This window comes from Lethenteron reissneri, chromosome 66 (genome assembly GCF_015708825.2).
Source record: "Lethenteron reissneri isolate LAM-NWPU_2019-01 chromosome 66, ASM1570882v1, whole genome shotgun sequence".
Taxonomy (NCBI): Eukaryota; Metazoa; Chordata; class Hyperoartia; order Petromyzontiformes; family Petromyzontidae; genus Lethenteron; species Lethenteron reissneri.
In genome coordinates this window covers 6,422,971-6,489,440 of record NC_083844.1, presented here as the reverse complement: position 1 = coordinate 6,489,440, position 66,470 = coordinate 6,422,971, and the positions used below count along the sequence as shown (strand labels likewise).

At 50.0% G+C, this 66,470-nt stretch overlaps 1 protein-coding gene across 2 annotated transcripts; it reads left to right on the top strand.

The window, feature by feature from the left end:
* Positions 1-5,879: 5,879 nt before the first annotated feature.
* NUP43 (nucleoporin 43) lies at positions 5,880-35,247 on the top strand. 2 transcript variants are annotated; one of them, XM_061578412.1, is made up of 8 exons: positions 5,880-6,034; positions 10,787-10,888; positions 15,910-15,987; positions 17,658-17,802; positions 21,291-21,426; positions 28,161-28,312; positions 31,651-31,755; positions 33,170-35,247. In XM_061578412.1, the coding sequence occupies exons 1-8, from the start codon at positions 5,915-5,917 to the stop codon at positions 33,436-33,438; spliced, it is 1,107 nt and encodes a 368-aa protein (XP_061434396.1). In that variant the 5' UTR covers positions 5,880-5,914; the 3' UTR covers positions 33,439-35,247. The 2 variants fall into 2 exon arrangements, with proteins under 2 accessions (XP_061434396.1, XP_061434397.1); XM_061578413.1 differs by lacking the exon at positions 15,910-15,987.
* Positions 35,248-66,470: the final 31,223 nt, after the last annotated feature.

Below are 66,470 nucleotides of genomic sequence, written 5' to 3'. Positions count from 1 at the left end.
TTCTTTCGGTAAAGTCACGTAGAAGGGACGTAATAAAATAATAAAAATAAAACATCATAAAATAAAATAAAAAATTCTCACTTTATTATTTTATTACTTCCCTTCTACGTGGTGACTTTACCGAAAGAACCAAGAAGATGAATCCCTGCAGTCACGAAAGCTTAAAATCGTAAAATCATTGGTTTTGTTGTGGCCGTATTAAAACGTCTGTAAGCCGTACGGACCTGAAAACTCAATAGGGGTAAGCCGGATAGGTTGATAAGGTATGGTAAACCCACAACATTTACAATTCGAGTGAATTCTAATGTTTTCACCGAGGTCCATCCGGTAAACCGAACGTGAACGCAACGATGGCGTTATTCGTACAGCCCAATAGCAGTGCTGCTTGAGGACACCGCGTGACGTCACGGCAACTTTTTTGGCGGGGAAAAAATGACATGGGGATTTTTTTAAATCCCGTGGTGGGATTGTCACCTGTGTCCCAAAAATGGTCTGAAAAAACGTGCACGCCATTTGCGATCCCAAAGTTCGCCCCCAAAATTGAACCTTTGGCTCGAGGTTTCGTTATCACGGACGGTCCGAAAGTTTAAGACAAATCGTTTATAGCGGTGGATTCCCAGAGTGTGTGGTTGCAAACCGCTACTCTAGGTCAGTTGTTCTCAGAGTGTGGGCGCCACGGTGGCTAGGAGATGTTAACAACCTCGCCTGGTATACAGGAGGTCGTGGGCTCAATCCCGACCCCGACGTCTGCTGCTGTGTATTTGGAGTCTGCGTGTCTCTCTCTCTCTCTCATCATCATCACGGTGGCTAGGAGATGTTGACTACCTCGCCTGGTCTGCAGGAGGTCGTGGGTTCGATCTCTAGCCTGACGACGCCTGCTGCTGCTGTGTATTTGGAGTCTGTGTGTCTCTCTCTCATCATCATCATCACGGTGGCTAGGAGATGTTGACTACCTCGCCTGGTATGCATGAGGTCGTGGGCTCGATCCCGACCCCGACGCCTGCTGCTGTGTATTTGGAGTCTGCGTCTCTCTCTCTCTCATCATCATCACGGTGGCTAGGAGATGTTGACAACCTCGCCTGGTATACAGGAGGTCGTGGGTTCGATCCCGACCCCGACGCCTGCTGCTGTGTATTTGGAGTCTGCGTGTCTCTCTCTCTATCTCTCCACTCGTGGTCGTGTGCATTTTTCTCCGGGTCCTCCGTTGTTTTTTTCCCCCTCCAAATTTAGAATCAACATCACCACGCGTTTAGAGTATTTGGTTGCTGATGTAACTTTCCACGTGATGATGATGATGAGCCACTTAGTTGAGCTATCATTTGTCATAGCCAGATTGCTTCTGAAAACGAGCTACATAGATCAGTAGTGGGCATTGTCAAGTCGAAAAGTTTAGTTTTAGTAATGGTCTGTGACGGTCCTCCAGGTGGGTCCGTGGCAGAGGTCGCAACCGGGTACCCGATACCCGTACCCTACCCGATACCCGGCTACCCGTACCCGGCCGGGTACGGGTACGGGTAGGCCGTGAGTCACTGGTGAGTGACCGTTTGTCACTCATTTCCCAACGTCTTGTCTCTTCTCACAATTCAAGTTCCTAGAATCAACCCACCCGCGCCTGCAACGTGGCTTCATCCCAGAGGTCGCAATCGGGTACCCGATACCCGTACCCTAACCGATACCCGGCCCGGTATGGGTAGGGTACGGGTACAGCCCGGTACGGGTACGGGTACCCGTTTGCGACCCTGGTGCGGCCGGGTACGGGTACGGGTAAGGAATCAAAACCCGTTTGCTAGCTCTGGTCCGTAGAGTTGATCCGCTGCGTTTAAACAAACAAAAAATTATGTTCCAGCCATATGAATAATGTTGTGTTCCTAATGTTTAGAGAGATAAGTTGAACCAATTGGGGGGGGGGGGGCGGGTCCATTGACCCCAAAAAAAAAGTTTAAGAATCGTTCCTCTCGAGGACCAATTGGAAGTGACGGCACCCACCTGACGTCACGGCAGCCCCCTGTGACGTCACGGCCACCATTTTCCCACCAAATGGGCCACGTGACGTCGGGCGACGATTGCAACGGCACGCACGCGAACGAGAACGATCCGAAAGTCTAAAAAAATAAAGAACAGAAATTGTCTTTAAATTTCCATTTAAAGCTTTCGTGGCTGCAGGGATTCATCTTCTTGGTTCTGTCGGTAAAGTCACGTAGAAGGGAAGTAATACAATAATAAAAATAAAACATAATAAAATAATATAATAAAATAATTCTTGTTTTATAATGTTTTATTTTTATTATTTTATTACTTCCCTTCTACGTGACTTTACCGAAAGAACCAAGAAGAAAAGAACATAAATTGTCATTAAAATATCCCAAAATCAGTCGAAATCCCCAAACTCATCCCATACTGTGTCACTTTATATAAGCTCAATGCCGAGACTGTCTAAAACTATATCCTTGATGCATGTTTGATAAGCAATGCCTCCGAAATTGTTTAAGCAATAACTTAAAGTGGATTAAAATAAAAAAAACTGCAACAAAAAAACATTTTCTCCAATTGTGCTCAAAATGGTTGTGTGTGTGACCCAAGGGTTCATTCAGATATTCCACTTTTCTGAGAATGGTCCGTGGAAGCAGATGGATGTCAAAGAACTACTTCTGAGATCCCTTCACTTGTGAATCCCCATCCACCCTGGCGGCAGACAGAAATGCCCGTCGCGTGGCGAACTGATAAACTCACCACACAGAGACCCATAGACTCACCACACAGAAACCCATAGACTCACCACACAGAGACCCATAGACTCACCACACAGAGACCCATAGACTCACCACACAGAGACCCATAGACTCATCACACAGAGACCCACAGACTCACCACACAGAGACCCACAGACTCACCACACAGAGACCCACAGACTCACCACACAGAGACCCATAGACTCACCACACAGAGACCCATAGACTCACCACACAGAGACCCATAGACTCACCACACAAAGACCCATAGACTCACCACACAGAGACCCATAGACTCACCACACAGAGACCCACAGACTCACCACACAGAGACCCATAGACTCGCTACACGGAGACCCATAGACTCACTACAAAATGGACGAGGCAATTACATATTTTATTTGTGGAACACTATATTTTTCCAGGGGTGTAACTCCGCGACTGGGGTACCAATCAATCCGAAATCAGTGCTACTCCGTTATGTCGAAACGCAGTGAGGGCGATTTGCGCTGAAACTCTTGGACGATCTCGTGCGCCCCAATTGATCGGGGTGGGATCTTGGTGATTTAGAATCCAGGCCCAATCTGCCTTTCCCAGCGCTCTCGAAGGCGAAACCTGGGCGGTCCCAAGAAGAAAACGGGCATTGCTCCGGGGCAGAAATCGATCCTGTCCTTCTTTGCCAAACATTACCATCAATAACTAAACCCGTAAAAACAAATTTTTTCACTCTAAATCCTTTATATGCGTGGCGGCTAGAGTCCTCTCGTCCTCTGGCTTGAGATGGCTGCCACCTATTGGTCAGATGATTGTCTGCCAGTATTAAGCAATTGGTAATTAAATATTTAATTTGTTTTCCCTAAACAGTGTAACATTTTGGAAAAAAAATTTCACGAACATTAATTGTCTCGCACAACGAGTCTGTGTGCAAAATGTCAGCTCGATTGGATCACGGGAAGTGGGTTAAAAAACGACCGAAAGATTTGCACGGTCGTAAGCAAGCACGCAAGCAAGCAAGCAAGCGAACTTAATATAAAAGATTTAAATAAAAAACGACCGAAAGATTTGCACGGTCGTAAGCAAGCAAGCAAGCACGCAAGCACACAAGCAAGCAAGCGTACTTAATTTTAAAGGATTTAAAAATACGTTATCGAAAAAATCTACTTTGAATAGTGCATCGTGCCCAGCCATGGAGTCAACATTTGGGGGGACCAAATCTTACAGGGGTCTGGGCCCCCCCCCAGAAAAATATCTACATTTGAAAACTAATTTCCTGCTATTTGCTGGCTAAAATATTTAAAAATTCACCAACACGTGGGAATGGACTTTTAAATTGATTTATTTACAATAATGTCTTAGAGTGTGATGTATTGCAGTGCTCTGTTTTTTTTCTTTTTTACCTTTTTTCGTTTAATTTTATGTAATGGCAGAGATTAGGGATGTATAAAGTACAACCATAACCACAATCATATTAACATACATCTATGCATTGATTTCTTTGAAGACAAGTCCAGATATTGTGGCCAAGGTTTAGCAAATTGTTATTTACATAGCATAGCAATTTTTTAAATATATTATAATTGCGACCTTGGTTGTCACGCAATGCGCATAGGCAGTGTTACTTTGTACACAGATTGTCGTGTGTGTGGTTTGAAACTGCAGGTCCATTGGCCGAAACGTCGCCTATTATATTCATTAGTATAGGATAATTTGAATAGCATATTACGATTATAATATCACACTATTACAATGTAGTTCGTTTCATGTTTTACGATTCGCATAGTATTATAATAATAATATGTAATTATAACATGAAAGATTTGAAGCTTTCGTGACTGCATGAATTCAAACTGCTACAGCAGTTTTTACCGGTAGGAACCTCCTGGTTACACCAGCCCACAGGGGATTATTGTGTCCGTCCGTCGTGTAGGGAGGGGCTGGGTGGGGAGGGAGGGGCTGGGTGGGGAGGGTGGGGAGGGAGGGGGGGCTGGGTGGAGAGGGGAGGGTGGGGAGGGAGGGGCTGGGTGGGGAATGTGGGGAGGGGCTGGGTGGGGAGGGTGGGGAGGGTGGGGAGGGTGGGGCTGGGTGGGGAGGGTGGGGAGGAGCTGGGTGGGGAGGGGAGAGTGGGGAGGGGCTGGGTGGGGAATGTGGGGAGGGGCTGGGTGGGGAGGGGCTGGGTGGGGAGGGTGGGGCTGGGTGGGGAGGGTGGGGCTGGGTGGGGAGGGAGGGGCTGGGTGGGGAGGGGTGGGGTTGGGTGGGGAGGGGCTGGTCACCCCGTGGTGCCCTTATAAAACTCAACGTTTCACCTACTCACGCCGGCTTGTGCCCGCCCTCACAGTCGGCCATATTTGCGGAATACACCACGCCTTGGCCGTTGACCCTGCAGGCCATTGACCGAGCAACCCGACGTTCCTACCAGCTCCCTCCGCAGGAGGAATGTGTTTCTTGCTGTGGTCGTCCCACCTGATGACGGTTGCTTGTGTTGCGATCGAAACGTCGTGATCTGTTATTATTTTTCTACCTACGTGACTTTACCGAAAGAACCAAAGAGTATAACATTATAATTTAACTTTAAAAATATTTTCGTCATCATTTTATTACCACCTCTATTATGGATTTTTGTTATAATTAATTCTGATTTATTTAAATATTACAAAGTATAATAGCTTACGATTGGCATAGTATTATAAATTAAAATTATATTGGTTTAAATACATTTTTTTTAATTTAAATGGATTTACAAAAGTAATTATTTAAATATTACGTATTTAAATATTTAAAAATATTTAATTATGCTTAGCATTTTAAGTTATAATTATAGATACATATTTTATAATTGTGATTTAATGCATTTAAATAAACAAATTATTCGTTCATTCGTAATTATAAATATTTAAACTATGAAAATGTAAATAAGATATGATTATTATTTAGATTACCCATTGAACTATGATTATTTCAATTAGAAATTACAAGTGAAGTATTATGTATATAATTATAGCTTTTTTATCATTTAAATAACAAGCATAATTTATTTCAATTATAATTAAAATACCGATTCTAATTAAATGATAAAATATTTAAATAATTTATTCTTATTCGGAATCGACCCACTTCCGGCCGCCGACTCCTCCCCTTCCGGCGCGTCACTTGCGGGTTTCGTTTCCCGCCAAAAAAAAACCCGCGCAATGGCCGACGTCTTCTCACGCGCCGTGGCCCACAAAGTGAGCCGGGCGCGATGGCGCCCCGCGACCCCCGGCTCCCTCGCGGCGCCCTCGGAATTCGCCACAGGCAGCTGGGACGCGCAGGTGAGGCAGAGAGACCGCGGCGCCGTCCTCGCGAGGTGTCGCGGCGGTGAAGGCCTAGCGCCGTGTCCGCGGAGCCTACGGTGTCGCCTAGAATTCCTGCGGGGATAGTGCGAGCTGCCCCGGCTGCGATTCTAGGCGAGGCCGTGGCTTCGCGGTGGTTTGCTCGTCACGTTTGAGGGTTGAATCGGTTCGCCGCGGTCGATGGGCAGCGCGCGTTTGGTGGTCGTGGTGGTGGGTGGGTGAGTGGGTGGGTGGGTGGGTGAGTGAGTGGGTGAGTGGTTGAGTGAGTGGGTGAGTGGTTGAGTGAGTGGGTGAGTGGTTGAGTGAGTGGGTGAGTGGTTGAGTGAGTGGGTGAGTGGTTGAGTGAGTGGGTGAGTGGTTGAGTGAGTGGGTGAGTGGTTGAGTGAGTGGGTGAGTGGTTGAGTGAGTGGGTGAGTGGTTGAGTGAGTGGGTGAGTGGTTGAGTGAGTGGGTGAGTGGTTGAGTGAGTGGGTGAGTGGTTGAGTGAGTGGGTGAGTGGTTGAGTGAGTGGGTGAGTGGTTGAGTGAGTGGGTGAGTGGTTGAGTGAGTGGGTGAGTGGTTGAGTGAGTGGGTGAGTGGTTGAGTGAGTGGGTGAGTGGTTGAGTGAGTGGGTGAGTGGTTGAGTGAGTGGGTGAGTGAGTGAGTGGGTGAGTGAGTGAGTGAGTGGGTGACTGAGTGAGTGGGTGACTGAGTGAGTGGGTGACTGAGTGAGTGGGTGACTGAGTGGGTGGGTGAGTTGAGTGGGTGGGTGAGTGGGTGGGTGAGTGGGTGAGTGGGTGAGTGGTGAGTGAGTCGGTGGGGGGGTGAGTGGGTGGGTGGGTGACTGAGTGGGTGGGTGGGTGACTGAGTGGGTGGGTGGGTGACTGAGTGGGTGGGTGGGTGACTGAGTGGGTGGGTGGGTGACTGAGTGGGTGGGTGGGGGACTGGGTGGGTGGGTGACTGGGTGGGTGGGTGACTGAGTGGGTGGGTGACTGAGTGGGTGGGTGACTGGTGGGTGGGTGGGTGGGTGAGTGGGTGGGTGAGTGAGTGGGTGACTGAGTGGGTGGGTGGGTGACTGAGTGGGTAACTGAGTGAGTGGGTGACTGAGTGGGTGAGTGAGTGAGTGGGTGACTGAGTGGGTGAGTGGGTGGGTGACTGAGTGAATGGGTGACTGAGTGAGTGAGTGGGTGTCTAAGTGAGTGACTGAGTGGGTGGGTGAGTGAGTGGGTGAGTAGGTGACTGAGTGAGTGGGTGAGTAGGTGACTGAGAGAGTAGGTGACTGAGTGAGTGGGTGACTGAGTGAGTGGGTGACTGAGTGAGTGGGTGACTGAGTGAGTGGGTGACTGGGTGAGTGGGTGACTGAGTGAGTGGGTGTCTAAGTGAGTGACTGAGTGGGTGGGTGACTGAGTGAGTAGGTGACTGAGTGAGTGGGTGACTGAGTGAGTGGGTGACTGAGTGAGTGGGTGACTGAGTGAGTGGGTGGGTAACTGGGTGGGTGAGTGAGTGACTGAGTGAGTGGGTGACTGAGTGAGTGGGTGGGTGAGTGACTGAGTGGGTGACTGAGTGAGTGGGTGACTGAGTGAGTGGGTGGGTAACTGGGTGGGTCAGTGAGTGAGTGGGTGACTGAGTGAGTGGGTGGGTGACTGGGTGGGTGAGTGAGTGGGTGACTGGGTGAGTGAGTGGGTGACTGAGTGGGTGGGTGGGTGACTGAGTGGGTGGGTGGGTGACTGAGTGGGTGGGTGAGTGAGTGGGCGACTGAGTGAGTGGGTGAGTAGGTGACTGAGTGGGTGGGTGACTGAGTGACTGAGTGGGTGGGTGAGTGAGTGGGCGACTGAGTGAGTGGGTGAGTAGGTGACTGAGTGGGTGGGTGACTGAGTGGGTGGGTGAGTGAGTGGGCGACTGAGTGAGTGGGTGAGTAGGTGACTGAGTGGGTGGGTGGGTGAGTGACTGAGTGGGTGGGTGGGTGAGTGGGTTGGTGACTGAGTGAGTGAGTGGGTGACTGGGTGAGTGAGTGGGTGACTGAGTGAGTGGGTGGGTGAGTGACTGAGTGGGTGGGTGGGTGACTGGGTGGGTGAGTGAGTGGGTGACTGAGTGAGTGGGTGGGTGAGTGCGTGACTGAGTGAGTGGGTGACTGAGTGAGTGGGTGACTGAGTGAGTGGGTGACTGAGTGAGTGAGTGACGCGAGTGAGTGGGTGACTGAGTGAGTGGGTGACTGAGTGGGTGGGTGACTGAGTGAGTGGGTGACTGAGTGAGTGGGTGACTGAGTGAGTGACTGAGTGGGTGGGTGACTGAGTGAGTGGGTGGGTGACTGAGTGGGTGGGTGACTGAGTGAGTGGGTGGGTGACTGGGTGGGTGGGTGACTGGGTGGGTGAGTGAGTGGGTGACTGAGTGAGTGGGTGACTGAGTGAATGGGTGACTGAGTGAATGGGTGACTGAGTGAATGGGTGACTGAGTGAATGGGTGACTGAGTGAATGGGTGACTGAGTGAATGGGTGACTGAGTGAATGGGGAGAGCGTGGGTGAGTGACACTGGCTAGAGAAGAGATGGAGCTGATGCGGTACAGGAGGATGTGAAGTCGAGTGGACTTGCCGATGACCGGTACCAGCGGTGTCAAGATCGGACTATGTGGAGGAGGAGGTTCGTGAAGGACGCTGTTGGGCAGTGCCAGGCTAGGTGCACGTTAAGGCTACTGGCCAGTTTGAGGCAGTCGCCCTCCAGCAACAATGGAGGGCAGAGCAGCGACGCTCACAACAACTATCAGAGCGGCGCGCGTATAAAACGCAGAGTTGGCACAGTAGGGGGCACAGGTGATGCATCTGTCAGTCAACTCATGGAACGTGGGTCTGTCCCGTGACCTCCTGCACCTAGCCTGGCACAGCAGTCAAACCATGGCGCCTGGGTCTGTTCTGTGACCTGCACCTAGCCTGGCACAGCAGTCAAACCAATGGCACCTGCTGGGTCTGCCTCGTGACCTGCACCTAGCCTGGCACAGCAGTCAACCCATGTCACCTGCTGGGTCTGTCCCGTGACCTCCTGGACCTAGCCTGGCACAGCAGTCAAACAATTGCACCTGGGTCTGTCCCGTGACCTCCTCCTGCACCTAGCCTGGCACAGCAGTCAACCCATGGCACCTGGGTCTGTCCCGTGACCTCCTGCACCTAGCTTGGCACAGCAGTCAACCCATTGCACCTGGGTCTGTCCCGTGACCTCCTGCACCTAGCCTGGCACAGCAGTCAACCCATGGCACCTGGGTCTGTCCCGTGACCTCCTGCACCTAGCTTGGCACAGCAGTCAACCCATGGCACCTGGGTCTGTCCCGTGACCTCCTGCCAGCAGCGAGCCTCCGACACTTCACGTGGCCGATGACGTACACACGGACATCACCGGCACGGAATCGGAAGATAAACCGCTGACGTACACGCACGTAAACGCGCGTCCCATTTCTCAGTTTCATGTATTTGGTAGAGCCCTGTGAGCCATTCGGCTCTTGAATCGGGTGCAACAAAACAAAAACATGAACAAGAAAACATCTTAAAGTGAATATGTGACTGAGTGCAAACAGAAAATCCAGGAAAAGACGGAAAAATATTCCACAAAAAGCACCGTACACCAACGCTGTGTGCAAAAATCCCAGTGGGTTGCAAGTCAAACAACAACCACAAGACAACTTAGATTAAGGCCATCAGTCTAACTCTGTACTACAACAAACAAACATGGCCAAACCAATACACTTTTCAAAAATCACCAAAATAAAGCCATTAAAGTCAAACAACAACAACCACAAGACAACTTAGATTAAGGCCATCAGTCTAACTCTGTACTACAACAAACAAACATGGCCAAACGGAAAAAAGCGTTTTCGAAATCACCAAAATAAAGCCATAAAAGCAAATGTAACAGTGATCATAGGAACTGTAACCGAATTTTCACAATAAACGACATAAACAACATGTTCTAGATTTGAAGCTTTCGTGACTGCAAGGATTCATATTCTTAGTTTTTTTCGGTAAAGTCACGTAGGTAAAAAATGAAAATTAATGAAGGTAAAACGTCGTGATTTTTATTTTACTTTTATTCATTTTAATTTTTTACCGACGTGACTTTACCGAAAAAAAACCTAAGAATATTAACAACATGCACCACCAAAACCCTGCAGCCATAGCTGGCTGCCTGAGTCGCTCCACAACAGCAGCAGGAGCATCAGTCGGAGTATCAACATTTTTCAATGCACCTTTAAGATCAGCGCACATCATGCGCGAAAGTGCTAACGGGGAGAGTGTTTTTTAAATCTTTTATATTAAGTTCGCTTGCTTGCTTGCTTGCTTAGGACCGTGCAAATCTTTCGGTCGTTTTTTAACCCACTTCCCGTGATCCAATCGAGCTGACATTTTGCTACACAGACTCGTTGTGCGTGACAATCTCTTTTCGTGAAAATTTTTTTCCAAAATTTCCCACTTTTTAGGTAAAAAAAATTATATTTAATTACCAATTGCTTAATGGTGGCAGGCAATCATCTGACCCATAGTTGGCAGCCATCTCAAGCCAGAGGACGAGAGGACTCTAGCCGCCCGTTTCAAAGACCAATGTGGGCTGGGTTGTGGCCCATTGAACACGCATATAAAGGATTTATAGTGAAAAACTTTGTTTTTACGGGTTATACTTTTTTCCCTCGTGAATTGTTGTGTTTGGTGGTCGTCGTTCACCGGAGCGGTTGTTGACGTCATCTGTGGCTGTCTTGTGCCTTGTCGCTAGCACGAGAACAAGGTTTGCCTCTGGTCGCTGTCGGAGGAGGCAGCCGGGGAGCCCAGAGCTGTGTGCGAGGCCAAGCACAGCGGGGACGTCATGGACATGCAGGCACGGAGACGCACACACGCGCAACGCACGCATGCGCAACGCACACACGCACACACACACATGCGCAACGCACGCACGCACACACACACACATGCGCAACGCACACACGCACACACACACACACATGCGCAACGCACACACGCACACACACACATACACACATGCGCAACGCACACACGCACACACACACACATGCGCAACGCACACACGCACACACACACACATGCGCAACGCACGCACGCACACACACACACATGCGCAACGCACACACGCACACACACACACATACGCGCAACGCACACACGCACACACACACACATGCGCAACGCACACACGCACACACACACACGCGCAACGCACACACGCACACACACACATGCGCAACGCACACACGCACACACACACATGCGCAACGCACGCACGCACACACACACACACGCGCAACGCACGCACGCACACACACACACATGCGCAACGCACACACGCACACACACACACGCGCAACGCACACACGCACACACACACACATGCGCAACGCACACACGCACACACACACACGCGCAACGCACACACGCACACACACACACATGCGCAACGCACACACGCACACACACACACGCGCAACGCACACACGCACACACACACACACGCGCAACGCACACACGCACACACACACACACGCGCAACGCACACACGCACACACACACATGCGCAACGCACACACGCACACACACACACACGCGCAACGCACACACGCACCACAACGCACACACACACACGCGCAACGCACACACGCACACACACACACATGCGCAACGCACACACGCACACACACACATGCGCAACGCACACACGCACACACACACATGCGCAACGCACACACGCACACACGCACACACACACACACGCGCAACGCACACACGCACACACACACACATGCGCAACGCACACACGCACACACACACATGCGCAACGCACACACGCACACACACACACATGCGCAACGCACACACGCACACACACACACATGCGCAACGCACACACGCACACACACACATGCGCAACGCACACACGCACACACACACACGCGCAACGCACGCACACACGCAAAGATCCCCTTTGTGTAGCCTTAACAGGCTGTTGGGGCAAGTCAGAGGTCGCAAACGGATTTTGATTCCTTACCCGTACCCTACCCGAACCCGGCCGGGTATCGTGTAGGGTACGGGTACGGGGACCCGATTGCAACCTCTGGGATGAAGCCATGTTGCAGGCGCGGGTGGGTTGATTCTAGGAACTTGAATTGTGAGAAGAGACAAGACGTTGGGAAATGAGTGACAAACGGTGACTCACCAGTGACTCACGGCCTACCCGTACCCGGCCGCACCAGGGTCGCAAACTCTCCCACTCACTCACCCACCCACTAATTCAGCTACTCACTCACCCACCCACTCACTCACTCACCCACTCACGAACTCACCCACCCACTCACTCACGAACTCACTCACTCACCCACTCACCCACCCACGCACTCACGCACTCACCCACGCACCCACTTACTCACCCACCAACCAGAGGTCGCAAACGGGTTTTGATTCCTTACCCGTACCCGGCCGCACCAGGGTCGCAAATGGCTACCCGTTCCCTACCCGTACCCTACCCGAAATGAGTGACAAACGGTGCCTCACCAGTGACTCACGGCTTACCCGTACCCAGCCGCACCGGGGTCGCAAACGGCTACCCGTACCCGGCCGGGTACGGGTAGCCGGGTATCGGGTAGGGTACGGGTACCCGGTTGTGACTTCTGGGGCAAGTGCTGTTAGCGAGCACCTATGACACGCACATACGCACACACGCATGCAATATCTCACACATTAACCTACACGCACAGGCGCACACATACACGCGCATACATGCACACATGTACATACATCTTGTTGGTTCTTTCGGTAAAGTCACGTAGAAGGGAAGTAATAAAATAATAAAAATAAAACATAATAAAATAATTCTCACGACGTTTCGGCCACAACGCAAGCAGCCGTCCTCAGGTGAAACCAGGTCTGTCGAGGCGACAGCGTCTGAATGAAACAGCACACGTGCTTGGAGCGTCTATTTAAGCTGGGTTGGAAGGGGGGGGGTGGAAAGGGGGGCGCCTTGACAAAAGAATTTGCATATCAAGAGGAATCCAGCATACCCATGGGAAATGCAGGTATGTGATTAGTACTACTTGTGTAAGTGCATTATGCAGGATTAGCAGCATCCAAGGGAGGGGATATGGGAAATGCAGATATGTGATTAGTACTACTTATGTAAGTGCATTATGCAGGATTAGCAGCATCCAAGGGAGGGGATATGGGAAATGCAGGTATGTGATTAGTGCTACTTTGCCCGTGCATTATGCAGGATTAGCAGCATCCAAGGGAGGGGATATGGGAAATGCAGGTATGTGATTAGTGCTACTTATGTAAGTGCATGATGCAGGATTAGCAGCATCCAAGGGAGGGGATATGGGAAATGCAGGTATGTGATTAGTGCTACTTTGCCCGTGCATGATGCAGGATTAGCAGCATCCAAGGGAGGGGATATGGGAAATGCAGGTATGTGATTAGTGCTACTTATGTAAGTGCATTATGCAGGATTAGCAGCATCCAAGGGAGGGGATATGGGAAATGCAGGTATGTGATTAGTGCTACTTTGCCCGTGCATGATGCAGGATTAGCAGCATCACAGGGAGGGGATATGGGAAATGCAGATATGTGATTAGTGCTACTTTGCCCGTGCATGATGCAGGATTAGCAGCATCACAGGGAGGGGATAGGGGTAGCATTAATAACGGGAAGAAGTGTTAATAGTATCTAGCTGCAGTACATAGACACACAACAGCAAAGATCCACAATATAATCTTAACAGACTATTTTGGCAAGTGCTGTTACTGAGTAGCTGCACCTATGAAGGCTGCCGGCTCTGTGGCACACGAGGGGGTGTGTGGCCAGCACCACGCTCACCCGGGCCGCCTTTGTCTCCCCTAGTGGCGATGTTTACACACCACGCCAGGTACTGATTTGAGGCCGAGTCGACCTAGGGGAGGCCCAGGAACCGATTTCAGATAATCGTCACTGGCGGTGTTGGCCGCGAGCGGGAATCGAATTCGGGTTGCCGGGTTCGTAGCGCAGCGTAGCGCTAACCACGACACAACAACCGCCATTCGCCACTAAGTGGCGGTGACGTCACCACGACGCTTGTGCCAGGCCATGTGCACCACAACACTACCACGCGCACACACACATAGGCAGCCATGGCTGCAAGTTTGGTCGTACGTCGTATGTTATGTATATCGTTTATTGTTACATTTGAATCACACTTCCTATGACTGCTGTTGTTACATTGTTTTTGTAGCTTTATTTAGTTGATTCGAAAACACGTGGTGAATCTAAATTGTCTCATTGTTTTTATTGTTGACTTTTCATCGTCACTAAGGTGGCTATGAGATGTTAACTACCTCGCCTGGTCTACAGGAGGTCGTGGGTTTGATCCAGACCCTGACGCTTGCTGCTGCTGTATATTTGGAGTTTGCGTGTCTCTCTCATCGTCACCACGGTGGCTCGGAGATGTTAACTACCTCGCCTGGTATACAGGAGGTCGTGGGTTTGATCCAATCCCACACGCCTGCTGCTGCTGCTGTATATTTGGAGTCTGCGTGTCTCTCTCTCTCATCGTCACTAAGGTGGCTAGGAGATGTTAACTACCTCGCCTGGTGTACAGGAGGTCGTGGGTTCGATCTCAACCCCCTTGACGCCTTTTGTAAATTTGGAGTTTGCGTGTCTCTCTTTCTCATCGTCACTAAGGTGGCTAGATGTTAACTACCTCGCCTGGTGTACAGGAGGTCGTGGGTTTGATCCAGACCCTGACGCTTGCTGCTGCTGCTGTATATTTGGAGTCTGCGTGTCTCTCTCTCTCATCGTCACTAAGGTGGCTAGGAGATGTTAACTACCTCGCCTGGTATACAGGAGGTCGTGGGTTCGATCCAGACCCTGATGCCTGCTGCTGCTGTGTATTTGGAGTTTGCGTGTCTCTCTCTCCTCCGGCTCTTCCGGTTTTAGCCGACGCCAAAACTGTGCCCACACGCGCCCCCCTTCCCCACACGGCCTGTTTACCGATGACCCACACGTATGATAAGTGTTTTTTACCCTTTTATCTGGCAACAAAACTGACACTTTTTTTTTTTTACAAGGAGTCATGTTTGCATAGACCGCAATACCTGCAGCCATAATGCAAACAAAAAGCACAACTCTGATAATGTATGCACTGTCCTTGAAGTTGATTGGTCCACACCCGAGACAGCTTTCCTTAGAGCCTAGTCTCACATGGTGTTGGACCAGATGACGCCAAAAGGCGCACCAACCCCATGTGAGACTAGGCTCTAAGGAAAGCTGTCTCGGGTGTGGACCAATCAACTTCAAGGACAGTGCATACATTATCAAAGTCGTGTTTTTTTTTTGCATTATGACTGCAGGTATTGTGGTCTATACAAACATGACTCCTTGTAAAAAAGGTGTCAGTTTTGTTGCCAGATAGAAGGGTAAAAAAACAATTATCATATTTTTTACTGGCAAAGGAGGTTCCAATGGTGTAAATGCTTCACCCCTAGCTCTCATACTCTGATGGTGCATTGTCTTTGAGTTGTGCGCCTTTTGGCGTCATCTGGTCCAACACCATGTGAGACTAGGCTCTAAGGAAAGCTGTCTCGGGTGTGGACCAATCAACTTCAAGGACAGTGCATACATTATCAGAGTTATGTTCTTTTGTTTGCATTATGACTGCAGGTATTGCGGTCTATGCAAACATGACTCCGTGTCAGTTTTGTTGCCAGATAGAAGGGTAAAAAAACAATTATCATATTTTTTACCGGCAAATGAGGTTCCAATGGGGACCCACACGTACTTAAACGGAGCTGGGAAGTTGTTGAGAACCCGGCTTCTAATGATCCTTATCCCTGCCACCCTCCCCTGCATCACGCTTGACAGTTTTTGGATCGGCAGAGCGTTATAACTGCCTCTTCGGTGGGATCGCTCGCAATCCTGACGATACAGGACAACGACAAGGTGAGTTCTCCCCGGGTGAACGAACGCGGTGGGAGGGTCACTCGAGCTGTTGTAATGGCGGCGTTACGATGCCTTGCTAAGGGCTCTCAGGGGGTTCAGGGTGAGGGGAGATGGGGGCTAGGAGATGTTGACTACCTCGCCTGGTCTACAGGAGGTCGTGCGTTCGATCACGACCCTGACGATGCCTGCTGCTGTATATTCGGAGTTTGCGTCTCTCTCTCATCATCATCACAGTGGCTAGGAGATGTTAACTACCTCGCCGCGTACACAGGAGGTCGTGCGTTCGATCCCGACCCTAACGATGCCTGCTGCTGCTGTATATTTGGAGTTTGCGTCTCTCTCTCATCATCACGGTGGCTAGGAGATGTTGACTACCTCGCCTCGTATACAGGAGGTCGTACGTTCGATCCCGACCCTGACGATGCCTGCTGCTGTATATTTGGAGTTTGCGTCTCTCTCTCATCATCACGGTGGCTAGGAGTTGTTAACTACCTCGCCGCCTATACAGGAGGTCGTGCGTTCGATCCCGAACCTCTGACGCCTGCTGCTGTATATTTGGAGTTTGCGGTGTCTCTCTCTGTCTCTCTCCCCGTGGTCACGTGGTTTATTCATTTTTGCTCCCGGTCCTCCGGTTTTCCCCTCCACATGTAGAATCAACATCGCAAACGCGTTTGGAATATTTGGCCGCTGCTATAAACTTCCAAGTGATCATGATGATGGTGATCAGCCGCTTTGTTGAACTGCCGCCATTCGTGATGGTCGCTTCTGAGAGAGAGCGACATAGCTCGGCGAAAAGTATAGTAAAAAGTAAATTTTCTTGGTTCTTTCGGTAAAGTCACGTAGAAGGGAAATAATAAAATAAAAAAAATTTACACAAAATATTTACATTATTTTATTATGTTTTCTTTTTATTATTTTATTATTTCCCTTCTGCGTGATGACTTTACCGAAAGAACCAAGGAGATGAATCCCTGCTGCAGTCACGAAAGAAGCTTTAAATCGAAAAAGTTCATTGTTTTCAACTTTAATATCGGGAGTCTCGATTGAGACTCAAGGAAAGCGCAAGGCTTGCGTCAGAGTCGGGGAAGCTGAATCGTGAGTATCGATACGAACACGCGATGTCGTCTTGTGCATATGCACGTTTCCAATGTGTCTCATGTGTGTCTCCTGCATCCCCCCCACGAGCCCCCCATCCCCACGAGCCCCCCCCCCCCCACGCCCCCCGTCCTCACCGTGATGGTCGCTTCTGAAAAAGAGCGACATAGCTCGGCGAAAAGTAAAATAAAAAAAGTTAATTTTCTTGGTTCTTTCGGTAAAGTCATCACGTAGAAGGGAAATAATAAAATAATAAAAACCAAACATCATAAAATTATCTTCTTGGTTCTTTCGGTAAAGTCACGTGGAAGGGAAATAATAAAATAATAAAAACCAAACACAAAATATACACATTATTATATTATTTTATTATGTTTTATTTTTATTATTTCATGTCGGGTAAGCCGATTTGTGAGTATCGATTCATCTCCCCCCACGACCCCCTCCCCCTGCGTCCCCCCCCGCCGTGACCCCCCCCCCCGTGACCCCCCCCCGTGACCCCCCCCGTGACCCCCCCCCCCCCCGTGACCCCCTCCCACGTCCCCTCTGCCCCCCACCACCCCCCACCCCGCCAGACCCTACAGGTGCCTCTCTGCGTGCCCGTGCACGATGGCGTTTGCACGTCCGTGTCGGCGCGGGGTCAGCAGGCGGCGTCCGTGGGCGAGGACGGCCGCTTGGCCCTCGTGGACGTCGCCGCGGCAACCGTGCTGCGTCTCTACGGTGATCGTCCCGTCCGGAACGCCGCGGGGGGTCGGGGTGGTCGGGGGTCGGGGGTCAGGGGGTCAGGGGGGGTGGCGGCAATTGCTGAGACGATGCCGACAAGAGTTCGGCTTGAAAGTTGCGTTTGCTATCACCACCATCACCATCATCACCATCACCACCAGGGTTGCGATTTCCGCATGGAAAATGCAGAAGGAGGGTTCAAAATTTCCCGCATTTTTGCTAAAGTCAACCGCAAACGGTGGAATGACTACTCCTATGACCGCGCGCTTTTAACAACACGTTAATGCGTTCTATTGGAAAGGATACATGCAAGGCCCAGCATCACGTAGGGCTTTGAGTTACTGATTGGAATGAATATATGATTTCCGCATTTCCGCACAAGAACCACATACTTTATTCAAATGCGGAGCCGTGATTACGAGCACATGTACATGATGTATCCTTTCCAATAGAACGCATTAACGTGTTGTTAAAAGCGCGCGGTCATAGGAGTTGTCTTTCCACCGTTTGCGGTTGACTTTAGCAAAAATGCGGGAAAATTTGAACCCTCCTTCCGCATTTTCCATGCGGAAATCGCAACCCTGATCACCACCACCATCACCACCATCACCACCATCACCACTATCACCACCACCATTACCACCATCACCACTATCACCACCACCACCATCATCACCATCACCACCATCACCACCATCACCACCATCACCACCACCATTACCACCATCACCACTATCACCACCACCACCATCATCACCACCATCACCACCACCACCATCATCATCACCACCATCACCACCACCATCACCACCACCATCACCACCACCATCACCACCACCATCACCACTATCACCACCACCACCATCACCACTATCACCACCATCACCACCACTATCACCACTATCACCACCATCACCACCACCAATCACCACCACCGTCATCAGGTGGGACAACCGCAGCAAGAAGCAATCGCTCTCTTAGGGCGGTGCTGAAATGCTCCCCCACTGCTTGTGAATTGTAGCGGGTACTTTGTGTGTCTGTGTGTACTGTGTGTGTACTGTGTGTGTACTGTGTGTGTACTGTGTGAGCTGTGTGTGTGTACTGTGTGTGTACTGTGTGAGCTGTGTGTGTGTGGGTATACTGTGTGTACTGTGTGTGTGTATACTGTGTGAATTGTAGCGGGTACTTTGTGTGTCTGTGTGTACTGTGTGTGTACTGTGTGTGTACTGTGTGTGTACTGTGTGAGCTGTGTGTGTGTACTGTGTGTGTACTGTGTGAGCTGTGTGTGTGTGGGTATACTGTGTGTACTGTGTGTGTGTATACTGTGTGAATTGTAGCGGGTACTTTGTGTGTCTGTGTGTACTGTGTGTGTACTGTGTGTGTACTGTGTGAGCTGTGTGTGTGTACTGTGTGTGTACTGTGTGAACTGTGTGTGTGTGTGTATACTGTGTGTACTGTGTGTGTGTTTACTGTGTGAATTGTAGCGGGTACTTTGTGTGTGTGTAAACTGTGTGTGTACCGTGTGTGTACCGTGTGTGTGTGTGTACCGTGTGTGTGTACCGTGTACTCTGTGTACCGTGTGTGTGTACCGTGTACTCTGTGTACCGTGTGTGTGTACCGTGTGTGTGTACCGTGTACTCTGTGTACCGTGTGTGTGTACCGTGTACTCTGTGTACCGTGTGTGTGTGCCGTGTGTGTGTACCGTGTACTCTGTGTACCGTGTGTGTGTACCGTGTGTGTGTACCGTGTACTCTGTGTACCGTGTGTGTGTACCGTGTACTCTGTGTACCGTGTGTGTGTACCGTGTGTGTGTACCGTGTGTGTGTACCGTGTACTCTGTGTACCGTGTGTGTGTGCCGTGTGTGTGTACCGTGTGTGTGTACCGTGTGTGTGTACTGTGCGTACTCTGTGTACCGTGTGTGTGTACCGTGTACTCTGTGTACCGTGTGTGTGTACCGTGTGTGTGTACCGTGTACTCTGTGTACCGTGTGTGTGTACCGTGTGTGTGTACCGTGTGTATGTGTACCGTGTGCGTGTACTCTGTGTGTGTGTACCGTGTGTGTGTACCGTGTATGTGTACCGTGTGTGTGTACAGCGTGTACTCTGTGTAACGTGTGTGCTATATGTACCGTGTGTACCGTGTGTGTGTACTGTGTGTACCGTGTGTGTGTACTATGTGTACCGTGTGTGTGTACTATGTGTACCGTGTGTGTGTGTACCGTGTGTGTGTACCGTGTGTGTGTACCGCGTGTGCGCGCTGCACAGACTGGGCGGACTGCACGTCTCTGCATGCCGTGTGTACTCTGTGTGTGTACCGTGTGTGTGTACTGTGTGTACCGTGTGTGTGTACTGTGTGTACCGTGTGTGTGTACTGTGTGTACCGTGTGTGTGTACTGTGTGTACCGTGTGTGTGTACCGCGTGTGCGCGCTGCACAGACTGGGCGGACTGCACGTCTCTGCATGCCGTGTGTACTATGTGTACTGTGTGTGTCCTGTGTGTGTGTACCGCGTGTGTATGTACCGTGTGTGTGTACCGTGTGTGTACTATGTGTGTGTACTGTGTGTGTGTACCGTGTGTGTGTACCGTGTGTGTCCCGTGTGTGTACCGTGTGTACTCTGTGTGTGTACCGTGTGTGTGTACCGCGTGTGCGCGCTGCACAGACTGGGCGGACTGCACGTCTCTGCATGCCGTGTGTACTCTGTGTGTGTACCGTGTGTGTGTACTGTGTGTACCGTGTGTGTGTACTGTGTGTACCGTGTGTGTGTACTGTGTGTACCGTGTGTGTGTACCGCGTGTGCGCGCTGCACAGACTGGGCGGACTGCACGTCTCTGCATGCCGTGTGTACTCTGTGTGTGTACCGTGTGTGTGTACTGTGTGTACCGTGTGTGTGTACTGTGTGTACCGTGTGTGTGTACCGTGTGTGTGTACCGTGTGTGTGTACCGTGTGTGTGTACCGTGTGTGTGTACCGTGTGTACTCTGTGTGTGTACTGTGTGTGTGTACCGTGTGTGTGTACCGTGTGTGTGTACCGTGTGTGTGTACCGTGTGTACTCTGTGTGTGTACCGTGTGTGTGTACCGTGTGTGTGTACCGCGTGTGTGTACCGCGTGTGCGCGCTGCACAGACTGGGCGGACTGCACGTCTCTGCATGCCGTGTGTACTATGTGTACTGTGTGTGTCCTGTGTGTGTGTACCGCGTGTGTATGTACCGTGTGTGTGTACCGTGTGTGTACTGTGTGTGTGTACCGTGTGTGTGTACCGTGTGTGTGTACTGTGTGTACCGTGTGTGTGTACTGTGTGTACCGTGTGTGTGTACCGCGTGTGCGCGCTGCACAGACTGGGCGGACTGCACGTCTCTGCATGCCGTGTGTACTGTGTGTGTGTACCGTGTGTGTGTACTGTGTGTACCGTGTGTGTGTACTGTGTGTACCGTGTGTGTGTACCGTGTGTACCGTGTGTGTGTACCGCGTGTGCGCGCTGCACAGACTGGGCGGACTGCACGTCTCTGCATGCCGTGCGGCACGCCACCTCATCGGGCGTCCTCGCCGTCAACTCGGTGGGGCAGCTGAAGCACTGGGACCTGCGCAGAGACAACCTCGAGCCCACTGCCATCATGTCCTCGTGAGTGGGTGTGTGGTGTGTGTGTGGGGTGTGTGTGGGGGGTGGGGTGTGTGGTGTGTGTGTGGTGTGTGTGGGGTGTGTGTGGGGGGTGTGTGGTGTGTGTGTGTGAGTGGTGTGTGTGTGGGGTGTGTGTGTGTGTGGTGTGTGTGTGTGGTGTGTGTGGTGTGTGGTGTGTGTGGTGTGTGTGGGGTGTGTGTGGTGTGTGGTGTGTGTGGTGTGTGTGGGGTGTGTGGTGTGTGTGGGGTGTGTGTGGGGTGTGGTGTGTGTGTGTGGTGTGTGTGAGTGTGGGGTGTGTGGTGTGTGTGAGTGGTGTGTGTGTGTAGTGTGTGTGGCGTGTGTGGTGCGTGTGGGGTGTGGGGTGTGTGTGGTGTGTGTGTGGGGGGTGTGTGTGTGTGGTGTGTGTGGTGTGTGTGTGATTGTGGTGTGAGTGTGGTGTGTGTGGTGTGTGTGGTGTGTGTGGTGTGGTGAGTGTGGTGTGGTGTGTGTGTGTGGTGTGTGTGGGGGGTGTGTGTGTGTGGTGTGTGTGGTGTGGTGAGTGTGGTGTGGTGTGTGTGGTGTGGTGAGTGTGGTGTGGTGTGTGTGTGTAGTGTGTGTGGGGGGTGTGTGTGGTGAGTGTGTGGTGAGTGTGGTGTGTGTGAGTGTGGGGTGTGTGTGTGGTGTGTGGTGTGTGTAATGTGTATGTGTGTGGTGTGTGGTGTGTGTAATGTGTATGTGTGTGGTGTGTGTGTGTGGTGTGGTGTGTGGTGTGATTGTGGTGTGATTGTGGTGTGTGTGTGGTGAGTGTGGTGAGTGTGTGGTGTGTGTGGTGAGTGTGATTGTGTGTGATTGTGGTGAGTGTGTGTGTGGTGAGTGTGGTGTGAGTGGTGTGTGTGTTGTGTGTAGGGTGTGTGTGGTGTGTGTGTGGTGTGTGTGAGTGTGGGGTGTGTGTGGTGTATGTGTGGTGAGTGTGGTGTGTGTGTGTGTGGTGTGTGTGTGTTGTGTGTATAATGTGCGTGTGGTGTGTGTGGTGTGTGTGTGTGGTGTGTGTGTGTCGTGTGTGGTGTGAGTGTGGTGTGTGTGTGTGTGGTGTGTGTGTGGTGTGATTGTGGTGTGAGTGTGTGGTGTGTGTGGTGTGTGTGTCAGTGTGTGTGTCAGAGTGTGTGTGTGGTGTGAGTGTGGTGTGTGTGTGGTGTGTGTGTGGTGTGTGTGTGTGTGGTGTGTGTGTGGTGTGTGTGTGGTGTGTGTAGGGTGTGTGTGGGGTGTGTGTGGTGTGTGTGTGGGGGGTGTGTGGTGTGTGTGGTGTGTGTGTGTTGTGTGTAGGGTGTGTGTGGTGTGAGTGTGGTGTGATTGTGGTGTGTGTGTGGTGTGTGTGTAGGGTGTGTGTGGAGTGTGGTGTGTGTGGTGAGTGTGTGGGGGGTGTGTGGTGTGTGTGGTGAGTGTGTGGGGGGTGTGTGGTGTGTGTGTGTTGTGTGTAGGGTGTGTGTGGTGTGTGGTGTGGTGTGTGGTGTGATTGTGTGTGTCAGTGTGTGTGGTGTGATTGTGTGTGATTGTGGTGTGAGTGTGGTGTGTGTGGTGTGTGTGGTGTGTGTGTGGTGTGTGTGGTGTGTGTGTGTGGTGTGATTGTGGTGTGATTGTGGTGTGTGTGGTGTGTGTGTGGTGTGTGTGGAGTGGGTGTGGTGTGTGTGTGGTGTGTGTGGTGTGTGTGTGGTGTGTGGTGTGTGTGTGGTGTGTGTGTGGTGTGTGTGGTGTGTGTGTGTGGTGTGTGTGTGGGGTGTGGGAGTGCGGTGTGTGTGTGGTGTGTGTGTGGTGTGTGTGGGGTGATTGTGGTGTGTGTGTGGTGTGTGTGGTGTGTGTGTGTGTGTGGTGTGAGTGTGGTGTGTGTGGTGTGTGTGTGTTGTGTGTAGGGTGTGTGTGGTGTGTGAGTGTGGTGTGTGTGGTGGGGGGTGTGTGTGGTGTGTGTGTGGTGTGTGTGTGTAGTGTGTGTGTGGTGTGTGTGAGTGTGGTGTGTGTGGTGTGTATGTGTGTGTGGTGTGTGTGTGGTGTGTGTGGTGTGTGTTGTGTGTAGGGTGTGTGTGGTGTGTGGTGTGGTGTGTGGTGTGATTGTGGTGTGAGTGGTGTGTGTGTGTGAGTGTGGTGTGTGTGTGTTGTGTATAGGGTGTGTGTGGTGTGGTGTGTGGTGTGATTGTGGTGTGAGTGGTGTGTGTGTGTGGTGTGTGTGTGTGTCAGTGTGTGTGTCAGAGTGTGTGTGTGGTGTGAGTGTGGTGTGATTGTGGTGTGTGTGTGGTGTGTGTGTGAGTGTGTGTGTGGTGTGTGTGTCAGAGTGTGTGTCAGAGTGTGTGTGTGGTGTGTGTGTGGTGTGATTGTGGTGTGTGTGTGGTGTGTGTGTGTGAGTGTGGTGTGTGTGTTTTGTGTATAGGGTGTGTGTGGTGTGTGGTGTGGTGTGATTGTGGTGTGAGTGGTGTGTGTGTGTGGTGTGTGTGTGGTGTGTGTGTCAGTGTGTGTGTCAGAGTGTGTGTGTGGTGTGAGTGTGGTGTGATTGTGGTGTGTGTGTGTGTGGTGTGTGTGTCAGTGTGTGTGTCAGAGTGTGTGTGTGGTGTGATTGTGGTGTGAGTGTGTGGTGTGTGTGTCAGTGTGTGTGTCAGAGTGTGTGTGTGGTGTGAGTGTGGTGTGTGTGGTGTGTGTGTGTGGTGTGTGTGTGTGGTGTGTATGTGTGTGGTGTGTGAGTGTGGTGTGTGGGGTGATTGTGGTGAGTGTGGTGTGTGTGTGGTGTGTGTGTGGTGTGTGTGTGGTGAGTGTGGTGTGTGTGTGTTGTGTGTAGGGTGTGTGTGTGGTGTGTGTGTGGTGTGTGTGTGTGGTGTGTGTGTGGTGTGTGTGTGTGTGTGTGTGTGGTGTGTGTGTGTGTGTGTGGTGTGTGTGGTGTGTGTGTGTGGTGTGTGTGTGTGTGTGTGTGTGGTGTGTGTGTGTGTGTGTGTGGTGTGAGTGCGTGGTGTGATTGTGGTGTGTGTGTGGTGTGTGTGTGTGTGGTGTGTGTGTGTGTGGTGTGTGTGTGGTGTGTGTGTGGTGTGTGTGTGTGTGGTGTGTGTGGTGTGTGTGTGGTGTGTGTGTGTGGTGTGTGTGTGGTGTGTGTGTGTGTGGTGTGTGTGGTGTGTGTGTGGTGTGTGTGTGTCAGTGTGTGTCAAGGCGGTGGTGCAGAGGTCGCAAACGGGTTTGATTCCTTACCCGTACCCGTACCCGGCCGTACCCTACCCGTACCCGCCCGGGTATCGGGTAGGGTACGGGCATCGGGTACCCGATTGCGACCTCTGGGATGAAGCCATGTTGCAGGCGCGGGTGGGTTGATTCTAGGAACTTGAATTGTGAGAAGAGACAAGACGTTGGGAAATGAGTGACAAACGGTGACTCACCAGTGACTCACGGCCTACCCGTACCCGGCCGCACCAGGGTCGCAAACTCTCCCACTCACTCACCCACCCACTAATTCAGCTACCCACTCACCCACCCACTCACTCACTCACCCACTCACGAACTCACCCACCCACTCACTCACGAACTCACTCACCCACCCACCCACTCACCCACCCACGCACCCACTTACTCACCCACCAACCAGAGGTCGCAAACGGGTTTTGATTCCTTACCCGTACCCGTACCCGGCCGAGTACGGGTAGCCGGGTATCGGGTAGGGTACGGGTATCGTGTACCCGGTTGCGACCTCTGGTGTCTGTGTGTGTGTCAAGGCGGTAGTGTAGCGGTTAGCGCGCTGCGCTATGAACCCGGCGACACGGGTTCGATTCCCGCTCACGGCCAACACCGGTGACGATTATCTGAACCGGTCCCGGGCCTCCCCTAGGTCGACTCAGCCTCAAATGAGTACCTGGTGCGGTGTGTAAACATCGCCACTGGGGAGACAAAGGCGGTCGGGCGTGGTGCTGGCCACCCACTCCCTTGTGTACCGTTCCGGCCTTCATAGGTGCTCGCTAACAGCACTTGCCTCTGCAGTCTGTTAAGGCTATACAGGGGATATTTTGTCAAATGCTATGATACCATCAGTAGGCCTGGGCTCTGGGTTGTTTTTCGTGCTTTCAGAGTCCCTGACCCTCTGCTCACGATCATTAAGGACCTTCATGATGGTGAGCGGGCCCGGGTAAAACTACGTGGCCGGGAGTCGGAGCCTTTCCCTGTACACCTTGGGGTGCGACAGGGATGTCCTCTGGCTCCCACATTATTTAGCATCCATTTCGACCACGTAGTTCGTGAAGCCTTCAATAACTGTGCCGGAGGAATTTCCATCTGGTACAAGACCACTTCACGTGGCCTTGGCGTGCACTTAGCCTGGCACAAGCGCTTTGGTGCCATCGCTGCCACTTAGTGGCGAATGGCGGTTGTTGTTGTGTGTATATCTGTGTGTGTGTGTGTGTGTATCTCCGTGTGTATATCTGCGTGTGTAAATGTGTGTGTGTGTGTATCTCCGTGTGTATCTCTGTGTGTGTGTATCTCTGTGTGTATATCTGTGTGTGTGTATCTCTGTGTGTGTGTATCTCCGTGTGTATATCTGCGTGTGTAAATGTGTGTGTGTGTGTATCTCCGTGTGTATCTCTGTGTGTAAATGTGTGTGTGTGTGTGTATCTCCGTGTGTATATCTGTGTGTATATCTGTGTGTGTGTATCTCCGTGTGTATATCTGTGTGTGTGTATCTCCGTGTGTATATCCGTGTGTATCTCTGTGTGTGTGTATATCTGTGTGTATAACTGCATGTGTAAATGTGTGTGTGTGTGTATCTCTGTGTGTGTATCTGCGTGTGTAAATGTGTGTGTATATCTCCGTGTGTATCTCTGCATGTGTAAATGTGTGTAAACGTGTGTGTATCTCTCCGCGTGTGTAACTGCGTGTGTGTGTGCGCCACCAGGCCAGGTTGCCGCTGGCCCCTGCTGTGCGTGTGTGTGTATATCTGCGTGTGTAAATGTGTGCGTGTGTATCTCTCTGCGTGTGTAACTGCGTGTATATCTGCGTGTGTGTGTGCGCGTGTGTATCTCTGTGTGTGTGTATATCTGTGTGTATCTCTCTGTGTGTGTGTATATCTCCGTGTGTATCTCTGTGTGTGTGTGTAACTGCGTGTGTAACTGCGTGTGTGTGTGTGCCACCAGGCCAGGTTGCCGCTGGCCCCTGCTGTGCGTGTGCGTCTCTGTGTGTGTGTATCTTAGTGTGTGTATCTGCGTGTGTAAATGTGTGCGTGTGTGTGTGTGTATATCTCCGTGTGTATCTCTGTGTGTGTGTGTAACTGCGTGTGTAACTGCGTGTGTGTGTGCGCCACCAAGCCAGGGTGCCGCTGGCCCCTGCTGTGCGTGTGCGTCTCTGTGTGTGTGTATCTTAGTGTGTGTATCTGCGTGTGTAAATGTGTGCGTGTGTGTGTGTGTATATCTCCGTGTGTATCTCTGTGTGTGTGTGTAACTGCGTGTGTAACTGCGTGTGTGTGTGTGTGTATCTCTGCGTGTGTGTATCTCTGTGTGTGTGTGTAACTGCGTGTGTAACTGCGTGTGTGTGTGCGCCACCAAGCCAGGGTGCCGCTGGCCCCTGCTGTGCGTGTGCGTCTCTGTGTGTGTGTATCTTAGTGTGTGTATCTGCGTGTGTAAATGTGTGCGTGTGTGTGTGTGTATATCTCCGTGTGTATCTCTGTGTGTGTGTGTAACTGCGTGTGTAACTGCGTGTGTGTGTGTGTGTATCTCTGCGTGTGTGTATCTCTGCGTGTGTATCTGCGTGTGTAACTGCGTGTGTGTGTGCGCCACCAAGCCAGGGTGCCGCTGGCCCCTGCTGTGCGTGTGCGTCTCTGTGTGTGTGTATCTTAGTGTGTGTATCTGCGTGTGTAAATGTGTGTGTGTGTGTGTATATCTCCGTGTGTATCTCTGTGTGTGTGTGTAACTGCGTGTGTAACTGCGTGTGTGTGTGTGTGTATCTCTGCGTGTGTGTATCTCTGCGTGTGTATCTGCGTGTGTAACTGCGTGTGTGTGTACGCCACCAAGCCAGGGTGCCGCTGGCCCCTGCTGTGCGTGTGCGTCTCTGTGTGTGTGTATCTTAGTGTGTGTATCTGCGTGTGTAAATGTGTGCGTGTGTGTGTGTGTATATCTCCGTGTGTATCTCTGTGTGTGTGTGTAACTGCGTGTGTAACTGCGTGTGTGTGTGTGTGTGTGTATCTCTGCGTGTGTGTATCTCTGCGTGTGTATCTGCGTGTGTAACTGCGTGTGTGTGTGCGCCACCAAGCCAGGGTGCCGCTGGCCCCTGCTGTGCGTGTGTGTGTATATCTGCGTGTGTAAATGTGTGTGTGTGTATCTGCATGTGTATCTCAGTGTGTGTAACTGCGTGTGTGTGTGTATCTCCGTGTGTATCTCTCCGTGTGTGTGTATCTCTGCGTGTGTAACTGCGTGTGTGTGTGTGTATCTCTGCGTGTGTAACTGCGTGTGTGTGTGTGTATCTCTGCGTGTGTAACTGCGTGTGTATCTCTCTGTGTGTGTAACTGTGTGTGTGTGTGCGCCACCAGGCCAGGTTGCTGTGTGTGTGTGTATATCTCCGTGTGTATCTCTCCGCGTGTGTATCTGCGTGTGTGTGTGTATCTGCGTGTGTAACTGCGTGTGTGTGTGTGTATCTCTGTGTGTGTGTATATCTGTGTGTGTAACTGCGTGTGTGTGTGTGTGTGTATCTCCGTGTGTATCTCTCCGCGTGTGTAACTGTGTGTGTAACTGTGTGTGTGTGTGCGCCACCAGGCCAGGTTGCCGCTGGCCCCTGCTGTGCGTGTGCGTGCACCCCGGCCAGCCGCACGTGGTGGCCGTGGGCGGCGAGGACGGCACGCTGCAGCTGTGGGACGTGCGGCAGCAGCAGGCGCCCACCGCCCTCCTGCAGGGACACACGGCCGAGAGTACGACGCTTCGCACACTGCTGCTACACTCCGCACGCTGCTGCTACACTCCGCACGCAGCGCTCACTCCGCACGCTGCTGCTACACTCCGCACGCAGCGCTCACTCCGCACGCTGCTGCTACACTCCGCACGCTGCTGCTACACTCCGCACGCTGCTACTACGCTCTGCACGCTGCTGCTACACTCCGCACGCTGCTGCTACACTCTGCACGCTGCTACTACACTCTGCACGCTGCTGCTACACTCCGCACGCTGCTACTACGCTCTGCACGCTGCTGCTACACTCTGCACGCTGCTGCTACACTCTGCACGCTGCTGCTACGCTCTGCACGCTGCTGCTACACTCCGCACGCTGCTGCTACACTCCGCACGCTGCTGCTACGCTCTGCACGCTGCTGCTACACTCTGCACGCTGCTACACTCCGCACGCAGCTGCTACACGCCGCACGCAGCTCACTCGGCCATCGCAAATGATAGCGGCTGAATCAAGTGGCCGATATCATCGTCGTCATCATCGTCTTCATCATCATCGTCGTCATTGTCGTCGTAATCATCGTCATCATCATCGTCATCATCATCGTCATCATCGTGATGCGTAAATTTATAGCAGCACCCAAGTACTCTGAACGTCTTCTTGGTTCTTTCGGTAAAGTCACGTAGAAGGGAAATAATAAAATAATTAAAATTTGACATAATAAAATTATCTTCTTGTTCTAGATTTGAGGCTTTCGTGACTGCAAGGATTCATATTCTTAGGTTTAATCGGTAAAGTCACGTAGGTAAAACATCAAAATTAATAAAAGTAAAATAAAATTTAAATAAAAATCACGACGTTTCGGAGGCAACACAAGCTTCCGTCTTCAGGTGGAACCGTCACAGCCACGACAGGGTCGCTGCGGCGGTGGCAGCAGCTCAGAGGTCGCAAACGGGTTTTGATTCCTTACCCGTACCCGGCCGCACCAGGGTCGCAAACGGGTACCCGTACCCTACCCGATACCCGGCTACCCGTACCCGGCCGGGTATCGGGTAGGATATGGGTACGCGTACCCGATTGCGACCTCTGGGATGAAGCCATGTTGCAGGCGCGGGTGGGTTGATTCTAGGAACTTGAATTGTGAGAAGAGACAAGACGTTGGGAAATGAGTGACAAACGGTGACTCACCAGTGACTCACGGCCTACCCGTACCCGGCCGCACCAGGGTCGCAAACTCTCCCACTCACTCACTCACTCACCCACCCACTAATTCAGCTACTCACTCACCCACCCACCCACTCACTCACGAACTCACTCACCCACTCACCCACTCACTCACCCACTCACCCACTCACTCACCCACTCACCCACTCACTCACCCACTCACTCACTCACCCACTCACCCACTCATCCACTCACGAACTCACTCACTCACCCACTCACTCACCCACTCACTCACCCACTCACCCACTCATCCACTCACCCACTCATCCACTCACTCACCCACTCATCCACTCACCAACTCACTCACCCACCCACCCACGCACTCACCCACTCACCCACGCACCCACTTACTTACCCACCAACCAGAGGTCCCGTACCCGGCCGGGTACGGGTAGCCGGGTATCGGGTAGGGCACGGGTATCGGGTACCCGTTTGCGACCTCTGCAGCAGCTTGTTGAGTAGTGGTGGTACGCATCTCCCTTGACCCTCCCCCCCCCCCGCTTGTGTTTATTTTGAGTGATTTTCCTACCTTTGCACTCGCGTCGTTCGCTCTTGCGACCTCCTGACCCCGCGGGGCAGCCCGATTAGCACGGCTGGCTAGGTACGGCGCGAAAGAAGTTTGACACGCGTACACAGACGCCTGTAATTGTTCGTAATCAACGTTTTTGGGTTTAGATCGCGTTATTTATAAATGTCTCGTAACCCTCCACCACCCGAAACGTTGACAAAAGACAAAATAGTTCACTGCTTTAGCCCCACCGGTGTGTTGAAGAGTGAAACCACAACATGGACAGTTTTTTTTGATTGGTACGACGTTTCGCTGGTAATTGCATCCAGCATCATCGGGCAATTCGCCAGAATGGTGAAGAGGCTCTGCTGTGTCTCCCGATCTTATATATATAGAGCAGCAGCAGCAGCAGGGTGACATCATCATTTAACTAATTCAGGTTCAGTGATTTGAGGCAGAGGGGGGGTATTGTAATTATATAGTAGATTAGTAATCAAATTTCGATTTAAAGCTTTCGTGACTGCAGGGATTCATCTTGTTGGTTCTTTCAGTAAAAAAAGTGTCACGTTGACAAAAGACAAAATAGTTCACTGCTTTAGCCCCCCGGTGTGTTGAAGAGTGAAACCACAACATGGACAATGTTTTAGTAGCGCTGTGACGTTTCGCTGGTAATTGCATCCAGCATCATCGGGCAATTCGCCAGAATGGTGAAGGGGTTATGCTGTCTCCCGTTCTTATATAGAGCAGCAGCAGCAGGGTGACATACTCATCAACTCATCAGGTGCAAAGATTTGAGGCGGAAAGGGAGGGGGGCGATTATTGTAATTATATACTAGATCAGTAATCAGGCAGTTGTTTCTATGCAAGTTGTAGATTAGCAATCAGTTGCAATGTGTGTTATTGTAATTATTCTACTTTAGTGATCAGTCAGCGTTTGTTTCCCCTATAAGGAATTGTAATGTATCTTATTTAATAATCCTGTAATTGTACGACAAATAAATTAATTCTCGATTGAAAGCTTCTTTCGTGACTGCAGGGATTCATCTTCTTGGTTCTTTCGGTAAAGTCACGTAGAAGGGAAGTAATAAAATAATAAAAATAAAACATAAAAAAATAAGTCGGCTGCTTGCGTTGTAGCCGAAACGTCGTGAGAATGATTTTATTAAATCCTTTATATTAAGTTCGCTTGCTTTCTTAGGACCGTGCAAATCTTTCGGTCGTTTTTTAACCCACTTCCCGTGATCCAATCGAGCTGACATTTTCCACACAGACTCGTTGTGCGAGACAATTAATGTTCGTGAAACAAAAATTTCCAAAATTTTACACTTTTTAGGACAAAAAATATTATATTTAATTACCAATTGCTTAATGGTGCAATGCAATCATCTGACCCATAGGTGGCAGCCATCTCAAGCCAGAGGACGAGAGGACTCTAGCCGCCACGCATATAAAGGATTTATAGTGAAAAACTTTGTTTTTACTGGTTATACTTATTATGTTTTATTTTTATTATTTTATTACTTCCCTTCTACGTGACTTTACCGAAAGAACCAAGAAAATAAAATAATTTGAGCTTTGTAGCTCATCGGATTGTGTGTGTGCGGGCGCGCGGTGCGTGCGTGCGCGTGCAGTGTGGGAGGTGCAGTTCCACCCGACGGCACCCGAGAACCTCTTCACGTGCTCGCAGGACGGCTCCCTGTGGCACTGGAGGGTCAACGATGGCTTCTCGCGGCCAGGTGAGGCAAGCCGCACAGACGGGAGCCTTGAAAAGGCTGCCGGGGGCAAATGCTGTTAGGTGTGTAGTGAACATCGCCACTGGGGAGACAAAGGCGGCCGGGCGTGATGCTGGCCACCCCCACCCCCTCGTGTGCCCTTTCGGCTGTCGTAGGTGCTCGCTAACAGCACTTGCCCCTACAGTCAGATAAGGCTATACGGGGGATCTTTATCTTTGTTGTGTGTGTGTAGGTGCCGTAGGTGTGTGTGTGTGTAGGTGTGTGTGTGTGTAGGTGTGTGTGTGTAGGTGTGTGTGTGTAGGTGTGTGTGTGTAGGTGTGTGTGTGTAGGTGTGTGTGTGTGTAGGTGTCGTGTGTGTGTGTAGGTGTCGTGTGTGTGTGTGTGTGTGTAGGTGTGTGTGTAGGTGTGTGTGTGTGTAGGTGTGTGTGTGTAGGTGTGTGTGTGTGTAGGTGTCGTGTGTGTGTGTAGGTGTGTGTGTGTAGGTGTGTGTGTAGGTGTGTGTGTAGGTGTCGTGTGTGTGTGTGTAGGTGTGTGTGTAGGTGTGTGTGTAGGTGTCGTGTGTGTAGAGGTGTGTGTGTGTAGGTCTTCACAGGTGCTCGCTAACAGCACTTGCCCCTACAGTCCGTTAAGGCTACACGGGGGGGGATCTTTGTCTTCGTGTGTCGGTGCGGTAGTGTGTAGGTGTGTGTGTAGGTGTGTGTGTGTGTGTAGGTGTGTGTGTGTAGGTGTCGTGTGTGTGTGTAGGTGTCGTGTGTGTGTGTAGGTGTGTGTGTGTGTAGGTGTGTGTGTGTAGGTGTGTGTGTGTAGGTGTCGTGTGTGTGTGTAGGTGTCGTGTGTGTGTGTGTGTAGGTGTGTGTGTAGGTGTGTGTAGGTGTGTGTGTGTGTTGGTGTGTGTGTGTGTAGGTGTGTGTGTGTAGGTGTGTGTGTGTGTAGGTGTGTGTGTGTAGGTGTGTGTGTGTAGGTGTCGTGTGTGTGTGTAGGTGTCGTGTGTGTGTGTGTAGGTGTCGTGTGTGTGTGTGTAGGTGTCGTGTGTGTGTGTGTAGGTGTCGTGTGTGTGTGTAGGTGTCGTGTGTGTGTGTGTGTGTAGGTGTCGTAGGGGGGTGTGTAGGTGTGTGTATGTTTCGGTCTTCATAGGTGCTCGCTAACAGCACTTGCCCCTACAGTCTGTTAATGCTACACGGGGGATCTTTATCTTTGTCGTGTGTGTAGGTGTATGTGTGTGTGTAGGTGTGTGTGTGTGTAGGTGTGTGTGTAGGTGTCGTGTGTGTGTGTGTAGGTGTGTGTGTGTAGAGGTGTGTGTGTGTAGGTGTCGTGTGTGTGTGTAGGTCTTCACAGGTGCTCGCTAACAGCACTTGCCCCTACAGTCCGTTAAGGCTACACGGGGGGGGATCTTTGTCTTCGTGTGTCGGTGCGGTAGCCATGAGGCCGGGTACCGTTCCCGCTCCTCCCGGCACGATGGCGGCCGAGACGACTCCGTCCGGACGTGGAGGGGGAGGAGGAGGAGGTGGAGGAGGAGGAGGAGGCTGCGGCTGGCTGGGAGACCCCTCCAAGTCGGGGCTGCTCATCGACAGCCTCCTGCCCCCCGTGGGTGTCCCCCTCAACGGGCTGGACGCGGCGGGGACGCGGCTCGTGTGCGGCGGAGACACCGAGAAGGTTTACGTGTGCACCGGCATCGCCGCGCACTGACCGGCGGCGGTGGGGGGGGGCGGGGGAGGTCTTGAGTCTGCGTCGTTTGCAAATGTCTGCAACTTCTGCAACATCTGCTTCGTGTGCAACGTCTGCAACGTCTGCAAATGTCTGCGTCGTCTGCGTCATTGTATTCGGTGTCTGCAACATCTACAACATCTGCGTCATCTACAACATCTGCGTCGTCTTCGCTTGCGACATTGTATTCGGTGTCTGCGTCGTCTCCCTCGTTTGCAACTTTTGCATCGTCTGCAACTTCTGCAAGTTCGGGGTCTGCAACGTCTGCGTCATCTGCAACGTCTGCATCGTCTGCGCTTGCGTCATCGTCTTCGGCGTGTGTGGTGTCTGAGTCTGCAACGTCTGCGTCGTCTGCATCGTCTGCGTCATTGTATTCGGTGTCTGCAACATCTGCGTCGTCTACAAATGTCTGCAACGCCTGCGTCGTCTGCATCATTGTATTCGGTGTCTGCAACATCTGCGTCGTCTACAAATGTCTGCAACGCCTGCGTCGTCTGCATCATTGTATTCGGTGTCTGCAACATCTGCGTCGTCTACAAATGTCTGCAACGCCTGCGTCGTCTGCATCATTGTATTCGGTGTCTGCAACATCTGCGTCGTCTACAAATGTCTGCAACGTCTGCGTCGTCTTCGCTTGCGTCATTGTATTCGGTGTCTGCGTCGTTTGCAACTTTTGCGTCGTCTGCGTTGTCGGCAAATTTCTGCGTCGTCTGCGTCGTCTGCAACGTAGCGGTGCGGTGAAATCATCGCCACTGACCTCTCTTGTGCCGTGCCGGCCTTCATAGGCGCTCGCTAAGAGCACTTGCCCCAACAGTCTGTTACAGGCTATACAGGGGATCTTTGTCTTTGGGGCGCGCGGTGGCGAGATATTCACTCCCTCATCATCACGGTGGCTAGGAGATGTTAACAACCTCGCCTGGTGTACAGGAGGTCGTGGGTTCCGATCCCGACCCTGACGACGCCTGTTCTCATATTTGGAGTCTGCGTCTCTCTCTCGCTCTCATCATCATCACGGTGGCTAGGAGATGTTAACAACCTCGCCTGGTGTACAGGAGGTCGTGGGTTCCGATCCCGACCCTGACGACGCCTGTTCTCATATTTGGAGTCTGCGTCTCTCTCGCTCATCATCATCACGGTGGCTAGGAGATGTTAACTCCCTCGCCTGGTCTATAGGATGTCGTGGGTGCGACCCCGATATAGTGTGACGCCTGCTGCTGTATATTTGGAGTCTGCGTCTCTCTCGCTCTCATCATCATCACGGTGGCTAGGAGATGTTAACAACCTCGCCCGGTCTACAGGATGTCGTGGGTGCGACCCCGATATAGTGTGACGCCTGCTGCTGTATATTTGGAGTTTGCGTGTCTCTCTCTTTCCGTTGGTCGCGTGGATTTTTCTCCGGGTAACCTCCTGGTTTTTCACATTCAAAATCGACATCGCACGCTTAAGAGCATTTGGCCGCAATACATTTCTAAGCTGATGAAGCCACTTGGTTGAGCTTTCATCATTTGTGGTCGTCGCTTCTGAAAAAGATCTGCACGGCACGGTGCTAGTGTGGGCCCTTGCACCTGGTAACGATGAGAATAGTTGATCTTGGTTCTTTTGGTAAAGTCACCATGTAGAAGGGAAATAATAAAATAATAAAAATAAAACATCATAAAATACAATTCTCACAAAGGGACATAAAATAATAAAAATAAAACACAATTCTCACAAAGGGAAATAATAAAATTAAAAAAATAAAACATAATAAAATACAATTCTCACAAAGGGAAATAATAAAATATTAAAAATAAAACAATAAAACAATTCTCACGACGTTTCGGCCACAACGCAAGCAGCCGTCCTCAGGTGAAGAACAGGTCTGTCGGGAAGACAGCGTCTGACCTGTTCTTCACCTGAGGACGGCTGCTTGCGTTGTGGCCGAAACGTCGTGAGAATTGTATTTTATTATGTTTTATTTTTATTATTTTATTACTTCCATTCTACGTAACTTTACCGAAAGAACCAAGAAGATGAATCCCTGCAGTCACGAAAGCTTTAAATCGGAAAATAGTTTGAGTTTAAATATCCGCACGCTGAAACGGTCACGCGCATCGGAGGAGATTTTGCCCCCTTCCCAGAGGTCGCAACCGGGTACCCGATACCCGTACCCTACCCGATACCCGGCTACCCGTACCCGGCCGGGTACGGGTACCCGTTTGCGACCCTGGTGCGGCCGGGTACGGGTACGGGTAGGCCGTGAGTCACTGGTGAGTCACCGTTTGTCACTCATTTCGGGTAGGGTACGGGTAGGGAACGGGTACCCGTTTGCGACCCCGGTGCGGCTGGGTACGGGTAGGCCGTGAGTCACTGGTGAGTCACCGTTTGTCACTCATTTCGGGTAGGGTACGGGTAGGGTACGGGTACCCGTTTGCGACCCTGGTGCGGCCGGGTACGGGTACGGGTAGGCCGTGAGTCACTGGTGAGTCACCGTTTGTCACTCATTTCGGGTAGGGTACGGGTAGGGAACGGGTACCCGTACCCGGCCGGGCACGGGTAGCCATTTGCGACCCTGGTGCGGCCGGGTACGGGTAAGGAATCAAAACCCGTTTGCGACCTCTGCCCCTTCCTGCGTTTTAGCCGAAGGGGGCGGTTGAAAGTGGTGGGGGGGCAGACGTTCGATGTCCTCGGTACAATAAACGCCGTTCCCTCGCTCAGGTTTTCGCGCGTTTGATTTTCGTTACGCGAGTTAAGTCCATGCGGTGTGCGTTGATCGGCACCACGTCCGGAAGTAAGGAAAATGTTCCGCAGCAGAAGAGCTGATGATGATGATGATGATGCAGGCAGGCAGGCAGTGATGAGAAGGAAGCCGGCCACTATTTGGACACGCATGAAATGTCAAAGTTTGTCGTTTGGCGGAGAAATGGAATCGACCGCGGAGAAGAGGAAGACTGCACGTAGAATTGGCGGCGGTGGAGAGAGAGATGTGGGCCATTGATTGAGAGGATTGGCAGAGAGAGAGAGGAAAGTTGAAACAACAAATGACGGCGTGTAAAGTTGGACCCCGACGTTGATATCTGCCCCGTGGGTCGTGATGGTGACGATGGAGCAAGTCACCAAATCGAAATCAAGTAGACAAATTTCGCAAGTATTTGAATGTTCAACACAAACGCAAGCTTCGGGGCAAGGCAGCGAAACATGACGAAGAGGTTACTCGTAGTTTTTTCGGTAATGTCACCATGTAGGTAAAAAATGATATTCAAATTAATAAAAACAAGTATAACCCGTAAAAACCAAGTTTTTCACTATAAATCCTTTATATGCGTGGCGGCTAGAGTCCTCTCGTCCTCTGGCTTGAGATGGCTGCCACCTATGGGTCAGATGATTACATTGCACCATTAAGCAATTGGTAATTAAATAAAAAAAATTGCCCTAAAAAGTGTAAAATTTAGGGGAAAAATTTCACAAACATTAATTGTCACGCACAACGAGTCTGTGTGGAAAATGTCAGCTCGATTGGATCACGGGAAGTGGGTTAAAAAACGACCGAAAGATTTGCACGGTCCTAAGCAAGCAAGTGAACTTAATATAAAGGATTTAATAAAATAATAAAAATCACGACGTTTCGGAGGCAACACAAGTCTCCGTCATCAGGTGGGACCGTCACAGCCAGATTTGCTGACGGAGACTTGTGTTGCCTCCGAAACATGATTTTTAAATCCTTTATATTAAGTTCGCTTGCTTGCGCGCTTACAACCGTGCAAATCTTCCGGTCGTTTTTTAACCCACTTCCCGTGATCCAATCGAGCTGACATTTTGCACACAGACTCGTTGTGCGTGACAATTTATTTTCGTGAAAAATTTTTTTCATAAATTTTCCACTTTTTAGGAATTTTTTTTTCATATTTAATTTAAAATACCAATGTGATCAAAATGAAACTCTTACTCAAGAAAAACAGAAATGAATAATAAAATAAAACCGATGTCACGCATATAAAGGATTTTATAGTGAAAAACTTTGTTTTTACGGGTTACTTTTATATTATTTTATTTTTATTAATTTCATTTTTTACGCACGTGACTTTGCCGAAAAATCTAAGAGTATGAATCCTTGCAGTCACGAAAGCTTCAAATCTCGAATGACGAAGAGGCCCCGGGCCGCAGCAAGATGCCACGCAGGAGGGAGTCCCAGGATGGAATAGCGCGTTAACCATATTCTTAGGTTTTTTCGGTAAAGTCACCATGTGGGTAAAAACATTAAAATTAATAAAAGTAAAATAAAATCACGACGTTTCGGAAGCAACACAAGTCTCCGTCTTCAGGTGGAACCGTCACAGCCACGACAGCTGTATCAAGTAAATGAGAGATTGCAAGAGCTACCACTCCGTATATATAATGGTTGAGGGGGGAAGGGCCAGGAACGGCACACTTTTTATTAATATGGTAAGGTGAGGCTTAAGACTAAGAATAGACTGCATAACAAAGGACTGAGCCTTTGTTATCAGTCTTGGCAGCCTTCGGGAGTTACACCACACAGAGCTATGATGCAATTGTACGTACTCACTTCCTGGAACTCGCAAATACCCTCCCTGGCGTCGGTGACATCCAAAGTCAATCCAAAGAAAATGTACGCTCCGATGAACCCGGATTTGAACCCAGGTATCAAACTTAGCAGGCTACACCACTAAAGCTATACAGCTGCTGCCATACATCCCCAGTGCCTGGAACTCTTGTGTTTAGTTTGTTGTCCTACCCCCGCACCTCTACAAACTGCGGTTGGCTACGTACAATGCGAAAGAAGCTCAACATACGTATGTAATGAGAGTAGAGTCAACTTGCGGTGAGCGTGGACTAGTGGCCACGGGAGGTAATTGCAGGGGAGTCAGCTTGCAGTACGAGTGGACTGCTGGCTCCGGGAATGATCGAGGGATCGGAGCGTGACCAGGTGACGGAAGAGGACGGGAGAGTTTGCTGGTTAAACGAGCATCTTGAATCGGCGAGAACGTTCGGGAATGGGGGCGTAGCCTCGGGCCGTACATGAGGGGGAGATGCGAGGGAGACTCGGGGCTGTTGCGGTGGGGGTCTCCGCCTGTTCGAGTGTGAGCCAGAGGTCGCAACCGGGTACCCGATGCCCGGCTACCCGTACCCGGCCGGGTACGGGTAGCCGCTTGCGACCCTGGTGCGGCCTGGGTACGGGTAGGCCGTGAGTCACTGGTGAGTAACTGTTTCTCACTCATTTCCCAACGTCTTGTCTCTTCTCACAATTCAAGTTCCTAGAATCAACCCACCCGCGCCTGCAACATGGCTTCACCCCAGAGGTCGCAATCGGGTACCCGATACCCGTACCCTACCCGTACCCGGCTGGGTACGGGTAGGGTACGGGTATCGGGTACCGGTTTGCGACCCTGGTGCGGCCGGGTACGGTTAAGGAATCAAAACCCGTTTGCGACCTCTGGTGTGAGCACGTGGCACCTTAATGAAAGAAACCATCTCGAGGCAAGTGCGTCCAAGTCGTCACTGCACGTACATACACTACAGACGACACACTACATACTCTACACTACAACTGCTATACACTACGCTATACACTACTATATGGACACGACACACTACTACACAACACATCCCTGCGGAGGGAGCTGGTAGGAACGTCGGGTTGCTCGGTCAATGGCCTGCAGGGTCAACGGCGGCGTGGGGTATTCCGCAAATATGGGCGACTGTGAGGGCGGGCACAAGCCGGCGTGAGTAGGTTAAACGTTGAGTTTTATAAGGGCACCACGGGGTGACCAGCCCCTCCCCACCCAGCCCCACCCCTCCCACCCCCCACCCAGCCCCATCCTCCCCACCCAGCCCCACCCAGCCCCTCCCCACCCTCCCCACCCAGCCCCTCCCCACCCTCCCCTCTCCACCCAGCCCCACCCCTCCCATTTTTGGATGCACGACGGACGGACACAATAATCCCCTGTGGGCTGGTGTAACCAGGAGGTTCCTACCAGTAACATCACTATACACTCTCCTCTATAAGACTGTAGTGACATGATGTCACTACCGTGTCGGCTCGGTACGGGGGCTGTAGGCGGGTGTCACAGGGGTCGTGGCACTACGCGTGAACCCAACAGGACACGTGACCGGATAAAGGGGGGGGCAGGGGCCCCAGGGGGTAGCTTGGGACTCGGACGTGCGCCTCAATCGAACCCATTACACTACTATGCACTAAACTATACACTACACTACTATACACTACACTACTATACACTACACTATACACTACTATACACTACACCACTACTATGCACTGCACTATACACTACACTACTATACACTACACTACTATACACTACACCACTACTATGCACTACACTATACACTACACTACTATACACTACACTATACACTACACCACTACTATGCACTACACTATACACTACACTACTATACACTACACTACTATACACTACACTATACACTACACTATACACTACACCACTACTATGCACTACACTATACACTACACTACTATACACTACACTATACACTACACTATACACTACACCACTACTATGCACTACACTATACACTACACTACTATACACTACACTATACACTACACTATACACTACACCACTACTATGCACTACACTATACACTACACCACTACTATGCACTACACTATACACTACACTGCTACTATGCACTACACTATACACTACACCACTACTATGCACTACACTATACACTACACCACTACTATGCACTACACTATACACTACACCACTACTATGCACTACACTATACACTACACTACTATGCACTACACTATACACTACACCACTACTATGCACTACACTATACACTACGCTACTATACACTACACTATACACTACACCACTACTATGCACTACACTATACACTACACCACTACTATGCACTACACTATACACTACACCACTACTATGCACTACACTATACACTACACCACTACTATGCACTACACTATACACTACACCACTACTATGCACTACACTATACACTACACCACTACTATGCACTACACTATACACTACACCACTACTATGCACTACACTATACACTACGCTACTATACACTACACTATACACCACGCTACTATACAATACACTACACTACTATACACTACACTACTATACACTACGCTACTATACACTACACTATACACTACACCACTACTATACACTACACTACTATACACTACACTACTATACACTACGCTACTATACACTACTATACACTACACTATACACTACACTACTATACACTACACTACTATACACTACACTACTATGCACTACACTATACACTACACTACTATACACTGCTATGCAGTACACCACTATACACTACACTACTATACACTACACTATACACTACACTATACACTACTATACAATACACTACTATACACTACACTACATTATCCACTACACTACTATACACTACACCACTACTATGCACTACACTATACACTACACTACTATACACTACACTATACACTACACTATACACTACACCACTACTATGCACTACACTATACACTACACCACTACTATGCACTACACTATACACTACACTGCTACTATGCACTACACTACACCACTACTATGCACTACACTATACACTACACTGCTACTATGCACTACACTATACACTACACCACTACTATGCACTACACTATACACTACACCACTACTATGCACTACACTATACACTACACTACTATGCACTACACTATACACTACACCACTACTATGCACTACACTATACACTACGCTACTATGCACTACACTATACACTACACCACTACTATGCACTATACTATACACTACACTACTATGCACTACACTATACACTACACCACTACTATGCACTACACTATACACTACACCACTACTATGCACTACACTATACACTACACCACTACTATGCACTACACTATACACTACACCACTACTATGCACTACACTATACACTACGCTACTATACACTACACTATACACCACGCTACTATACAATACACTACACTACTATACACTACACTACTATACACTACGCTACTATACACTACACTATACACTACACCACTACTATACACTACACTACTATACACTACACTACTATGCACTACACTATACACTACACTATACACTACACTACTATACACTGCTATGCAGTACACCACTATACACTACACTACTATACACTACACTATACACTACACTATACACTACTATACAATACACTACTATACACTACACTACATTATCCACTACACTACTATACACTACTATGCAGTACACCACTATATTACATTGAAAACTAATTTCTCTACAACGGCTTGTTGTGTTTCGTTTGTTTCCTTCACCCCGTACCTCCAATAAGCACGGTTGGGCTACTTACGGCACGAAAGAAAGTTCACGCGTAGACAACGCACGGCATTTCCACTTAAAACACTCAAAGGACATGGACTAGCAGATAAGTACATGAACAGATAACGCTCCGGGTCGGATTGTTTTTCGTGACATTTCCACAAATTAGAAACCACTCAAATTTCCCTCCGCGTGGGCTATCGGGTTCTACGGACGGGGGAGGTGGTGGGGGGTGGAGGAGGTGGGGGGTTCAGAAGGAGGAGGTGGTAGGTGGAGGAGGGGGAGGTGGTGGGGGTGGAGGAGGGAGCAGGTGGAGGTAGTGGGGGGTGGAGGTAGTGGGGGGTAGAGGGGGTGAGGTGTGGAGGAGGTGGTGGTGGGTGGAGGAGGGGGTGGTGGAGGAGGTGGGGGGCGGAGGAGGAGGTGGGGGAGGGGGTGGAGGTAGTGAGGGAAGAGGAGGAGGAGGTGGTGGGGGTGGAGGAGGTTTGGGGGTGAAGGAGGAGGTAGGGGGTGGAGGAGGTGGGGGTGGAGGTAGTGGGGAGTAGAGGTGGAGGAGGTGGGGGGTGGAGGGGGAGGTGGGGGTGGAGGTAGTGGGGGGTAGAGGAGGAGGAGGTGAGGTGTGGAGGAGGAGGTGGTGGGGGGGTAGAGGGGGAGGTGGAGGTAGTGGGGAGTAGAGGGGGAGGTAGGGGGTGGTGGAGGAGGTCTCCCGCTGGGACGCCTGGCCCCGTTCTACAGGGACTTCCTGCGCGCCTGGGGCTGCCTCAACGCCAGGAGACTCAACGTGCCACAGACAGAAGCCGACTCTGCCCACGAGCCGGCAGAGCTGAGTCCACACATGGAACCGCTCCCTCCTCGGTGGAGCGCCTTGCTGCCGTGCACCTCACCGGGGCGGTTGACGTGGTGCAGCCGGGCCCGCAGGGCCGATGGCTTACACCGGCCGAGGTGGCCGCACGGGCAGGACTACATTCGGAACACAACGCCGCCGGCCATCGTACGAAACAGGGTGAAGTGAGCATTCTCTACGAGGGTGGGGAGGCGGCCAGCCATGAACATCGAGAACGCGTTGGCCCTCGAAGGCTCGGATGCAGAGCATTGCTCGCGCCGCCTGCAGGAACCTCCATGAGGTGGAATTCGACAATGTTGAGTTGGAAAAAACGGTATGAATTCATGGTTTAGTCCCATTATCAAGACGTGCTGAGGACCCACAAGGACCCACGGCTGGAGGGAGACCCCTTGCCCTGTGAGGGCCGAGAGAAGCCTCTGTGAAGGAGTCTTCTACTCCAAGCCGTCCTACAAGAGTCACTGGGTCCTCAGTTGGAAGGGCCTGACCCACGGCAACATAACAGCAGCGTTGGGCCCCTTAAAATACACAGAAAAAAAAATTGGCGGCCATTTTTTAAAATGGCGGCTGTTTAGAGGGTAAAATGGCGGATCGTCTTGGTTTTAAATCCTTTGTAATAAGTTCGCTTGCTTGCTTGCGTGCTTGCTTGCTTACGACCGTGCAAATCTTTCGGTCGTTTTTTAACCCAATCGAGCTGACATTTTGCACACAGACTCGTTGTGCGAGACAATTAATGTTCGTGAAATTTTTTTTCCAAAATTTTACACTGTTTAGGGAAAACAAATTTAAATATTTAATTACCAATTGTTTAATGGTGGCAGACAATCATCTGACCCATAGGTGGCAGCCATCTCAAGCCAGAGGACGAGAGGACTCGAGCCGCCACGCATATAAAGGATTTAGAGTGAAAAACTTTGTTTTTACGGGTTAATTTTTTTTCGGTAAAGTCACGTAGAAGGGAAATAATAAAGTAATAAAAATAAAACATAATAAAATAATTCTCACGACGTTTCGACCACAACGCAAGCAGCCGTCCTCAGGTGAAGAACAGGTCTGTCGGGAAGACAGCGTCTGAGGACGGCTGCTTGCGTTGTGGCCGAAACGTCGTGAGAATTGTTTTATTATGTTTTATTTTTATTATTTTATTATTTCCCTTCTACGTGACTTTACCGAAAGAACCAAGAAGATGAATCCCTGCAGTCACGAAAGCTTTAAATCGAAATTTGGTCTGCCATTGTTTTTCCTGTTGGTTTTTCTGCCTTTCTCAAGCCTGGGAATTGACGTACGAATGCAATATGAGCTTACATAGATAGACATACCGTATTCTTAGGTGTTTTCGGTAAAGTCACCATGTAGGTAAAACATTAAAATGAATAAAAGTAAACTACAATAAAAATCACGACGTTTCGGAGGCAACACAAGCTTCCGTCTTCAGGTGGAACCGTCACAGCCACGACAGCCGTATCAAGTAAATGAGAGTGGTAGCTCTTGCAATCTCTCATTTACTTGATACTTTTATTAATTTTAATGTTTTACCTACGTGACTTTACCGAAAAAACCTAAGAATATGAATCCTTGCAGTCACGAAAGCTTCAAATCTAGAATAGACATACCGCTTCGGATTAAAGTAATATTCGAATAGTGAAGTGCAAATGTTCTTGTCAAAGACAAAGATGGTTTATCAGCAGTAGAAGTGGGTTTAAGAGAAAATTGTTAACGATTAACCCAGGGGTCGGGGACCTTTTTGACTGGGAGAGCCATAAAAACCAAATATTTCTAAATATATTTCATTGAGAGCCATATAGTAATTTTTAACGTATAATAAATTAAATATGTATTACTTTTAATGCGACTTCTGGTGCTGCGTGGTTTTGCTGATGACCTTGTAGTCTGGTTCGTACGTGGTGAGGTTGAGTTTCGTGCAGGCGTGACCCGTGAAATGTATCTTCAAAACGAATTTCTATTTACTTCAAAATGACACACTATTATTAAACAAATGTCACAAGTATTTTAAAATCAGTTCCAAACCGATTTTTTTTTCAACTCAAAATTGTCTGGGAGCAGCCATATGCCGTCACTGGAAGAGCCATATATGGCTCGCGAGCCATAGGTTCCCGACCGCTGGATTAATCGGACGTGCACACCAGTCACGTGGTTAATGGCGACTCGGTTCAAGAGTTGCTGTGTGTGGCCCCCACGTGCTGTTGCATCTTGCAGATTAACCACAAGAAATGTGTTTGCCCTCGATTTGGAGCACCTGCCCAACATCCTTCGAGTTTGCAACATTTGACTTTACCAAAAAAACCAAAGAGTATAAATAAAATGATAATTCGTTTTTTACCCTTCTATCTGGCAACAAAACTGACACCTTTTTACAAGGAGTCATGTTTGCATAGACCGCAATACCTGCAGCCATAATGCAAACAAAAAACATAACTCTAATGATGTATGCACTGTCCTTGAAGTTGATTGGTCCACACCCGAGACAGTTTTCCTTAGAGCCTAGTCTCACATGGTGTTGGACCAGATGACGCCAAAAGGCGCACAACTCAAAGACAATGCACCATCAGAGTATGAGAGCTCGGGATGAAGCATTTACACCATTGGAACCTCATTTGCCAGTAGCAAAATATGATAATTGGTTTTTTACCCTTCTATCTGGCAACAAAACTGACACCTTTTTACAAGGAGTCATGTTTGCGTAGACCACAATACCTGCAGTCATAATGCAAACAAAAAACAGAACTCTGATAATGTATGCACTGTCCTTGAAGTTGATTGGTCCACACCCGAGACAGCTTTCCTTAGAGCCTAGTCTCACATGGTGTTGGACCAGATGATGCCAAAAGGCGCAAAATTGTTGCCAGATAGAAGGGTGAAAAACCAATTATCATATTTTTACTGGCAAATGAGGTTCCCATAGAGTATAAATAAAGTCACGTGGGTAAAAAATAAAATAAATGAAAACAACTAAATTAAATCACGACGTTTCGGGCGCAACACAAGCATCCTTCTTCAGGTGGAGACTACGTAGCAAAAGCACAACCCAAGATCTGCAAAGAGGAGTGGGACAAAATCCCTCCTGAGATGTGTGCAAACCTGGTGGCCAACTACAAGAAACGTCTGACCTCTGTGATTGCCAACAAGGGTTTTGCCACCAGGTACTAAGTCATGTTTGGCAGAGGGGGTCAAATACTTATTTCCCTCATTAAACTGCAAATCAATTTATAACATTTTTGACATGCGTTTTTTTGGATTTTGTTGTTGTTATTCTGTCTCTCACTGTTCAAATAAACCTACCATTAACATTATAGACTGATCATTTTTTCGTCAGTGGGAAAACGTACAAAATCAGCAGGGGATCAAATACTTTTTTCTCCTCACTGTAAGCCACTTTGTTGAGCTACCATTTGTGGCCAGGTCGCTTCTGAATAAGTATAAGCAGTAAAAACAAAGTTTTTCACTCTAAATCCTTTATATGCGTGGCGGCTAGAGTCCTCTCGTCCTCTGGCTTGAGATGGCTGCCACCTATGGGTCAGATGATTGTCTGCAGTATTAAACAATTGGTAATTAAATATTTAATTTGTTTTCCCTAACCAGTGTAAAATTTTGGAAAAAAAATTTTTTCACGAACATTAATTGTCTCGCACAACGAGTCTGTGTGCAAAATGTCAGCTCGATTGGATCACGGGAAGTGGGTTAAAATACGACCGAAAGGTTTGCACGGTCGTAAGCAAGCAAGCAAGCACGCAAGCAAGCGAACTTAATATGAAGGATTTAAAAATTAACCCGTAAAAACAAAGTTTTTCACTATAAATCCTTTATATGCGTGGCGGCTCGAGTCCTCTCGTCCTCTGGCTTGAGATGGCTGCCACCTATGGGGCAGATGATTGCCTGCAGTATTAAACAATTGGTAATTAAATATTTAATTTGTTTTCCCTAACCAGTGTAAAATTTTGGAAAAAAAATTTCACGAACATTAATTGTCTCGCACAACGAGTCTGTGTGCAAAATGTCAGCTCGATTGGATCACGGGAAGTGGGTTAAAAACGACCGAAAGGTTTGCACGGTCGTAAGCAAGCAAGCACGCAAGCACGCAAGCGAACTTAATATAAAGGATCTAAAAATAAGTTCAAACCTCAGTTACTTGTGCTGTCAATACTCTCGTGTGTTTGTACTGTTTGCTGTTGTAACGTTCTTATCCATCCTCTACCCCCCATCTGTGAAAAAGAGCTTCATAGCTCATCGGATTTCTCCAGTATGAATACATATGCATCACATAGAGACCCATTAATCTCTGGGTCTCTATGTAGACTCACATAGAGACCTGTAGCATCACATAGAGACCCATTAATCTCTGGGTCTTTTTGTGATGGGTCTATGGGTTTCTGTGTGATGGGTCTATGGGTTTCTGTGTGATGAGTCTATGGGTCTCTGTGTGGTGAGTCTATGGGTCTCTGTGTGGTGAGTCTATGGGTCTCTGTGTGGTGAGTCTATGGGTCTCTGTGTGGTGAGTCTATGGGTCTCTGTGTGGTGAGTCTATGGGTCTCTGTGTGATGAGTCTATGGGTCTCTGTGTGATGAGTCTATGGTTCTCTGTGTGATGGGTCTATGGGTCTCTGTGTGATGAGTCTATGGGTCTCTGTGTGCTGAGTCTATGGGTCTCTGTGTGATGAGTCTATGGGTCTCTGTGTGGTGAGTCTATGGGTCTCTGTGTGATTAGTCTATGGGTCTCTGTGTGGTGAGTCTATGGGTCTCTGTGTGATGAGTCTATGAGTCTCTGTGTGATGGGTCTATGGGTCTCTGTGTGGTGAGTCTATGGGTCTCTGTGTGATGAGTCTGTGGGTCTCTGTGTGATGAGTCTATGGGTTTCTGTGTGATGAGTCTATGGGTTTCTGTGTGGTGAGTCTATGGGTCTCTGTGTGATGAATGTATGGCTCTGTATAATGAGTCTATTGGTCTCTACGCGAGTCTACGGGTCTCTATGAGTCTACGGGTCTCTATGCAAGTCTACAGGTCTCTACGCGAGTCTACGGGTGTCTATGCGTGTCTACGGGTCTCTATATGAGTCTATGGGTCTCTATGCGAGTCTACGGGTCTCTATGCGGGTTTATGGGTCTCTATTTGAGTCTATGGGTCTCTATATGAGTCTACGGGTCTCTATGCGAGTCTACAGGTCTCTGTGTGAGTGTATGGGTCTCTATGCAAGTCTACGGGTCTCTATGCAAGTCTATGGGTCTCTATATGAGTCTATGGGTCTCTGTGTGAGTTTATGGGTCTCTGTGTGAGTCTATGGGTCTATGTGTGAGTCTACGGGTCTCTGTGTGAGTCTACAGGTCTGTGTGTGAGTCTATGGGTCTCTGTGTGAGTCTATGGGTCTCTGTGTGAGTCTATGGGTCTCTGTGTGAGTCTACGGGTCTCTGTGTGAGTCTACGGGTCTCTGTGTGAGTCTATGGGTCTCTGTGTGAGTCTATGGGTCTCTGTGTGAGTCTATGGGTCTCTGTGTGAGTCTATGGGTCTCTATGCGAGTCTACGGGTCTCTATGCGGGTTTATGGGTCTCTATATGAGTCTATGGGTCTCTATGCGAGTCTGCAGGTCTCTATGTGAGTCTACGGGTCTCTATGTGAGTCTACGGGTATCTGTGTGAGTCTATGGGTCTCTGTGTGAGTCTATGGGTCTCTGTGTGAGTCTATGGGTCTCTGTGTGAGTCTACAGGTCTGTGTGTGAGTCTGCAGGTTTGTGTGTGAGTCTTCGGGTCTCTATGTGAGTCTACGGGTCTCTATGTGAGTCTACGGGTATCTGTGTGAGTCTATGGGTCTCTGTGTGAGTTTATGGGTCTCTACGTGAGTCTACGGGTCTCTACGTGACTCTATGGGTATCTGTGTGAGTCTATGGGTCTCTGTGTGAGTCTATGGGTCTCTGTGTGAGTCTACGGGTCTCTGTGTGAGTCTATGGGTCTCTATGTGAGTCTACGGGTATCTGTGTGAGTCTATGGGTCTCTGTGTGAGTCTATGGGTCTCTGTGTGAGTCTATGGGTCTCTATGCGAGTCTATGGGTCTCTGTGTGAGTCTATGGGTCTCTGTGTGAGTCTACAGGTCTGTGTGTGAGTCTACGGGTCTCTGTGTGAGTCTATGGGTCTCTATGCGAGTCTACAGGTCTCTGTGTGAGTCTACGGGTCTCTTACACGCGTCTATGGGTCTCTGCGTGAGTCACAGTTGACTGGGCCGATACCCTCCCCTCTTGCCCGCTAGATGAACCAACAGCTTCGATTACTTATTAGAATTGTTCATCTTCTTAAGTGTAGAGAATCCTGATATGAAGACGCCACACACACACACACACATCCAATATTCTAGGCTCGGATTACACACGGCAGGGGAGGGAGGGGAGGGAGGAGGGGGGGAGGGGTGGGGTGTGTATTGTGACGTTCCTATGAATGCAGAGCGCGTGTCACTGGCTGAATGCGGTCACTTGAAGAGGTCGGAAGGAGGTGGAGGTGGTGAATCAGCAAAGTCCACAATGGCAGCCCCGTGGTACGGCAGTTTCTGTCTGTCTCTCTCTTAAATTTCGATTTAAAGCTTCTTTCGTGACTGCAGGGATTCATCTTCTTGGTTCTTTCGGTAAAGTCGTCACGTAGAATGGAAATGATAAAACTAATAAAATAATTCTCACGACGTTTCGGCCACAACGCAAGCAGCCGTCCTCAGGTGAAGAACAGGTCTGTCAGACGCTGTCTTTCTAACAGACCTGTTCTCCACCTGAGGACGGCTGCTTGCGTTGTGGCCGAAACGTCGTGAGAATTATTTTATTTTGTTTTATTTTTATTATTTTATTATTTCCCTTCTACGTGCTTTTATTTAACTCTCTCTGTCTGTTGTTGTTGTATCCTTAAATCTTATAACTCAATTTTAACCCACTTCCCAATGTAGCATCGACTGCACACTTTGTATACTTATGTCTTACTGATGTCAATACTAGATTATATCATAAAAAGTATATCTTTTTTAAAATCTATTTACACACTTTCTATTAACTAACTCTGTTGTTGTCGTATCTTCAAATCTTGTAACTCAATGTTAACCCGCTTCCCAATGTGATATCGACTGCAAACTTTGTATACTTATGTCTTACTGATTGCAATGCCATGCTATATCATTAAAAATAAAATATATATTTTTAAACAATCTTTTTACACACTTTCTATTAACTCTCTCTGTCTGTTGTTGTTGTTGTCGTTTCTTCAAATCTTCTAACTCAATTTTAACCCACTTCCCAATGTGATATCGACTTTAAACTTGGTATACATATGTCATACTCATGACAATATTATGTTCTATCATTAAAAATTAAAAATTCTTATTTTTAAACATTATTCTTCAATTGTTATGTTTCGGCTTGGGTCTAATTGTCCACGCTCAACTGACTTTGGCTGTAATTGACCACGGCACCTTACGTTGTGGCAAGCTTCAGGGCCACTTCCAGGAGTCGTGGAGTTCTTCCATTACTAGTGCGGTACATTTCATTAAAGCGTGTTTTTGAAAAGTTTTTTAAATATTATCTATTTCTCTCCCTTCCACACACACGCGCGCTCTCAACGATAACTAGGATTGACGTTTAGTGACAAGCTATATCTGTGTTCAAGAGTTCTGCACTCATGCGGCCGTCTGGAACGCTCCTCCTTCCGATAGGAGGGGAGCCTCTGGGAGCTATGCACTTTTAAATCATAATATCGATTGACAAACTAATTTCTTTAGAACTGCTTTATGCAGTTCTAAAGAAATGATGCCTTTTGGCGTCATCTGGTCCAACACCATGTGAGACTAGGCTCTAAGGAAAGCTGTCTCGGGTGTGGACCAATCAACTTCAAGGACAGTGCATACATTATCAGAGTTATGTTCTTTTGTTTGCATTATGACTGCAGGTATTGTGGTCTATGCAAACATGACTCCTTGTAAAAAGGTGTCAGTTTTGTTGCCAGATAGAAGGGTAAAAAACCAATTATCATATTTGTACTGGCAAATGAAGTTCCCATAGTGCTTTGAATGACGATTCACTGTTCGTTTTTGCCTGTTTATTTTTGGCTGGCCATTAATTTTTTTTTTTTGGCATTCGGTTCAGGCGAGAAAGTAAAGCCTTGCCCGAGTCTCAAGACTCATTTTCAGGAGGGTCCAACCAACGTTATTGCAGTCGTAGTCGGGGTAGTCTGATGCTTTGCTGATGCTGCTGCTGTTACTGCTGCTGCTGCCAGCTGAGTGATTTGCAGGAGACTGAGTGTTGGTGGTTGAGCATTGGGGGTTGTGATTTGGCGAATGCGGGTTATGTTGTATGTTGGGGTTTTTTGTTTTTCTTTCAGCGATGGGAGAAAGCTGGAGAGACCATAGGGAACCCGTGTAGAACAGGGGTTGGAGAATACAAACTCCACTCACTCAGTCTGTAGAACAGGGGGAGATCATACACACTAATCTCACACTGTAGAACAGGGGGAGATCATACAAACTACACATATACTGTAGAACAGAGGGAGATCATACAAACTCCACTCACTCAGTCTGTAGAACAGGGGGAGATCATACAAACTCCACTCACTCAGTCTGTAGAACAGGGGGAGATCATACAAACTCCACTCACTCAGTCTGTAGAACAGGGGGAGATCACACAAACTCCACTCACTCAGTCTGTAGAACAGGGGGAGATCACACAAACTCCACTCACTCAGTCTGTAGAACAGGGGGAGATCATACACACTCCCCTCACTCAGTCTGTAGAACAGGGGGAGATCATACAAACTCCCCTCACTCAGTCTGTAGAACAGGGGGAGATCACACAAACTCCACTCACTCAGTCTGTAGAACAGGGGGAGATCACACAAACTCCACTAACTCACTCTGTAGAACAGGGGGAGCTCATACAAACTACACTCACTCACTCTGTAGAACAGGGGGAGCTCATACAAACTCCACTCACTCACTCTGTAGAACAGGGGGAGATCATACAAACTCCACTCACTCACTCTGTAGAACAGGGGGAGATCATACAAACTCCACTCACACTCTGTATAACAGATGGAGATCATACAAACTCCACTCACTCTCACTCTGTAGAACAGGGTGAGATCATACAAACTCCACTCACACTCTGTAGAACAGGAGATCATAGAAACTCCACTCACTCTGTAGAACAGGGGGAGATCATACAAACTCCACTCACTCACTCTCTAGAACAGGGGGAGATCATACAAACTCCACTCACACACTGTAGAACAGGAGATCATGCAAACTCCACATACCCTGTAGAACAGGGGGAGATCATACAAACTCCACTCACACACTGTAGAACAGGAGATCACACAAACTCCACTCACTCACTCTGTAGAACAGGGGGAGCTCATACAAATTCCACTCACACTGTAGAACAGGGGGAGATCATACAAACTCCACTCACTCAGTCTGTAGAGCAGGGGGAGATCATACAAACTACACTCACTCACTCTCTAGAACAGGGGGAGATCATACAAACTCCACTCACTCAGTATGTAGAACAGGGGGAGATCATACAAACTCCACTCACTCGCTCTGTAGAGCAGGGGGAGATCATACAAACTCCACTCACTCAGTCCGTAGAACAGGGGAAGATCAAACAAACTCCACTCACTCACTCTGTAGAACAGGGGGAGATCATACAAACTCTACTCACTCAGTCTGTAGAACAGGGGGAGATCATACAAACGCCACATACACTGTAGAACAGGGGGAGATCATACAAACTCCACTCACTCACTCTGTAGAACAGGGGGAGATCATACAAACTCCACTCACTCACACTGTAGAACAGGGGGAGATCATACAAACTCCACATACACTGTAGAACAGGGGGAGATTATACAAACTACACTCACTCACTCTGTAGAACAGGGGTAGATCATACAAACTCCACTCACTCTGTAGAACAGGGGGAGATCATACAAACTCCACAAACACTGTAGAACAGGGGGAGATCATACAAACTCCAATCACTCTGTAGAACAGAGGGAGATCATACAAACTCCACTCACTCTGTAGAACAGGGGGAGATCATACAAACTCCACTCACTCTGTAGAACAGGGGGAGATCATACAAACTCCACATACACTGTAGAACAGAGGGAGATCATACAAACTCCACATACACTGTAGAACCCGGGGAGATCATACAAACTCCACTCGCACTCTGTAGGACAGGAGATCATACAAACACCACATACACTGTAGAACAGGGGGAGATCATACAAACTCCACTCACTCAGTCCGTAGAACAGGGGGAGATCATACAAACTCCACTCGCACTCTGTAGGACAGGAGATCATACAAACACCACATACACTGTAGAACAGGGGGAGATCATACAAACTCCACTCACTCAGTCCGTAGAACAGGGGGAGATCATACAAACTCCACTCGCTCACTCTGTAGAACATGGGGAGATCATACAAACTCCACTCACTCACTCTGTAGAACATGGGGAGATCACACAAACTCCACTCACTCACTCTGTAGAGCAGGGGGAGATCATACAAACTCCACTCACTCACTCTGTAGAACAGGGGGAGATCACACAAACTCCACTCACTCACTCTGTAGAACAGGGGGAGATCATACAAACTCCACTCACACTCTGTAGAACAGATGGAGATCATACAAACTCCACTCACTCTCACTCTGTAGAACAGGGTGAGATCATACAAACTCCACTCACACTCTGTAGAACAGGAGATCATACAAACTCCACTCACTCTGTAGAACAGGGGGAGATCATACAAACTCCACTCACTCACTCTCTAGAACAGGGGGAGATCATACAAACTCCACTCACACACTGTAGAACAGGAGATCATGCAAACTCCACATACCCTGTAGAACAGGGGGAGATCATACAAACTCCACTCACACACTGTAGAACAGGAGATCATGCAAACTCCACATACTCTGTAGAACAGGGGGAGATCATACAAACTCCAATCACTCTGTAGAACAGAGGGAGATCATACAAACTCCACTCACTCTGTAGAACAGGGGGAGATCATACAAACTCCACTCACTCTGTAGAACAGGGGGAGATCATACAAACTCCACTCACTCTGTAGAACAGGGGGAGATCATACAAACTCCACTCACTGTAGAACAGGGGGAGATCATATAAACTCCACTCACTCACTCTCTAGAACAGGGGGAGATCATATAAACTCCACTCACTCACTCTGTAGAACAGGGGGAGATCATACAACCTCCACTCACTCTGTAGAACAGGAGGAGATCTTACAAACTCCACTCACTCACTGTAGAACAGGGGGAGATCATACAAACTCCACATTCACTGTAGAACAGGGGGAGATCATACAAACTCCACATACACTGTAGAACAGAGGGAGATCATACAACCTCCACTCACTCTCTAGAACAGAGGGTGATCATACAAACTCCACTCGCACTCTGTAGGACAGGAGATCATACAAACACCACATACACTGTAGAACAGGGGGAGATCATACAAACTCCACTCACTCTGTAGAACAGAGGGAGATCATACAAACTCCACTCACTCTGTAGAACAGGGGGAGATCATACAAACTCCACTCACTCTGTAGAACAGGGGGAGATCATACAAACTCCACATACACTGTAGAACAGAGGGAGATCATACAAACTCCACATACACTGTAGAACCCGGGGAGATCATACAAACTCCACTCGCACTCTGTAGGACAGGAGATCATACAAACACCACATACACTGTAGAACAGGGGGAGATCATACAAACTCCACTCACTCACTCTCACTCACTCTCTAGAACAGGGGGAGATCATACAAACTCCACTCACACTCTGTAGAACAGGAGATCATACAAACTCCACTCACTCTGTAGAACAGGGGGAGATCATACAAACTCCACTCACTCACTCTCTAGAACAGGGGGAGATCATACAAACTCCACTCACACACTGTAGAACAGGAGATCATGCAAACTCCACATACCCTGTAGAACAGGGGGAGATCATACAAACTCCACTCACACACTGTAGAACAGGAGATCATGCAAACTCCACATACTCTGTAGAACAGGGGGAGATCATACAAACTCCAATCACTCTGTAGAACAGAGGGAGATCATACAAACTCCACTCACTCTGTAGAACAGGGGGAGATCATACAAACTCCACTCACTCTGTAGAACAGGGGGACATCATACAAACTCCACTCACTCTGTAGAACAGGGGGAGATCATACAAACTCCACTCACTGTAGAACAGGGGGAGATCATATAAACTCCACTCACTCACTCTGTAGAACAGGGGGAGATCATACAAACTCCACTCACTCTGTAGAACAGAGGGTGATCATACAAACTCCACTCGCACTCTGTAGGACAGGTGATCATACAAACACCACATACACTGTAGAACAGGGGGAGATCATACAAACTCCACTCACTCTCTAGAACAGAGGGTGATCATACAAACTCCACTCGCACTCTGTAGGACAGGTGATCATACAAACACCACATACACTGTAGAACAGGGGGAGATCATACAAACTCCACTCACTCTCTAGAACAGGGGGAGATCATACAAACTCCACTCACACACTGTAGAACAGGAGATCATGCAAACTCCACATACCCTGTAGAACAGGGGGAGATCATACAAACTCCACTCACACACTGTAGAACAGGAGATCATGCAAACTCCACATACTCTGTAGAACAGGGGGAGATCATACAAACTCCAATCACTCTGTAGAACAGAGGGAGATCATACAAACTCCACTCACTCTGTAGAACAGGGGGAGATCATACAAACTCCACTCACTCTGTAGAACAGGGGGAGATCATACAAACTCCACTCACTCTGTAGAACAGGGGGAGATCATACAAACTCCACTCACTGTAGAACAGGGGGAGATCATATAAACTCCACTCACTCACTCTCTAGAACAGGGGGAGATCATATAAACTCCACTCACTCACTCTGTAGAACAGGGGGAGATCATACAACCTCCACTCACTCTGTAGAACAGGAGGAGATCTTACAAACTCCACTCACTCACTGTAGAACAGGGGGAGATCATACAAACTCCACATTCACTGTAGAACAGGGGGAGATCATACAAACTCCACATACACTGTAGAACAGAGGGAGATCATACAACCTCCACTCACTCTCTAGAACAGAGGGTGATCATACAAACTCCACTCGCACTCTGTAGGACAGGAGATCATACAAACACCACATACACTGTAGAACAGGGGGAGATCATACAAACTCCACTCACTCTGTAGAACAGAGGGAGATCATACAAACTCCACTCACTCTGTAGAACAGGGGGAGATCATACAAACTCCACTCACTCTGTAGAACAGGGGGAGATCATACAAACTCCACATACACTGTAGAACAGAGGGAGATCATACAAACTCCACATACACTGTAGAACCCGGGGAGATCATACAAACTCCACTCGCACTCTGTAGGACAGGAGATCATACAAACACCACATACACTGTAGAACAGGGGGAGATCATACAAACTCCACTCACTCACTCTCACTCACTCTCTAGAACAGGGGGAGATCATACAAACTCCACTCACACTCTGTAGAACAGGAGATCATACAAACTCCACTCACTCTGTAGAACAGGGGGAGATCATACAAACTCCACTCACTCACTCTCTAGAACAGGGGGAGATCATACAAACTCCACTCACACACTGTAGAACAGGAGATCATGCAAACTCCACATACCCTGTAGAACAGGGGGAGATCATACAAACTCCACTCACACACTGTAGAACAGGAGATCATGCAAACTCCACATACTCTGTAGAACAGGGGGAGATCATACAAACTCCAATCACTCTGTAGAACAGAGGGAGATCATACAAACTCCACTCACTCTGTAGAACAGGGGGAGATCATACAAACTCCACTCACTCTGTAGAACAGGGGGACATCATACAAACTCCACTCACTCTGTAGAACAGGGGGAGATCATACAAACTCCACTCACTGTAGAACAGGGGGAGATCATATAAACTCCACTCACTCACTCTGTAGAACAGGGGGAGATCATACAAACTCCACTCACTCTGTAGAACAGAGGGTGATCATACAAACTCCACTCGCACTCTGTAGGACAGGTGATCATACAAACACCACATACACTGTAGAACAGGGGGAGATCATACAAACTCCACTCACTCTCTAGAACAGAGGGTGATCATACAAACTCCACTCGCACTCTGTAGGACAGGTGATCATACAAACACCACATACACTGTAGAACAGGGGGAGATCATACAAACTCCACTCACTCTGTAGAACAGAGGGAGATCATACAAACTCCACTCACTCTGTAGAACAGAGGGAGATCATACAACCTCCACTCACTCTCTAGAACAGGGGGAGATCATACAAACTCAACTCACTCACTCTGTAGAACAGGGGGAGATCATACAAACTCCACATACACTGTAGAACCCGGGGAGATCATACAAACTCCACTCGCACTCTGTAGGACAAGAGATCATACAAACACCACATACACTGTAGAACAGGGGGAGATCATACAAACTCCACTCACTCACTCTCACTCACTCTCTGGGGAGGGGCTGGGTGGGGCTGGGTGGGGAGGGTGGGGAGGGGCTGGGTGGGGGCTGGGTGGGAGGGGTGGGGCTGGGTGGGGAGGGGCTGGTCACCCCGTGGTGCCCTTATAAAACTCAACGTTTCACCTACTCACTACCGGCTTGTGCCCGCCCTCACAGTCGGGCATATTTGCGGAATACACCACGCCGCCGTTGACCCTTCAGGCCATTGACCGAGCAACCCGACGTTCCTACCAGCTCCCTCTGCAGGAACTTGTGTGTTCTCGCACTGACTCCTCCCACCTTCTGTTTAGCTCCATCCCCAGGTGGCTGCTGCTGCTGCTGTCTGCAGGCACGGTGCACGCACAGCAGACATGCATCCCCGTCAACACCACCATCCAACTGGAGCGAGCCGACTGCCAAGAATGCACCGCCGTCAACACCACCACGTGCGCCGGCCATTGCATCACCTGGGTGAGAAGCGTGCGGCAGAGGTCGCAAACGGGTTTTGATTCCTTACCCGTAACGGGCCACACCATGGTCGCAAACTCTCCCACTCACTTACTCACCCACCCACCAATTCAGCTACTCACTCACTCACCCACCCACTCACTCACCCACTCACTCACCCACTCACGAACTCACTCACCCACCCACCCACTCACCCACTCACTCACCCACTCACGAACTCACTCACCCACCCACCCACTCACGCACTCACTCACCCACCCACTCACCCACGCACCCACTTACTCACCCACCAACCAGAGGTCGCAAACGGGGTTTGATTCCTTACCCGTACCCGGCCGCACCAGGGTCGCAAACTCTCCCACTCACTCACTCACCCACTAATTCAGCTACTCACTCACCCACTCACTCACTCACCCACTCACGAACTCACTCACCCACTCACTCACGAACTCACTCACCCACTCACCCACCCACGCACTCACGCACTCACCCACGCACCCACTTACTCACCCACCAACCAGAGGTCGCAAACGGGTTTTGATTCCTTACCCGTACCCGGCCGCACCAGGGTCGCAAACTCTCCCACTCACTTACTCACCCATCCACCAATTCAGCTACTCACTTACTCACCCACCCAATCACTCACCCACTCACTCACACACCCACTCACGAACTCACTCACCCACCCACTCACACACCCACTCACGAACTCACTCACCCACCCACCCACTCACCCACGCACCCACTTACTCACCTACCAACCAGAGGTCGCAAACGGGTTTTGATTCCTTACCCGTACCCGGCCGCACCAGGGTCGCAAATGGGTACCCGTACCCGGCCGGGTACGGGTAGCCGGGTATCGGGTAGGGTACGGGTATCGGGTGCCCGGTTGCGACCTCTGGCGTGCGGTTTGTGGTGCCGATTCACGCGGTTGGCTACATATGGGGCCGTCCATAAATGACGTCACGCACTTAGGGGGCGGAGGAGGGGGGGGGGGGGTCAGACATTTGTGACGATGTGTGACGAGGGGGGAGGGGGGGGTGGGGTTTGAGAAATGTGACGTCACATCAAAAAGTGCAACTTTGCAGGTAGGAACAAGAGTTCCCATACGCCTCTTCTTGGTTCTTTCGGTAAAGTCACGTAGAAGGGAAATAACAAAACAATAAAACTAAAAATATTACTTCCCTTCTACGTGACGACTTTACCGAAAGAACCAAGAAGATGAATCCCTGCAGTCACGAAAGAAGCTTTAAATCGAAAGTTCCCACACTGCCCACCAGGGATTATTTGTCTGTCGTGCGTAGCCCCTCCCACACACGTAGCACGCTCCCGGATTGGTTGAAGTGCGTCACGTGACTGCGAGATTTCTGTCCAAGCAAATTCCTACCTCTCCGTACTCATTGACATGTTAATTTTTTCTCTGCCCCCTCCCTCTCTCTGCCTCCGCCCCCCTCTGTCTATTTAAGGCCTCCCCACAGAGATGATCACCCCTCTCTGTGCCTGTGTTACTCTCTCTCTGTGTGTATCTTGGTGATATCTGTCTGCTCATATGTCTGTCTATAGATCTTGTTGTCACCTTCAGCCTCGATAACGGCCGGATCGGCGCTGGTCGGAGCGCAGACCATCGTCCGGCCAGATCAATTACCGTTTTTGCAGGTGCTCAATGCGGGTACGGAAAATGTCTGTGTCCCAGCCGGCACGGTTGTGGCACATGCCACCACGGCATTTACGGCTCACGATTGTTCGCATAGCCAGGGAGTGGTTGCTGGTGTTTCCGAGCCTGTGGCTTCGGATGACCGCTGGATTGCTAGCTTATGTGACGGAAATTCTTCCCTGTCTGTGGATCAACGGGGTGCGCTTCATAAATTGTTATTGACGTATTCCGATGTGTTCAGCTCCAATGATTTGGATTTGGGACGCACCTCATTGCTTCACCATCACATTGCTACAGGCGACGCTGCCCCTATTCGGTTGAATTCGCACCGAATGAGTCCGGCCGAGCGAGAACACGTTCGGGGGGCAGTGGAGGATATGTTGGCTGCGGATATTATATCGCCGTCGAACAGCCCATGGGGCGCGCCTGTGGTTTTGGTTAAGAAAAAGGATGGCAAATTGCGATTCTGTGTTGACTTTCGAAAATTGAATAAGATATCGGTGGCAGATGCGTATCCCCTGCCGCGTATGGACGACTCCCTCGACGCATTGTCGGGGGCTAAGTATTTCTCTACACTGGACCTCTCTTCGGGATTTTGGCAGCTTCCCCTTGACGAGCCCTCACGGGAGAAGACCGCATTCCGTACGCCGCAGGGGTTGTTTCAATTTAACTGCCTTCCGATGGGGCTGAATGCGGCCCCTGCCACATTTCAAAGGCTCATGGAACTCGTTTTGACGGGGTTGCAGTGGGAGACATGTCTCATATATTTGGACGATATCATCGTCTTCAGCCGCACATTTGATGAACATTTAAGGCGGCTGGAGACGGTGTTCGCGAGGATGCGCTCCGCGAACTTGAAATTTAAACCAAAGAAATGTCACCTACTGCAACGGTCCGTCCGTTATTTGGGGCACATCGTGAGTGCTGAGGGGGTGTCTACGGACCCGGAAAAAACGGCGTGCGTCCGAGATTGGCCGACTCCGGTCACCGTGGGGGATGTACGTCGCTTTCTGGGATTTGCCTCGTATTATCGAAGATTTGTACCGAATTTTGCGACCATCGCGAGGCCCTTGCACCTCCTTACGGGTAAGGGACGTAAGTTTGCGTGGGGACCGCCGGAAGAGGCGGCCTTTCAGAGTCTGCGTAATCTGTTGGCTACCGCCCCAACATTGGATTATCCGGATTTCAATCAACCGTTCATTCTTGATACGGATGCGAGCGACACAGGTATTGGCGCGGTGTTGTCTCAGTCTAAAGGGGGCGTAGAGCGCGTCGTTGCGTATGGTAGCCGGGTCCTGTCGCCCGCGGAAACACGCTACTGTGTCACTCGCAGGGAACTCTTAGCCGTTGTTTTTTTCCTACGTCAGTTTCGACCGTACCTGTACGGCCGTTCCTTTATCGTACGTACGGATCATGCGGCCTTGCAATATGCCCTTAAAATGGATCAACCTTCCGGCCAGCTGTCGCGTTGGTTGGACACGCTGCAAGAATTTTCATTTCAAATTCACCATCGTAAAGGGGTGCGCCATGCGAACGCAGACGCACTTTCTAGGTTGCCGCAGCGCTCCCCTTGCAAATGTGCGTCGGGGACGCAGAGATGTGCGCCCAGCCTACCCCCCCCTCAGCCGGTGGTATTGGCTGTGGAGAAGTCGGATGCTACTGTGGAACCGGGGCCGACTGATGGGGTTTTGAATCTGCCACGGTCTGTTTGGATAAGGGAGCAAATGATGGATGAGTCGTTAGTGTCCTTGCGGAAGCGATCCAAAGTGGAGGTTGGGGGTCCGGTTACGGAGGGTGCGCCGGAAACCGCGGTCCGAGATGGTCTGCTTATGTGGAGGGAAAGTCTCCAGGAACACTGGCGTCTAGTGGTGCCTGCGTCCCTCCGATACGAGTTGATTAGAACTCTCCATTGTGACACGCTATTACATCTGGGTGTGCAGAAGACCTTGTTGACGTTGCAACGTCATTATTTTTGGCACGGCATGTCGACGGATGTCGTGGGGCACGTCCGCGCGTGCCCTGACTGTGCCCGGCGTAAGCCTCCTAAACATCCTTATGTGCCACCCTTACAGTCAATTCGGGTGTCTCGGGTCAATGAATTGGTGGCACTGGACATTTTGGGACCTTTCCCACCTTCGGCGAGGGGTAATAAATATTTGCTGGTCGGGGTTGAGTACCTCTCCCGTTGGCCGATGGCCTGGCCGTTGCCCGATCAATCGGCCGCGGCCATTACCGACGCCTTTTTGTTCGGATATGTTATGGACAAGGGTGCGCCGGAGAGACTCCTTACGGATCAGGGCCGAAATTTTTCTTCGAAATTATTGGCGGAAGTATGCGCGGGCCTAGGGACTAAGAAGGTCCGGACATCCCCATACCATCCGCAAACGGATGGTATGGTTGAGCGGCTAAACCGGACATTGTCTGCCATGCTGTGCCACACGGTGAGTGAGCAACAATCGGATTGGGACCTGCACATCCCGGGGGTGCTTTTGGCGTACAGGATGACTCCTCATGCGGCTACGGGTTATTCGCCATTTTACCTTATGTATGGTCGGGAAAACGTGCCGCCAATGGATGTGCAGATGGGAACCGGTGTGAGGGGACCTTGTAAACCGCTTCCTGACTACATTCGGGACACTGTTCGCCGGGTCTCGGAGGCGCGGGAGAGTGCCCGTGTGGCTACGGCCAAAGCTCAGGCCCGAAATGAGAGGTACGCACGGCGTTCCAAAGGGGAGTGCCCCTGGAAGGTTGGGGACCTGGCCTGGCTCCATTGCCCGCAGGTGCGGCCGGGTACCTCTCCCAAATTTCACAAACCTTGGCGAGGGCCTGTCCGCCTCATTGAGGTTCCTAATCCTCAGTCGGCGCGTGTTCAAATTGGTTCTCGCCGCTGGTTTGTTCACACGTCGCGCTTGAAACCGTATGTTGCTCCCCTACATGATGCATCATCTCCCAATGTTGCCTTGCCGGGGTCTGTTGCTGCCGACTCTCCCCCGCCTGCGTCCATTGATCTTGCTAGAGCGCCTGTCGTACCTGTTCCAGGCAGGCCGGCCTTGACACCGGAGGGGACGAGGCGCTCTGCTCGGAGGGTGCCTGCCAGATCTGCGGGTCCTTCGAGCCCTGCAGCCCTTCCGACCCCGCTGCAGACGCATCCGCGGGACAAGCCCAAGACTGATCCTTCAAGGACACGGGACGTTGGTGGACTTCCAACAGCGACAGGGGGATTTCACCCTGTCGCTCCTCAAACTCAATCACGTTCCCGTTCCGCGGATGGGCCGCCGACCGTCCGGGACGGGCCGGCGACCCGCACACGCTCTAAATCCCTTGTGTTTCGTTGATTGTTATGTTGTATTGTTCTTACTGTGTATTTATTGCCTGCTTCTGCTACGTTATTGATTGTTGAGTTGTGTTGATTGTTCTTACTGTTATATTGCATGCTTGGTGTCCTTTGGTGTGTTACGCTCGGGTTCGCCCGCATTACTGTTGGTGTTGTTCAGCCGAGGTCGGCTGGGTTTTTCTCCACGGGGGAGGGTGGTGTAATGCGGGCGCGGGCGACCTCCCGGATGTGACGTCACGGAGAGGTGGAGTTAGGTGACGTGGGAGGAAAGGTTAAGGTTCTTAAGGGAGGAGACCGGAAGAGGAAGGCAGAACGAGTGGGACTGGACCAGAGGAAGGCCACGTGGGCAAAGCCAAGGGGTGGCAGCGGCGGCCAGCGGTGGCCAGCTAAGGGAGCAGCCAGCGGAGCTGCGAGAGAAGACAGCGGTGGGGCGGCTGGAGAGAAGGCGGACGAGGAGCTGCGGGGAACACAGCCGGCGAGGCTGTGTGTGAGGGAGAGGCTACGAGAGCGACGAGAGGAGAGAGAGGCTGAGAGAACGACGAGGGGAGAAACTGCAGGAGAGCAGTATCAGTGTCAGTATAGAGTCTTATAGAAGGACAGCCGTGCGGGTTAAGAGAGAAGAACCGAATAAAGGACACCAAGCCAGACATCGTGGTCGAGTCCTTTATTACATAAATAATAAAATAATAGAATAAATAATAGAAATTTCTATAATTTTTTAATTTTATAAAAAAATGTATTTCTTCTCTTATTTATATAATTTATTTGTATTATTTACTTTTTTACCTCCGTGACTTTACCTAAAAAAACCTAAGAGTATAGACAACACGTTCTACTTAATTAAATCGACTTTTTAATGATCGTTTTCTCCTACAACATCAGAGTGCAGCGCCACATTGAATACGCACTACGATGACAATAGTTCAAAGCGATTTGAAGCATTTTATTTTATTTTGGGGGGGGCAAAGCTTTGTGACGTCATATTTGAGGGGGGGGGGGGGGTGGGTTTTGTTGTTTATGCCATTAATTGTGAAAATTCCGTCACAGTTCCTATGATCACTGTTTCATTGCTTTCATGGCTTTATTTTGGTGATTTCGAAAAGTGTATTGGTTTGGCCATGTTTGTGTTGTTGTAGTACAGAGTTAGACTGATGGCCTTAATCTTAGTTGTCTTGTGGTTGTTGTTGTTGTTTGACTTTAATGGCTTTATTTTGGTGATTTTTGAAAAGTTTTTTGGTTTGGCCATGTTTGTGTTGTTGTAGTACAGAGTTAGACTGATGGCCTTAATCTAAGTTGTCTTGTGGTTGTTGTTGGTTGTTTGACTTGCATCCCACTGGGATTTTTGCACACAGCGGTGATTTTTTTCTGCAATATTTTGCTGTCTTTTCTTTGATTTTCATGTTTGCACTCAGTCACATATTCACTTTAAGATGTTCATGTTTCGATTTAAAGCTTTCGTGACTGCAGGGATTCATCTTCTTGGTTCTTTCGGTTACACTTGTTTAGCCAGGAAAGCCTTTACCGAAAGAACCAAGAAGATGTTCATGTTTTTTGTTTGTTGCGGTTGCACCCGATTCAAGAGCCGAATGGCTCACAGGGCTACACCTAAACAGGTCCCTGCGGGGTGGGCTGGTAGGAACGAACAAATGAATGGCCATAATAAAATGAAATGGTGGGGTACGATACGATGGGAGAGTTTGAGGCCTAGTTCTAGGCTTTAGGCCTAGCTGTAGGCTTTAGGCCGCTGTGAGTTAATTTTTTTATTTAAATGTTTTAATTAAAAACTATCTCAGGGAATTATAAGAAAATGGTACACTTGTTTAGCCAGGAAAGCCTCACTAAGTCTAAAGGTTTTTGTAGGGTCCTGCCAAGTGTTTGCAGTAGGGGGCGATGTTGCTACACCTAATCGGACATCGGACGGACGGACGATATAATCTATTGTAGGCTGGTTCACTTCGTTCCTACCAGTATAAATGAACTTGAACGGACTTTGTGACGCCGTGTGACGAATGGTGGTGGGGGGGGGGGTCAAAAATCGTCCAAAATCGTCCAAAATCTCGTGATGTCATTTATGGACGGTCCCCTTTCCCCCCCAACCCCACCCACCCGCAGGACTTCAACAGCCCCCTGGAGTTCCTGCTACCGGCAACGGCGCCCAACAACCACGTGTGCACGTACTGGCGCGTCTCGTACCGCAGGGCGCGCCTTCGCGGGTGCCGCGATGGCGCCGACCCGTCGCTGCTCTACCCCGTGGCCGACGAGTGCCGCTGTTCGGCGTGCGACTGGCGCACCACCGACTGCACCGACCGCAGCCTCGAGCCCGGGTACTGCCGCAGCCGCGGTGGCGGCGGTGGTGGTGGTGGTGATGGTGGGGGTGGTGATGGCGGTGGTGGTGGTGGTGGTGGTGGTCATGGTGGTGGTGGTGGCGGTGATAGTGGTGGCGGTGGTGGTAGCGGTGGTGGTCATGGTGGTGGTGGTCATGGTCGTGGTGGTCATGGTCCTGGTGGTGGTGGTGGCGGTGGTGGTCATGGTAGTGGTGGCGGTGGTGGTCATGGTGGTGGTGGTGATGGTCGTGGTGGTGTTGGTGGTGGCGTTGGTCCTGATGGTGGTGGCGGCGGTGGTGGTGGCGGTGGTGGTGGCGGTGGTGGTGGCGGTGGTGGTGGCGGTGGTGGTGGCGGTGGTGGTGGTGGTGGTGGTCATGGTCGTGGTGGTCATGGTCTTGGTGGTGGTGGTGGCGGTGATAGTGGTGGCGGTGGTGGTAGCGGTGGTGGTCATGGTGGTGGTGGTGATGGTCGTGGTGGTGTTGGTGGTGGTGTTGGTCCTGGTGGTGGTGGTGGCGGTGGTGGTGGCGGTGGTGGTGGCGGTGTTGGTGGCGGTGTTGGTGGTGGTGGTAGAGGTGGTGGTGGCGGTGGTAGCGGTGGTGGTCATGGTGGTGGTCATGGTGGTGGTCATGGTGGTGGTCATGGTGGTGGTCATGGTGGTGATGGTCGTGGTGGTGGTGGTGGTGGTGTTGGTCCTGGTGGTGGTGGTGGTGGTGGCGGCAGTGTTGATGGCAGTGTTGGTGGTGGTGGTGGTAGCGGTGGTGTTGGTGATGGTGGCGGTGGTGGTGTTGGTCGTGGTGTTGGTGGTGGTGTTGGTCGTGGTGGTGTTGGTGATGGCGGTGTTGGTGGCGGTGTTGGTGGTGTTGGCGATGGTGGCGGTGTTGGTGGTGGTGATGTTGGTGGCGGTGGCATTGGTGATGGTCGTGGTGGTGGTGGTGTTGGTGGTGTTGTTGGTGGTGGTGTTGGTGGTGTTGGTGGTGGTGGTGTTGGTCCTGGTGGTGGTGGTGATGGTCGTAGTGGTAGTGGTGTTGGTGGTGGTGTTGGTGGTGTTGGTGGTGTTGTTGGTGGTGTTGGTGTTGGTCCTGATGGTCGTGTTGGTCCTGATGGTGGCGGTGATGGTCATAGTGGTCGTGGTGGAGATGGTCATGGTGGTGGGAGCGGTGATGATGGCGGTGGTGGTCATGGTGTTGGTAGCGGTGGTGTTGGTGATGATGGCGGTGTTGTTGGTGGTGGTGGTGTTGGTGGTGCTGGTGGTGGTGGCGGTCGTGGTGGTCATGGTGATGATGGTCGTGGTGGTAGTGGCGGTGGTGTTGGTCGTGGTGGTGGTGGTGTTGGTGGTGGTGGTCATGGTGGTGGTAGCGGTGATGAAGGCGGTGTTGGTGGTGGTGGTAGCGGTGTCGA

Bases quoted from the DNA above. Each gene is read 5' to 3' on its own strand.
- NUP43 (XM_061578412.1), top strand. From the start codon at position 5,915: ATGGCCGACGTCTTCTCACGCGCCGTGGCCCACAAAGTGAGCCGGGCG. The intron at 6,035-10,786 runs GTGAGGCAGAGA...CCTTGTCGCTAG, and splicing joins CAGGCAGCTGGGACGCGCAG to CACGAGAACAAGGTTTGCCT. The intron at 31,756-33,169 runs GTGAGGCAAGCC...TCGGTGCGGTAG, and splicing joins CGATGGCTTCTCGCGGCCAG to CCATGAGGCCGGGTACCGTT.